The sequence below is a fragment of the Nycticebus coucang genome, chromosome 6, assembly GCF_027406575.1.
Source record: "Nycticebus coucang isolate mNycCou1 chromosome 6, mNycCou1.pri, whole genome shotgun sequence".
Taxonomy (NCBI): domain Eukaryota; kingdom Metazoa; phylum Chordata; class Mammalia; order Primates; family Lorisidae; genus Nycticebus; species Nycticebus coucang.
In genome coordinates, this window is record NC_069785.1 from 62344856 (window position 1) to 62416944 (window position 72089).

A 72089-nucleotide genomic window follows, 5' to 3' on the forward strand; every position below is an offset into this window, starting at 1 on the left:
TAATCAACATCCACATTATTGGGATTATATCAAAAAGGCAGCAATCCGAACTTTAATTACCATTATTAGTAATTAGTATTAGTTTTCTGCAGTTGCTGTAACAAATGACTACACACCTGATGACTTAAAACAATGGATATTTATTTGTTCACAGTTCTGAAAGCCATTAAGTCTGAAATCAGTATCACTGAGCTGAAATTAAGGAGCTGGCAGGGGAGAGGTAAATCCATTCCTTGCCCCTTCCAGCTTCAGCGGGCTGCCAGCATTCTTGGCTTTCTTATCCACATCCCTCTGATCTCTATCTCCAGGATCACATTGCTTTCTCCTCTTTGTCTGATATCTGTGCCCAAATGTCCTTCTGTCTCCCTCTTATAACCATGCATACAATTGCCTTTAGGGCCCAGCTGGACAATTCCAGATCTCTCCATGTCAAGATCTTTAAATGCATCTGCAATGTTTTTTTTTTTTTTGCCACATGAAGTCACATTCACGGGTTCTTATTAAGAACTGGTATCTCTGGCAGACTCTTTTTCAATCTACCACAGTCATCCCTGAACATTTATATCCATCCCACACAAAATAAATTCATCCCCATCTTAACATCCTTCAAAATCTTGACCCATTTCAACATCAAATCATGTCCAAAATCTCATCTAAACACCATCAGGTTCAAAAGTCTCAAAACATTTCAGTCACTAAAGACAAGCATAAGTACAACCCATCCTCAAGCAAAATTTCTGTCTTTTAAGTTCCCTGGTTTCACAATAACAATGGTGGGACAGGTACAAGATAATAGTCATGGTCACTCCACACAGAACAAGAGAAAACAGAAAGAAGACAGGAATCACTGGTCCTAAGCAGTTTCAAAATCCAGCCTGGCAAATTACATAGGCCTCCCAGAGAGCTAAGATTACAGGTGTGAGCCGTCATACCTGGCTAAGCTAGAATTTTTCAATCATGTGATTCAAAATCTTCCAGCCTCTACCCCATAGTCTAATTTTCAAGCCACTTCCACATTTTTAGGTGTTTATTACATGAGCACCCCACTTCCATTTACCAAAATTTGTGTTACTAGGAGGTGGATATCTTTGGAAGAGGGCATTCAGCCTTTCATCCCATTATTAATTATTAATGTCTCCGTCCATTTCCATGGCTAGAAAAGAAATATCTGAGGCTGGGTAAATCATAAAGAGGTATATTTGGCTCATTGTTCTGTAGGCTGTATAAGAAATATGGCACGGGCATCTGTTTCTGGTGAGGGCTTCAGGGAGCTTCCAATCTAGAGGGAAATGAAAGGGGATCAGGCCTGTCACACAGCAAAAGAAGGAGCAAGGGAGAGGAGGAGGAGGAGGCAGGCTCTTTTTAACAATCAGATCTCCTGGTTCCTACAGGAGGAGCGCTCACCCCTTACTGTAATGACAGCACCAAGCCCTTTGGGATGAATCTGTTCCCATGACCCAAACCTCTCCCCTCAGGTGCCACCTCCAACAATGGGCATCAAATTTCAACATGAGATGTGGAGGGGACAAACATCCAAACTATTGGAATAATTTATAACAATATAAATTAATATTCTGCCAGTGAAATATTATTCTGCCTGTGTCTGGGTCAAGTCCTGGTTGTTAGCACAGACACCATTCATTCACGCAGCAAACATCTGAGTGTCACTGTACACAAGTTAGATTCAATTTCTGTGAGTGAGTCCAAGGAATAATGACTTGGGGTGTTATGTTATTTATACATAATCTCACAGCAAGTTTGTGGCATGTATGATTCTGACTTAGGTTATGAACTACTTGACTAGAGCAAACTAATTTTCTGCCAATTTTAAACATTTCTAAAATCTTGGGCTCATATATTTACCTTACAGGAAAAAAAAAAATGAAGGAAGGTCACAATTTAGGACAGATTAGTAAAAAATGAAAATGGTTACATGGCCCTCGTATTCATTCATTCACCCGCAAAATATTTCTTGGTATCTGTGTGGGGCACGCTATTGAACCCTAGGATTCAGAAATGAATAATACAGGTATAATCTACTCCTCTTGAAGAACTTCTTGCTTTTATATTAAAGCCAAAACATATCTGAGATCTCTATCATGGCCCACATGTAACCCTGAGTTAAGAGAGTGGAAAGGGAGTTCCTGGAAAGAAATGAGGGAGCTGGGGTTAACCCCATTTTGCCAACAAGGCAGTAGCTTGTCCAGGGTCATGCAGATCATAAGTGGGGCAGCTGGAATTTGGATCCCGACGGTGTGGCTCTGATTACTCATTGAATGCTCACACTACCTGTCAAAATAGAGACCATAACCCCCATTCTAAAAGGAGGAAACTGAGGCTTATAGGGGGTGGATTGATAACAGGAGACCCTACAGCTCCTAAGAGCTGGGATCTCTTAACCACACTATTTCCACTGTAACCCACTGCCTTTGAAGAATAAAGGCTCCTTAAGGCTTATGTTGCTGTCTCACTGGTTCTCGTGGAGGCATCCTGAAAGTTCATCTCAGACGTGTGGGGACGAAGAGAGAAGGCTCTGTTCCCTGCTGGCTCCTTTCTGTAGCAAAAGCAGCTCCAGACATCCCCCTCCTAGAGAAGGGCGTGCTAGTCAGTGAAAAGTGTCTGAAGTGTACACGCAGAGCTGGCACCCCTTGGGAGTCCTTAGATCATGTGATCCAAACCCACTGGCTCTCACATCCAGGTACCTGATCTTCAGCGAAAACTTTGGTGTAAGCACTAGTTTCCTTGATCAAGCTGGCTTGATGTGAGTCAGATGCAGAGGGGTCAAATCTATGGAGTCAGAGACATCTGGATATAAATCCCAGCCCTGTCGTTTACCAAATGGTGACCTTGGGCATTATTTTTCAGCCTGACTGAGCCTCAGTTCTCTCCTGTGTAGAATAGGAACAATGATAACACCAACTTTATTGGTTTTTAGAAAATTAAATGCAGGCATGGTGGCAGATGCCTGTAGTACCAGCTACTCGGGAGGCTGAGGCAAGAGGATGTCTTGAGCCCAAGAGTTTGACATTGCTGTGAGTTATGACACTATGGTACTGTACCCAGGGCAACAGAGTGAGACTCTGTCTAAATTAATTAATTAATTAATTTTAAAAATGAAATGTTTATTTAGTACTGAGCCCATAGTAAGCAGACCAAAAATATTAGCAATGATGATCAATAATGGACCTTAAGGGCTTGGCGACTGTAGCTCAGTGGTTAGGGCACAGGCCACATGCACCGAGGCTCGTGGGTTCAAACCTGGCTGGGGCCTGCTAAGCAACAATGACAACAACAGCCAAAAAACATCCAGGCATTGTGGCAGGCACCTGTAGTTCCAGCCACTTGGAGGCTGAGGCAAGAGAATCACTTGAGCCCAGGAGTTTGAGGTTGCTGTGAGCACTCTACCAAGAGGGATAAAGTGAGACTCTGTCTCAAAAAAAAAAAAAAAAAAATAAATAAATAAAAATAATGGACCTTAAGGATGTTAGCCCAAGAAATGAGGTCGATATCCAGTTACTTGATGGTCTTCTAGGTCTGTGACTAATGGTACTAATGTTAACTAAGAAATATAGCTCTTATTTTGTGCCAGGCACTGTTCTAACTGCTTTACAGATATTGATTCATTTGGCCTTCAGACTAATCCTCTGTGGGATGTACTATTGTTTTTTTTTTTGTTTTTTTTTTTTAATTTTTTTATTAAATCATAAGTGTATACAATGATATGATTATGGGGCATCATACACTCACTTCATAAACCATTTGACACATTTTTATCCCAGTGGTTAACATAGCCTTTCCGGCGTTATCTCAGTTACTGTGCCAAAACATTTATATTCTACATTTACCAAGTTTCGCAAATACCCCTGTAATATGCACCACAGGTGTGATCCCACCGATTCCCCTCCCTCTACCCACCCCCCCCTTTCCCACTTCCCCCTATTGTTAAGTTGTAGTTGGGTTATAGCTTTCATGTGAGAGTCCCAAATTAGTTTCATAGTAGGGCTGTGTACATTGGATATTTTTTCTTCCATTCTTGGGATACTTTACTAAGAAGAATATGGGGATGTACTATTGTAATTCCTATTTTACAGGTGGAAAAACTGAGGCACAAAGGGAGATCAAGCACCTTAGACGACTAGTGGGGAGCCAGGGATTGAGCCTCGGCAGCGGGGCTGCACCGTCCTTACTTATAATTATGACAGTGTCCTAGTCTTCCCTATGAGAGAGATCATCAGTGTGACACAGCAGGAGGGTACTCACTGGCCTTACAGGTAATTTCTGTGATTCTGGCTAGCCAATTTCTACAATCTATCCCGGTGTCAACATTTTGAGTGGAAGGCAAGGAGAAATTTCTGAGTTCCCAATTTATGGGAGAGCCTGGATGGGAGAAATTCAGACTTCAATGGTTCCAGCTGCCAACCTCCTGCAGCCTTTGGGCAAAGGAACACACTTGCCAGTCCCTGCATTTAACATTGGCCTTAGCCACCTGGTTGCCAGATTGATGAGAGCTTGTGAACAAAATTCAGGACAGTCTGGTGTTCCCACCCAGACCATCTCTTTGAACAGGCTACAGCAGCCTGTGTCGGCCAGAACATGATCCCAAAGTTCACACTTAAAGTCCATTTCATGGGATTTAAAAGAAAGAACAACAGAAGCAAGTGGAGTAGTAGTGACCTGGTCACCTTTTGCCCCTAGCGGCTGTTTCAACAGCTGGGAAGAACAGGCCAAAGCCGCTGCCGGAGCCCAGCCTACCTGAATGGAATGCCTACAAGGACTCCCGCAGCAAAGCAGCTGCAGCTGGAGAGGGAACTGCGGCTGGAACTCAGATCCAGCTCCGGGGGGCGGGGCGGGGGGCAAGAGTCTTAATTAGAGGAGTTAGAATTTACCAGCAAAAGGTGATTTGGCCAGTTTGTTGTCAAACTGAGAACAACTCTCAAGTGCGTGTGCGGGTGGGGGTTCCTCAGGTTCAAGGAGGTGCGGCCATCCTTGCAGAATTAAAGACTAAAATGTTGGCTTTCTCATTCCAAGAACAAAGCAGTTCAAGAATCTGTCCATCTCGGTTGCTTTGTTCTGTATATGTCCTAGGGCTAATTGTCTCATGAGAAAATGAGATCGTAAAAATAATGGGGGTAAGATGGGGTGGGAGGGAGACTTGTGGGGACAGAGAAATACTGCGATGCCCGAATTCAAAATCAGGAATATTTAGATTTGAAAAGAAAATATTAGGTCACCTATTTTGATATAAACTACTAAATTCAAATGACAAATATTTTAGTACCTCTCCCCCTGCCCCCCCAATGTTGCATGTCATTCTGTCCTTTTCCAAAAGGAGTTTTTGGAAAATATTCTCAATACTTTTCAAGAGTTATTGACTTCTTTTTCCCTAGGATTATACATAAAGTGATTAACCATCTCCATTTGCCTGGAACTGAAGGAAACTTTTAGTGTTAAAACCAGAAAAGTCCCCCACCTGTATGTAATCCTAGCCCTCTGGGAGGTGAAAGCAGGAGGATCAGGAGTTCAAGACTAGCCCGAGTAAGAGCAAGACCTTGTCTTTATAAAAAATAGAAAAAGTTGGGCAGCGCCTGTGGCTCAACGGAATAGGGCGCCGGCCCCATATGCAGGAGGTGGAGGGTTCAAACCCAGCCCCGGCCAAAAACTGCAAAAAAAAAAAGAAAGAAAGAAAAAATTAGCCGGGCATGGTGGCACACATCTGTAGTCCCAGATACTCAGGAGGCTGAGGCAGAAGTATCATTTGAGCCCAGGAGTCTGAGTCTACTGTGAGCTAGGCTGATGCCATGGCACTCTAGCCTGGAGCAACAGAGTGAGACTCTGTTTCCAAAAAAATGAAAATAAAAGCCAGGAAGTTCCAGGCCCACTGGTAATAGTCACCCTAGTTATATAGAAAGTAAATTATAATGATGTATAAGCAGTGAGATCAACTCACTGCTAAAGTTGTTTGACTATAGTACTTATTATAATATCACAAATAAAGTCAAATCATATCATGTATTTCTAATATTGCCTCTAAAACAATCACTGTAATAAAATCACCAGCTTTAATTTTAGGGAATGTTTTGTTAATTCACATCTCTTCTCTTAAATCAAGATCACGACAGTTAATAAAATGGCCACTAAAATACTGTTACTAGCACCAGCAAGAAAATTAGTCCATTTATCCCATTTCAAACTAAGAACATCTTTTCACAGAAATCATAGTCTTAGATTTGTTTTTAAAGTTTAATTTAAACTTGTGAAAAGCACTATTCATTTTCCTCAAGGTTACTGAATTTTATCTGTTCAAAAGAAGGACTATTTTAATACCAAGATCTGCTACCCCATCTCTCTCTCATTCACTCAATACACACACCCATTAATGCAGACCTTTGAAACCTTTTTTAAATTTATTATTAAATCATAGCTGTGTACATTAATGCAATCATGGGGCACCATACACTGGTTTTATATTCCATTTGACATATTTTCATCACACTGGTTAACATAGCCTTTCTGGCATTTTCTTATTGTGATAAGACATTTCACCTATGGTGCATCTTACCGGGGTACATGTGACACTTACTAAATGTAGAATATAAATGTCTTGAAACTTTTTTTGAAGATAACCTACTTCAGCAGATTTAACCTGTGACATTAGAAAAATCATCCGCTTTAGAATCAGAAAATTTGACAAAGAAAAGGCCTAATTCTGCCCAGAATTCCTCCTCTAAAGAATAGAATTATAATTCTCACTACAACTTAAATTACTGGTGATATGTTCCAGTTTGCTTAGACTTCAGTGAAAATGCTAGCATTCTCACTATAAAATATTCTTTATCGTCATATCTTTAAAAGTAAATGGTATCCTTCAATAGCACTAATTGTTGACTTTTAGCACAGCAATTGCTTGTAAAAAGTTCACATATGAACAGTCAACCCTCTTGTTACTGTGAATTAAAACAGGAACTAATGGCTAAAATGAATGGTAACAGTTTGCAATTTTATGAATTAAAAGATTTGAGTCTCTGAAAAGACATTTATTCTTTTTTTCTTACACTGCCAGAAAACTGTGTTTTTTTACAAAGTTGTGCACCCTTGTGATAAGGATGACATTAGAGATGATGACATTTTGATGTCACCAAACAAAACTAGCACCAAAGCCAATTCATACAGGTTTCGACCATGCAAAGCGCTTAGGAGTTGTGACACCGTGAGGCACTGTGACAGACTATTTTCTGGATAAGAAATAACTGAATTACATTTTCTATTTTAACTCTTCACAATGAATTTGAGTTATAACATGCAATTTTATTTTTGTATTCTAATTTGTCTCAAATGTTATTGAGTTGGCCTCTTAGTTTTATATTATATAATCTTCAGTCAGCATGTAATTAAAAACATTTTTTGTTGAGTAGTAGTCATTGAAAGTGGAGCTTTGGTAAAGTATCTCAAGAATGGAAGAAGAAAAAGTATCCAACGTACTCAGCCCTACTATGAAACTAATTTGTGGCTTTCATATGAAAGCTATAATCCAATTATAACCTAAGAATATGGGGAAGGGGGAGAGGGAGGGAAGGGAGGGGGAAGGATAGGCGGAGGGAGGGTGATTGGTGGGATTACACCTGCGGTGCATCTTACAAGGATACATGTGAAACTTAGTAAATGTAGAATATAAATGTCTTAACACAATAACTAAGAAAATGCCAGGAAGGCTATGTTAACCAGTGTGATGAAAATATGTCAAATGGTTTATAAAACCAGTATATGGTGCCCCAGGATCACAACACAGCTATGATTTAATAATAAAATTAAATTTAAAAAGAGAAAGTGGAGCTTTGAATGAAAGTATATAAAGTATATATAAATGAGTGCAGGTTAGTCCGTGGGAGTTTAGTGGTCCTTAAAAAAGTTTTTCTTTTTTTGGGGGGTGGGGAAGACAGAGTCTCATTTGTTGTCCTCGGTAGAGTGCCACGGCATCACAGCTCACAGCAACCTCAAATTCTTAGGCTTAAGCAAGTCTCTTGCCTCAGCCTCCCAAGTAGCTGGGACTACAGGTGCCTGCCACAATGCCCAGCTATTTTTTTTTTTTTTTTTGGTTGTAGTTTTCATTGTTCGGCAGGCCCGGGCTGGATTCGAACCCGCCAGCTCCAGTGTATGTGGCCGCCGCCCTAGCCACTGAGCTACAGGCGCCGAGCCAAGTTTTTTGTTTGTTTTTTTTTTTTTTGAATAATACTTTTGTTGTGATTTGGGACTATGAGGAAAAGAAATGTATACTTACTAGTTTGCTCAAGCACACTGGTATCAGTTCCCCTGCAAGGTATTTTATCCATGCACCATCCTTAGAGTGAACAACCCTCAGTTCTATTCTTTAGTAACAAATCTGAGTCAAAATCAGATATTCCTCCTCTGTCAGCTTTGATTTCAAAGTCTATGCTCTTTCTAACATTTCACAGGGCAAGCCTGTTTTAGCCTGTTCTGTCTATTACGGGTACCAAAAGTCAAGGTGGGGATGGTTGGTAAGGGGTAACCCGTGACTTATTTACGAAAAATCTCTTACAAGAACTATAGAAGCTTAAAATATTGTCAGTCCCATTTTCCATTTATATTCAAAATATAACTATCATGGAGAAGTGTAAAACTTGAAAGTTTGCAAAACTAAGTTCTCTGTCTCCCCCACTGAATCTACTTTTATTTTTTTAGCCAAGGCTCTGTTAGAAGAGGGTAGGAACAAATGAACCAACTGAAGTGCAGTCTCTGCGCAGTGCCAGACACTTCAGCCCCAAAGGAAGATATCACACCAGCCCCAAAGGAAGATATTGAAATTTTCTTTATGGATAGGAAAACTAGGCTAATGGTGTCTGCTGTCACGCCCTGGCTGTCTGATGCCAACGCTCATCTTTTGATTACAGTGGGTCCCACCACCTACATACAAGGTGGAAACTTGGAAGTCAGTCTAGACTTTTCCTTCTTTCTGCCATCTCACCTCTACTTGTTGCCTAAATCCCATTCATTCTGACCTTCAGACATCTCCCTCCATCCCCTCTGCTATTGCTTTAGTTGGGATCCTCATTTCTCACCTGGTCCTTAACAAGATCTCCTAACTGAACCTTCGGATGCCTGTCCTCCCCCCATCCCATCACATATACCCCACAACACTCTACACTATTGTCTAAATAAACTTCCAAAGCTCCAGGTTGTATTCCTTGCTTAAAATCTTTGAGCAGTTCACCATTCCTGTCTACATGAAGTCCAAATTCCTTCTGGCATAAAAAGCTCTGCCTCATTCTACAGTCCTTTCACTCCCTCAGTGGTTCCCTCAGGCAACCCCACCAAACCCCTGTGTTGTTGATTCAACTAAACAAATATTTTTTTAAGCTCCTGCTATGTGCCAGGCACCGACGAGACCACAGATGCAACGATGAACAAGGCAGAGCTAGACCTGGGCCTCCTGGAACTAAGATTCTGAAGCAGACACCGGCAAGGATAGGCAGTTCCCCTGTTACAGATGACCCCACTTACAGAGCATTGTATTTACAGACAGGCTCGCCATAATGTATAATTCAGTAATTAAATGAATAACTGGGGGACTGGTCTCTTCCATGCACATAAACAAACCTGGGTGGTGTAAGGGGTTTGTTGGCCTGGCATCTTTATGCTCAGAGAGAGAGAGAGAAGCAGCTGATAGGCACACAAGAACATGAAGAATCAGTAGTTCCAGGGCCAAGCAAGTTTACAACAAAAGAATGAGCTGACGCCTTTTGTCTCACCGAAGCAGGATTTGCTAAGCTTGAGCAGTTTACAAAGCCAGTGGCTTCAAGGACATTTATGATGAAAAACAGAAAAAGGTGGCCAGGCGCGGTGGCTCATGCCTGTAATCCCAGAACTATGGGAGGCTGAGGTGGGAGGATCCCTGGAATTTAGGAGTTTGAGACCAGCTGAGTAAGAACAAGATCCCATCTCTACTAAAAATAGAAAAACTAGCCAAGTGTCCTGGCAGGTGCCTGTAGTCTCACCTACTTGGGAGGTTGAGACAAGAGGGTTGCTTGAGCCCAAGCGTTTGAGGTGGCTATGAGCTAAGATGATGCCCTAGCACTCTACCCAGGGCAACTGAGTGAGAATCTGTCTCAAAAAAAGAAAAAAGAAAAAAATAAGAAAGAAAGAGGCTGTGCAAACCGCCCTAAATACCTTTTGCAAGAAACATTTTCAGCAGTAAGCTTCATCCTCCAGCTACAGAATAAATCTGGATTCTCCAGCATCCTCCCCATCCTTTCAAGCCCATCCTCATCTTCTGATTAACATCAACCTACCTTCTTGCCTCAAAAATGCCCCTTGCAGTAAGCAAGACGTTGAGGCAACATTAGGTGAGTGGTAACCTTTAGTGTTGTTTTTCGAAATTTCTCCTATCTCCTACCTAAACTTTTTGTATAAGTTTGCTTTTATGTTCTGTTTGTTTGAATTAAAAGAAAGAGCATAATAGTTTCTGTAACTTATTACAGAAGTAATAATAATAAAAATATGCCTGTTATTATAATATGCCTTATAATACCAGGCATATAATTATTATACAGTATTACACTGTGTTACTACTATCACATGTGAGCCATTATACTATTGTTGTTGTTATTATTATTGTATATGTGCTGTTCATCAGGGTGCCAAGTTATATACAAATCCAACCTAAAGATGTTCCAGGGACCACCTGGAAGAACCTGTGTGGTGAATACTACAAAATATTAAGTGTAAGAATATATGGAAGCAAAATGTGTCAAAGAAAGTTCTGTGTCAAACTTGACATTGAACCTGAGATGTGGAAAACAGCATGAGTTGGTCCAGCAAAGATGAGAGGAAAACCCCAAGCAGACAAGTGCCTTTGACATAGTTTATACAGGTTTCTATGGTGCATCAGGCTGTTTATCCTCCCACCTCCAGGACAGTGACGACTTCCTACTCCAGGATTAGTGCATACTAGTCATAGTTTGCACCCTGCTCAGCTATGAACACTCATGACTGAGTGTTCAAATGTTTGTCAGTGATGACGGGGATGACATTGGGAAACTTATATGTGATATGACTGTGGCATATTGATAAATTTTATAATTCTCCCCAAATAGGTGATACCTTTATATTTGCAAATACAGAAACTGAGGTCAAGAGAGGATAAACAAGTCTCCAAAATTAAATAACTAGCCAATGAAATAGTCAATTTCATAACTAGCCAATGAGATAGTTTCAAGTCCAGATCTATTTCATTTCACAGCCTTTCCATTTCCCTGCAGTATCCTGCCACCTAATACTCAGAAAAGAGTATTATGGTATGATACTCATATCACTCGTGATGATACTCAAGCTTTGCTGTATGCTAAATACCAGGAAAGAAAGAAATTCTGCCTACTATTGTGTTAAAAATGTGGCCCTCCATACCACTTGGGACTTCAGTGTTGTCCTATTCCCAAGGATATGCTCATCTCTGGATATATGGGCAAAGTCTAGTTTTTCAACCTTTAAGACCAAAGACAAGATCAGACATCGTGGCCCATGCTTGTAATCTTAGCACTTTGAGAGGCCGAAGCAGGAGGATTGCTTGAGGCCAACAGTTCCAGACCAGTCTGAGCAGCATAGCAAGATCCCGTCTCTACAAAAACAATTAAAAAATAAAAATAATAGCCAAGTGTGAAAGCGTGTGTCTGTAGTCCTAGCTACTCAGGAGGCTGAAGAAGGATTGCTTGAGCCCAGGAGTTTAAAGTTGCAATGAGCTATGATGATGCCGCGGCACTCCAGCCTAGGCAACAGAAAAAGACCCTGTCTTTAAAAAAAAAAAAAAGTCTGAAGGTAAGATCAAAGTAAGTAAACCTCAACTAGCAGCCATTCTTTAGGTGCCTCAACTGTTAATAGTGCCTTCTGCCAAACTTCACCTGGTATTAAATGCTACAGAGAAGAGTTGAGAATAATGGTGCCCAAGAAAAGGCCATTGCATTTGATTCCTAATAACTGGAAAAGAGTAGTCAGGAGAGTGGTAAGAAGATGAGCCAGACCACAAAGAGCTAAGGAGGGAGAAGGGAGAAGGTGGTGGGCAAGTTGCAGTATGTGGGACAGCAACGGGATGCTAACAGGAGGCGACAGAAACTGTTAGAGCTGGAGACACCTGACAGTGTTGAAACCAGAGAGAGGAGCTAGCAGAGAAGGAGAGCTCCAAGGTGTAAGAAAAGTAAGCCTCAGAAAAGAGAAGATCACAGAAGAGCTGGGTGGGTGTGGGCTCAAGGGCACAGGGCAAGAGACCAGCCCTGGCCTGATGAATGACACTCCTCTCCAGTACATGGAACAAAAGGAGGCAATGGGAGAATTACCACGGAAGAGCTATGAGGTCCTAGGAGACTGGAATCCCCAGCATGAAAACAAGGTTCCAATTGTCCTCAATTTCCTTAACTGAAGGTTACGTGAAAGACTTTAGTGATTGCAAAGCCCCAAATCCCAAAAAGTGAGTATCGGGGAACATTCGGGTGTAATTTTGGATGAAGAGATAAAGTAATAAATTCTGCAAAGCTGCCAGCAGCCATGACTAGCATGCAAGAACATACCGTGTTAAGTGGTAAAAAGAATGGGATTGGATATGCTGGGCACTAGGGGCAACTGAAAGGAGAGAGAAAAAAATCAGAGGGACAACAGATAGAAATACAGAAGTTCTATGTTTGTGTTCATCAGGCCTTGCTGCATAAATATAGAATTTTTCCTCCTTCATCCAGAACATTGCTGTGAGAAGACCACCAACCACAGTAAATGCAATTTAGAAACCACAAAGAACTTTGGGTTGTTGTTAACAGGTGGGTCAGTAGGTGGATGGCTGCACGGGTAGATGGATAAATGGAAGGATAGGTGGATGGATGGAAAGGCAAATAAACTACTCAGAGAAGAAAGGCTAGAAATACGTTCTATTGGAATATTTCAAACATGACTTCTGATTAGAAGATGGTCAGTGCTATATCAAGAAGATAAGGAAGATGGGAGGTTTCGGTCATCCCTCTGATTTTCTAATTTGGCCAGAATCAGGCAAGAGAGCTAAGAGAATGGAAAAGAGGGTTTTATTTGAAAGTGTTTATTTAGAGGGAGCTAAGAGCAAGGGTTACCTGTGATGAATACATTTTAAGACATAAATACTAAGGAAGAGGAACCAAAAAGGCTTTATGAACTCCACAGTTGAATCAGGCAGTCTTGGTGACTGGAGATCATGGAAAGGGAAACTGGTTCGAAGACAGTGAGCAGTTGCCATATGAGAAGGCAAAGCTCTTCTCCAAGTTAGACAGGAAACCATCACTGAGGTTAGCGTGAACTGACGCTGAACTGAAGTTAGGGAGGTGATAGCCAATGCTATGCTCCCTATGTTATTGACTTAAGTTTGTAATAGATCTGTAGGTGATTGATAATTACATATTTGTCTTGCTACAATTTACTTTTTGAATTTACATCTTTATTTTTATGGAGAATTCATATATGTTTTTTCCGAAAAATCCTATTTCGGTGTGAATGCTTGAACCATTTCTTATCTATTAGCCAAGCTAGGAGGATTTCCTTTTCAGGACAGCAAAATCATTCTTGTTTGGAATTCATTAGGAAAAAATGGGAGAATGGGAATTTGTAGGAAAAAAATAATTGAGAGATAAGGTCCATGATGAAAAAGGAAAGTATATTTCTACATTAAAAATTTATAAAATATCTACATGCTTATAATTACCCAAATGATAGGGACAGCCTTCTTTGCACCCTCAATATGGATTTGATTTTCCAATTGCCTCATCTTGTTGCCTTGCATACTTCTCAAATTTAGCATATCCAAGATGGAGCTCCTGAACCACTCCTTCAAACTTCTGCAGCTGTCTCTCCTTTCTAGAAATAGCAATTCATCCTTCAAGTCGTTCAGGCCAAAAAATTGTGGAGCAATCCTGAACCTTACACTTCATTTCATATTCCTTATCTGATTCAACAGCAGAACCTTCCCTCTCTCTTTTTAAAACACACAGGGCACTGGTCTCCCTGCTTCGTTTCTTGCCTCCTTTGGTCTATTCTCAGTCATAGCCATGCTTTTGGAACATAAGTCATATCATGTCACTGTGTGCTTATAACCTTCCCCTGGCTTTCCACTGTCCCTGGACTAAAAGCCTTACCATGGTCTACCAGGACTTGTGGCCTGGCATTTGCACTTGTTCTCTTTGCCTGGAGTGTTTTCTACCTGGGACTCCCCATATCCACACGCCTCCTCCTTCATTCTGCTTCAGATCTTCACTTGAGTGTGACCTTCCCAGTGACGTCTTCCCTGGCTATACTGCAGACCTTGCTCAATTCCGTTTTCCCACTCCTTGGTACTCTCTGTCCCCTTTACCTGATTTATGTTTCTTCACAGTATTTAGCAGCATCTGACATCTATGTTTTATTTATTTATCTTGATTACCGTCTGTCTAGTCCTACTAGATTTGTAAGCTACATGACAGCTGGAACTTTTTTCTGTTTTGTTCATTGCTGTGTTCCTTAAACAAAGCCTGGATAGTAAGCAAATAAGTGTCCAATAAGTGTTTGTGGGAAGAAGAAAGGAGAGAAGGAAGGAAAGGAGGGAGGGAGGGAGGGAAGGAGGGAAGAGCTGGCTTATAAATACATTCCAATAGTGTCTGTTGAGTGGTAAATATAAAAACAATTGTTGGCGGGTGATCTCAATAATTCCTGAACATTAAATTCAGAAAAGCACTGGACATTAAGTATGAGACTCAAGCAAAAAGACTGCTTAGTATGCACATCTGTAAATACACACACACGATGAGTTTACAATTCTTGTACTGAAACTGAAAAAAAGTTTCTATAGAAAAAGAAATGATCACTGGAAACCAATGATACAATTTCATTATTACTAGTTGAAGCAGGTAAGACGTCATTGAGATTGTCTCTGTTGAAGGTGTTGTCTCTGTTGTTTTAGTGAATACGTGACTATTTATTGGGCTTTTATAGATTTGTTTTCTTTCTTGGTTCCCCAATCATATTTTCCTCCTTAGGTCATAAGTTTCTTTTTTTTTTTTTATTTAATTTTTTTTTTATTGTTGGGGATTCATTGAGGGTACAATAAGCCAGGTAGGTCATAAGTTTCTTAATGTCAAATTTTCTTATAGTAGTACAAACTCCTAAACTGTAGTGGGACTTCTATCTTCTTTTCTAAGTCTAAAAATAAATGGCATCTGAGTTACCCTCTATTGTTGCTCATGAGTCTTCTGTTGGCACAGCTTCTAATGAGTGTTCATGGTACGCAAGATCATCTCTCCTCAACCCATGAGTGAGCAGACAATGTCACTATCATTTCCTTTGACCACGCGAGCATCCAAATAGATAATAGCCATAAAAATGTAAAAGAATATCAAATTAAACTCAAAGAATACAGATGAATTTATACAGATAAGTGGCAATTTATGCAACAGAAAGGAAATATGATAGAGATCAACAAATAACAAGAGTTGGTTGTTTAAAAAGGTGAATAAAGGGTGGCGCCTGTGGCTCAGTCGGTAAGGCGCCGGCCCCATATACCAAGGGTGGTGGGTTCAAACCTGGCCCCGGCCAAACTGCAACAAAAAAATAGCAGGGCGTTGTGGCAGGTGCCTGTAGTCCCAGCTACTCGGGAGGCTGAGGCAGGAGAATCGCCTAAGCCCAGGAGTTGGAGGTTGCTGTGAGCTGTGTGACGCCACGGCACTCTACCAAGGGCGATAAAGTGAAACTCTGTCTCTACAAAAAAAAAGGGGCGGCGCCTGTGGCTCAGTGAGTAGGGCGCCGGCCCCATATACCGAGGGTGGTGGGTTCAAACCCGGCCCCCAGCCAAACTGCAACCAAAAAAAAAAAAAAAAAAAGGTGAATAAAATAGACAAGCCACAGCTGAAACTGATCAAGAAAAAGAAAAGGCACAAATAAGCAATATAAGGAATGAAAAGGGCCACACTGCTACAGATTCTTCAGAAAATTAATAGGAAATAGGGATATTAAGAAATATGTTCTATGTAGCTTGATGATTTATTTCTATTAAGTGGAGACATTTTTGGAAAAGTTTGATCGACTCAAGAAGAAATAGAAAACTTGAGTTGTCACAAAAGTATAAATTGAATTGAAAGTTTATAAAAATCCTCCAATAGTCTCGGCGCCCATAGCTCAGTGGTTAAGATACTGGTCACATACACTGGGTCTGGCAGGTTTGAACCCGGCCCAAGCCTGCTAAACAACGACAACTAATACCCAGGCATTATGGAGGGCACCTGTAGCTACTTGGGAGGCCGAGGCATGAGAATCCCTTAAGCCCAAGAGTTTGACGTTGCTGTGATTTGTGACACCAGGGCACTCTGCTGAGGGTAACAAAGTGACACTGTCTCAAAAAAAAAAAAAAACTTCCAATAAAGAAAATGCTAGACTCTGATTGCTTCTCCAGCAAATTCTACCAAACATAAAACATAATTACACTTTTACATGAGCCTTCAAAGAATAGAAAAAGAGAGGACATCCTTAGTTCATACAAAGCCAGAATAACTTTGATTCCAAAACTTAACAAGAACCTTAAGTGAGAAAGGCAAATCATAGGCCAATCTCACTCAGAAATATCAATGCAAAAAAATCCTTAAGAAATTATTGGTAAGCAAAATCAATATTATCTGAAGAGAAAAATAATATGTTATAATCAAGCGGGATTTATACCAGTATAGAAGTTCAACATTTGACAATTAAGGTAATTTTTAGTAAATCAGAATTAGGAGGAAAATTCCTTAATCTGATAAGGAAAGTTGATAAGAATCTGAGAAGCACACATCATATTGAATGGTTAAATATTAAAAACTTTCCCTTGGAGATTGAGAAATAGATGAGGACGCTTGTCTCTTTCCCATTCAACTTTGTACTATAAGTCCTTCATAACACAGCACGAAAAAGTTGAAAGCATTGGAAAGAAAGAAATGAAGCTATCATTACTTAGAATAATACGACATGAATGTGAACTGGAAGTGATAAATTTTGGAAGCCCAGTTTGGCATCATCTCATCAGTTGGAAATATCCATAGTCTTTGACCTAGCAGTTCCACTCCTAAGTAGATATTTTCTTAAAATCTACAGATAAGTTACTAGAATTAGCATGAATTTGGGAAATTGATAGATCCAAAATCAATATACTGTATAAAAATCAATTAAGAGAGAGAGATTAAGGAAGAGCTGCGTATTTGTAAGGATATGCCATATTCAAGAATTGGAGGGCTCACTAAAATTGTCAATTTTCCCCAAATTTACTTATAGATGTTATTGGTCTTACAATTCAAATTTCAACAGCTCGTTTGAAATAATTCAAGATGATCATAAAATTCATATGGAAATGCAAAGAGCTTCAAAAGTCTAAGACATTTTCCAAAAAGAATTCCTGAGCATCTCAGGCACTGAGACATTAAAAATAATCAAGATACTGTGGAATTGGTACAAGGATAAACAAATAAATCACTGAAACAAATTAGAAAGCCCTCGAATAAACTCTTCCGTATGTGAACATTTGATTTTGACAGAGGAAGTAGTGCAGTAGGAAAAGGATAAATCTTTCCATGAATGATGCTGCAACGTTGAGCTTTGTTGGAAGAAATTGAAATTAAACTTCTATTTCATATACTACGCAAGTTATAATCATGGATAGATTAAAAAATTAAATGTAAAAGACAAAGCTGTAAGTATTTTAGAAAATAATATAGGTAAGTATTTATGAGAAGGGTTTCTTAGTCAAGATAATTCAAAAATACTAACCATGAAGGAGAATATTGATAAATTCTACTATGTTGAAACTATATTTACCAAAGATAGCACTCAAAAACCAAAAAGATAATTTTTGCCATAGAATGGGGGAAGCTGATTGCCAACACATGTAATTAATGAGGGCCAAGTATTCAGAACACATTTTTAGAATGCTTATCCACCAATAGGAAGACAACCCAAGAGAAAAGTTGGCAAAAGACTAGGACAGGGACCTCATATAAGAGGAAATTCAAATGGCAAATATGCACATGAAAATGTGTGCAATCTCAGTTACTTAGGAAATGCAAATTTTATTCCACAGTGAGAAACCACTTTCCTTCCTTCCTACTGGCAAAAGTGAACAATTCTAAAAATAGCGAGTATTTTAGGGTTGGGGAGGGGTATAAGAAATCTCATACACAGCTGGTGGTGAGAGAGTATAAACCGGAGCATTTGATCTTGGAAGACCTTTGGAAGACCCTCAACCCTCATAAAGTTGAAGATATCCATAGTCTTTGACCTAAGCACATACAGGAATGAAGACTTAGATGCTGCAAGTCACAGTTCAAGACTTCCTAGCAACCCTTTTCACAGTAGCCCCAAATGGAAATAACTCCATATTATCTAGAGTGAAGCTAACAGCTGTGATATCTACCTCTTCAAAGCCTCCCTTGACCTTATAAAAGTTGATTTTTCCATTTCCATGTTAAGCCAATGTGGATGTCCTCAAGAGGGGGCTCTCCGAGGCAGGTCTCATGCTAGTGGTGATTCAGGAACCCAGGTTTTTTCTATCTTGTGGCTACACTCTTCCACACATGGCTTGCCAGAGGTCACCTTCAGTCCACATGGAGGGGAACGATCCAGTGGGGATGAGGTTAGATGTATGGCTCAATCCAGACTCCATGTCCACAATTGCTGGGTCCAGATGTGCCCAGGAAAAGCCTGGCATCAGCATAACCCAGGGGTGGTGATTTTCTCTTAATCTCTGCCACAACCCAAAATGTCCAGAAACAAAAGAATGAATAAATCATCATACGTTAATATAATGGCACGTGACTTGGCAGTGGAAGTGAACCACTACATCAATACACAAGGATGAATCTAATAAAAATAATGGGCAGCAAGAGAAGCCACATCCAGAAGGATACTTGGGTGATGGTTTCATTTCTTCCTGTACGTACATAAATATATACAGTTCAAAGTGTACACGGATCGTAAAAATAGAAAGACAAGCAAGGGACCCATTATAGTCAAAGTCGGGATAGTACTTCTGGGGGAGGGGGGATTTGTACTGGAAAGGGTACCCCGAAGGACCGGCACGTCCCAGTTCCTGACCGGAGAAGCACTTTTACGGGTGTGTATGCACTTTTCCTTGCATGTATTTCACGTACACAGGCCAAAGTTCCACAAGCCAAATGTGTTTGCTGCCTTCCCGTAAGAGGACCTGCTACTTGGTACACAGAAAAGCAGTCTCCCCCTTCGCCCTCTGGCAAACCCAGCACTGCTGTCTGCCCTCCTGGAAATCCAACACCCTCCAGACCTGGCTTTCACTAGCTTGCCATGCTGGAGGGGAAGGCAAATCTGCACTCTGATTTGCCACAACTGCCAAGCACCGATTTGGTCCCTGTAGGTCCCTCCGTAAATGTTATTACCTGCTGTTGTCTTCCGTAATTGCCACCCCTTTCCTGAGGTGATGAACAGTTTCTGCCACCATCTAGTTTTACAGTTAACTCAATGCCATTTTGCTACCAGTGTTACCATTCACTCCTCTCTTGATCTCTTTATTTTTGTTTCCTATAGTAACTTGTAAATTCCAGTGACTCATTTCTCTCTTGTTCCAGACACTTAACTTTCAAATCTGCATTTTTCCACCCCCCCAACCCCACCCCCAGTGCGCAATTTGTTTTACATTCTGCTGCCTCTCCCCTTTCATCAGCAGTGAATTCTGCAGCTGGGAACAGCCTTCCTCCCGTTACCCAGCCCTGAACACCTTTGTCTTTTCATTTCACAGACTCAGGAATCCGTTCTTGGGTAGCAACTCAAACACTCAGGCTTTTGAAGGTAGATAATTTGAAGTATTCCCATGTCCCCTTGCATAAAAGGCATTTGTACTGGTGTCCTTCAGCAGAAACTTCTCTCTGCCTCCTACTGAGATATCCAAAGGGCCAGTTGGCTGCCAGCCTTCAGTGCCAGAGATGCGGGCATTTCAGTGGCAAGATTCCCGCTACCTCTTGATTCTAAAAATGGATTGGAATGAAATGTTCCATGTAAATGTAATGTGAGGATAGCATTGTAGCGTCCCCGCCCTTGGCTTCCTCCTGAACATGCTTTAGCTGTATCTTCCAGACTACCTGTGAGACAGACATCAGAGACCCAAGTTCTAGAACAGCCAAGTTCTAGAAAAGCTCAGCTTGGAAGGTCTGTTTTCTGTCTCTTTCATCTTTACAGACACCAACTGCTTTCTCCCTGTCGGTCACCCTCAGGAATATCTATTTTAGCCTGAGAGGGCAAAACTGGGGGATGCATTTTTTTTTCTTTCTTTTCTTTTTTCCATTCTCCAAGTCAACTCAAGGAGGCCCGAGAGCTAGTGTTCAGGCTAGAGTTTAACACCAGCTAGGTCGATATAACTTGTAGGCACAGCCCTTGACAGAATTGTTAGAAAAAAAACAAGCCAACTGTAGAATTAACACTCATAAACCTAATGAGGAAATAAATGAGCAAGCCCCAAAGTTGTGAATAAATATAGAAATCGCTGAATTGGATATTGTTTCCTAGCTTTCTTCCAACACCGTTGAACCTCTATAAGTTGACCACCCAAGGGACTGTAACAAACTGGTCAACATACAGAGGTGGTCAACATAAGGAACTAGGCCTGCTGTCCTGATATGTACATGTGGTGCATGTCAGTCTATGACAATTAGGTCAACTTAAGGAAGTGGTCAATGTAGGGAGATGGTCAGCTATGTAGGTTCTGCTGTAGTTTAACAATAGACCTGGCTATCAATTATTTTCACAGGGTTTGCCGTTAAAGTTTCCCCTTCAAGACAGATTTTTTAAAGGATATTTTGGGGAGGAGCCCTCTGTTACACCTAAGTGAGATTTTACACAGGGCTCTCCCCACTGGGGCACACGTTTTTTTTTATTGTAAATCACTTTGGGTGGGCCTAAGGTAAAGAATGTATAACTATTCTGATTTTAAACAAAAGTATGGTGTTTTGTTTTTGTTTTTGGTAGCACTTACCAATTTCAAAAACAGGTTATCAAAACTAATGTAGTATAATAGTTCACAAAATCTAATCAATCTAGAATGATTCTGTTTATCACTATGAGCCTTTCAAAAGATTGTTTAAAATGTCAGAGTTGTTTTTTTAAAAGGCTAGAGATTCAAAATTGCACCAACTAAAAAAAAGAAGCATCTATTCTGATATACCTCCAGCTCTTAGACATTAAAATGATGTGATTTTAATGCTTATCATATCGGCATCCTTACTTATGCATGGCCTAATTGAAAAAACAACTGATTTTTACATAGGCATGGTAATATTTCCTAGAGAAAAACATCAACATTTCTGACTAATGGAATGTATTGATCATACAAAGGCGTATCAGTCCTGTCAGTTACTTGGCACTTTAACAGTGCTCTGAATCCTCGATGATTGCTTAAGGGAATGTAATTTTAAAAGAACTGAATATGTAACATTCAAAATACCTATACTGAGGGTGGTTTTTTTTTTTTATTTTTAGAACTTTTATTGGAAAGTTAACATGTCTATGAGTATTGCTAACCTAACTTCAATAGAACAGAAATCAGTTACGTGGAACTGGGCTAGTTTGTAATGGCTTTTTATTATTATTAATATTAAATCATAGCTGTGTACATTAATGCGATTATGGGACACCATACATTGGTTTTATAAACAGATTGACACATTTTCATCACACTGGTTAACATAGCCTTCCTGGCATTTTCTTAGTTATTGTGTTAAGACAATTATATTCTACATTTACTAAGTTTCACATGTACCCTTGTAAGATGCACTGCAGATGTAATCCAACCTATCACTCTCCCTCTGCCTATCCTCCCCCCTCCTTCCCCTCCCTCTCCCCATTCCCCATATTCTTAGGTTATAACTATAGCTTTCATATGAAAGCCATAAATTTGTTTCATAGTAGGGCTGAGTACATTGGATACTTTTTCTTCCATTCTTGAGATACTTTACTAAGAAGAATATGTTCCAGCTCCATCCATGTAAACATGAAAAAGGTAAAGTCTCCATTTTTCTTTAAGACTGCATAATATTCCATGGTGTACATATACCACAGTTTATTAATCCATTCGTGGATCGATGGGCACTTGGGCTTTTTCCATTACTTAGCAATTGTGAATTGGGCAGCAATAAACATTCTGGTACAAATATCTTTATTATAATATAATGTGATTTTTGGTCTTCTGGGTATATATCTAGTAGAGGAATTATGGGATTCAATGGCAGATCTATTTTTAGATCTCTAAGTGTTCTCCAAACATCTTTCCAAAAGGAATGTATTAATTTGTATTCCCACCAGCAGTGTAGAAGATTTACCTTTTCTCCACATCCACGCCAACATCTTTGGTCTTGGGATTTTGTGATATGGGTTAATCTTAGCGGAGTTAGATGATATCTCAAGTTAGTTTTGATTTGCATTTCTCTGATGATTAAAGATGATGAGCATTTTTTCATATGTCTGTAGGCCATGCACCTGTCTTCTTCAGAGAAGTTTCTCTTCAAGTCCCTTGCCCAGCCTGCGATGGGATCACTTGTTCTTTTCTTGCTTATACATTTGAGTTCTCTGTGGATTCTGGTTATTAAACCTTTGTCGGAGACATAACCTACAAATATCTTCTCCTATTCTGAGGGCTGTTTGCTTGCTTTACTTACTGTGTTCTTGGCTGTGCAGAAGCTTTTTAGTTTGATCAGGTCCCAGTAGTGTATTTTTGAAGCTGCTTCAATTGCCCAGGGGGTCCTCCTCATAAAATACTCACCCAGACTGATTTCTTCAAGGGTTTTCCCTGCACTCTCTTCTAGTATTTTTATAGTCTCATGTATTAAGTTTAAATCTTTACTCCAGTGAGAGTCTATCTTAGTTAATGGTGAAAGGTGTGGGTCCAGTTTCAGTCTTTCTACAGGTTGCCAGCCAGTTCACCCAGCACCATTTGTTAAATAGGGAATCTTTTCCTCACTGGATGTTTTTAATTGGCTTGTCAAAGATCAAATAACGGTAAGTACCTGGATTCATCTCTTGGTTCTCTATTCTGTTCCAGACATTTACTTCTCTGTTTTTGTGCCAGTACCATGCTGTTTTGATCACTATTGATTTATAATATAGTCTGAGGTCTGGTAGCATAATTCCTCCCACTTTGTTTTTATTTCTGAGTAATGTCTTGGCTATTCGAGGTTTTTTTTGATTCCATATAAAACAAAATGTAAGGTTTCCGTAGTGTGGTGGTTATCACGTTCGCCTGACATATAAAATGAAGTATTATTTTTTCAAGATCTTTAAAGTATGACAGTGGGGCTTTAATAGGGATTGCATTAAAATTGTATATTGCTTTGGGTAGTATGGACATTTTAACAATGTTGATTCTTCCCAGCCATGAGCATGGTATGTTTTTACATTTAACGTTTTCAGCGATTTCTTTTTTTAGAGTTTCATAGTTCTCTTTATAGAGCTCTTTCACTTCTTTTGTTAGATAAACTCCCAAATATTTCATCTTCTTTGGCACTACTGTGAGTGGAATAGAGTCCTTAACTCTTTTTTTCAGCTTGACTATTGTTGGTATATGTAAAGGCTACCTATTTATGAATGTTGATTTTGTAACCTGAGACGCCGCTGTATTCCTTGATCACTTCTAAAAGTTTTGTAGTAGAATCCCTGGTGTTTTCCAGATATACAATCATATCATCTGCGAAGAGCGAAAGTTTGATCTCTTCTGACCCTATATATATACTCTTGATTGCCTTTTGTTCCCTAATTGCAATGGCTAAAACTTCCATCACAATGTTAAAGAGCAGTGGAGACAATGGGCAGCCTTGTCTGGTTCCTGATCTGAGTGGAAATGATTTCAGTTTAACTCCATTCAATACGATATTGGCTGTGGGATTGCAGTAGATGGACTCTAGCAGTTTAAGAAATGTCCCTTCTATACCAATATTTTTAAGTGTTCTGATCATGAAGGGATGCTGGATATTATCAAAAGCTTTTTCTGCGTTGATTGAGAGAATCATATGGTCTTTGTTTTTTAATTTGTTTATGTGCTGAATTGTACTTATGGATTTATGTATATTAAACCAGCCTTGAGACCCTGGGATAAAACCGACTTGCTCATGATGTATAATTTGTTTGATATGTTGCTGGATTCTGTTTGTTAGTATGTTGTTGAATATTTTTGCATCTATATTCATTAGTGATATTGGTCTATAATTTTCTTTTCTTGTTGGGTCTTTTCCTGGTTTGGGGATCAGGGTGATGTTTGCTTCATAGAACGTGTTGAGTAGTATTCCTTCTTTTTCTACGTTTTGGAAAAGGTTGAGTAATATAGGTACTAGTTCCTCCTTAAAGGTTTGGTAGAATTCTGACATGAAGCCATCTGGTCCTGGGCTTTTCTTTTTTAGGGAGATCTCATATGGTTGATGCTATTTCAGAACTTGATATTGGCATGTTCAACATTTCCACTTGATTCTGGCTAAGTCTTGGAAGGTGACGTGCTTCCAAGTATTGCTGAATTTCCTTCAGATTTTCATATTTCCGAGAATAAAGTTTCTTGTAATATTCATTAAGGATTTTTTGAATTTCTGAGGAGTCTGTTGTTATTTTGTCTTTGTCATTTCTGATTGATGAGATTAGAGATTTTACTCTTTTTTTCCTGGTTAGGTTAGCCAAAGGTTTATCTATTTTATTGACCTTTTCCAAAAAAACAACTTTTTGATTTATTGATCTGTTGTATAATTCTTTTGTTTTCAATTTCATTTAATTCTGCTCTAATTTTGGTTATTTCTTTATTTCCTACTGGGTTTGGGGTTGGAATGTTCTTCCTTTTTCAGTTGCTTGAGATGTCCCATTAAGTTGTTAAGTTCTTCTCTCTCCATTCTCTTGAGGAAGGCTTGCAGTGCTATAAATTTCCCTCTTAGGACTGCCTTTGCAGTATCCCAGAGGTTCTGACAATTTGTGTCTTCATTGTCATTTTGTTCCAAAAATTTAGCGATTTCCTTCTTAATCTCATCTCTGACCCAGCTATCATTCAGCATAAGGTTATTTAACTTCCACATTTTTGTATGAGTATGCAGATTCCTGTTGTTACTGAGTTCAACTTTTATTCCATGTGGCCCGAGAGGATGCAAGGTATAATTTCTATCCCTTTAAATTTACTGAGGTTAGACTTGTTATCTAATATGTGATTGATTTTGGAGTATGTTCCGTGGGCTGATGAGAAGTATGTGTATTCAGTTTTGTTGGGATGAAATGTTCTGTAGATGTCTGCTAAATTCAAATGTTGGACGGTTAGGTTTAAATCTAAAATTTCTTTGCTCAGCTTCTTATTCGAGGAGCTATCCAACACTGCCAAAGGAGTGTTGAAATCTCTGACTATTATGGAGCTGGAGTTAATCAAGTTGCTCATGTCTGTTTGAGTTTCTCTTATAAATTGAGGTGCATTCTGGTTGGGTGCATAAATATTCATAATTGAAATCTCATCATATTGCGTATTACCCTTAACAAATATGCAGTGACCATTCTTATCTTTCTTTAGTTTAAAGTCTATTGTGTCAGCAAATAGAATTGCAACACCTGCTTTTTTCTGATTACCATTTGCCTGAAATATGAACGACCATCCTTTCACCCTGAGTCTATATTTAACTTTTAAGGTAAGATGTGACTCTTGTATGCAGCAAATATCTCGTCTGAGTTTTTGTATCCAGTCAGGTAACCTGTGCCTCTTTAGAGGACAGTTTAAGCCGTTCACATTAATGGAGAATATTGATAGGTCTGGTAAAATTTTTGGTATTGAGTTTTTCAAAAGTCAAGTGGACAATTTTAATCCTTTTGCCATTGTGGAAGTTGGAGTTTAATCAGAAGTTTCTGAGTGAGTTTATTTTTGTGGTAGAGGATTGGGCTGGTCATTATGGAGGATAGGTCTGAGAATATCCTGGAGAACTGGTTTGGTTATGGCAAATTTCTTCAACATATGAATGTCATTAAAGTATTTAATTTCTCTATCATAAATGAAACTCAGTTTATCTGGATACAGGATCCAGGGTTGAAAGTTATTTTGCTTTAGGAGATTAAAAGTCGATGACCACCCTCTTCTGGCTTGAAAGCTTTCAGCAGAGAGATCTGCAGTTATTCTAATATTCTTCCCTTTGTAGGTAATAGATTTCTTGCGTCTAGCTGCTTTCAGAATTTTATCCTTCATATTGACACTAGTGAAATTAATTATGATATGTCTGGAGGATGTCTTATTCAGATTGAGTCATGCTGGGGTTCTGAAACTGTCTGCTATCTGGATTTCAGAATCTCTTGACATATCTGGAAAATTTTCTTTCATAATTTCATGGAGAAGGGCCTCTGTGCCTTGTGTGGCCAGTTCATCACTTTCAGAGATTCCAATGAAGCAGATATTAACCTTCTTCTAATTATCCCAGAGCTCTCTGAGAGAATGATCCATTTTTGCTCTCCATTTCTCTTCCTCTTTGAGAGTTTGGGAACGTTCAAAAGCTTTGTCTTCAGTGTCAGAAATCCTTTCTTCTGCCTGCTCCACTCTGTTACTGAGGGATTCTACTGTGTTCTTCAGATCTTTGAGGGCTGCAAATTCTTGTTTCAGTGCATCAAAATCATTGGTGGTTTTTTCTTTAAATTCATTAAATTCTTGAGGCAATTTTTGAATTTCTCCTCGAATTTCTAATTGTGACTTTTGAATTGCTCTTTGGATTTCTAATTCCAAATTTTCCTCCATTCTGTTAATCTTGTTTGCAGTCCAAATTCTGAATTCAATTTCTGACATTTTAGCCAGCTGTTTATGAATGAGATCTTCAGTTACATCTGCCATATCTTTCCTTGTGGGGGTTGATCTATTCTGGTTATTTACGTTAGCAAAGGTTTTTTTTTTGCTGATTGCGCTCCATGATTACTTTACACCGTTTGATTTTTCCCCTGGAACCTTGTCGAGGACCCATGCAGTGCTATGGCCTGAGATGTTGGGGACTTATTTAATGTGGTGGGGCTAAGTGGTTCTGTCTTGTTTTCAGCTGGTCTCTGTCCAACCCAAGTGAAACAGTTACTCTGGGTTGAAGTTTCAGCTGTGGAGAAATACCAGCAATTAAGTAACCCCACCCCCCACAGGCAACAATTGGAAAAGGAAAATCAAACCTTCCTACAACCACACACCCAGGGCACCACTTGAATATTCCTCAGGTGATTGGCTCAGTTCAAAAGGTGCAAATCAATTGTCTCAGTCAGCACCTGTCTCAGGTGGGAGAGTTTAAAAGGTCTCTGGCAACTGGAATGCAGGGGTCTGGTGACAACTCAAATATGACTTGCTTCGGTGCTCCATGAAGTCTGGAGGACCCACCCAGCAAATACATGAGTCTTGGAAGGTTGATACCTCCTTCCCCAGTTTGCAGCTCTATCACACCTACTCACTGCTAGCCCCACAGGGCTGTGACCCGGTCAGTTGTCTCCCAGTGAGGAGATACTCCAGAGGTTTGCACCTGCCTAAATCACAAGGAAGTCTGTATCTGCTCAGCCAGGCTGCTGCTCTCTGCCTCTATCCAGCAGGGGGTGATGAGGCCTGTCAACCTCGGGCACTTGATAGAGGCTCGGGAGTGTTCACTCAGTTCCAGCCCCGCCCTTGATTGATGTTACTGGCAGAACAGAACAGCCCTGTGGGAGTTTATTTCTGTCCCTGCTAAATTCCTCTGCAGAAGAGGGGCTGATTTGAGTTCCCAGAACCTATGCCTCAGCCCCTGTCTTTACTCCTGCAGGTTTGTATTCGCAGCACGGTTAGCTGTCAGCTCTAGCCTCCTGTCCTTTTTTGTCTATAGGCTGATGATCCCCTGAGGGCTGGGTGCATCTTAGGCTCAGTAAAGCGGTCCTCTGGGTCTGCCTCACTCTGGGTGTTTCCCAGCTCTGCATGTGCATTTTCTAGTCCCCGCATTCCATCCAGTACCACCTCAGGCAAACCCTTTACTCACAGGGCCTGTATTTCAGTTCCAGATCTGTTCTGCAGTGGTTGCTATCTAAGAAGATGCCCAGCCTCCTCTGGTTGCCCAGGGAGACAGGGGAAGTGGCTTCAGGAAATCCGGGGGTAGGCCTTGTTGTTGCAAAAGATGGCTGCTGCTCTGCACCTTGGGGCACTGCCATTCCAGCATGATTCCCTCTCAGCCGACCGTCATCTCCTCACTCCTGTGCTGCAGAATCAGCACTGTCCAGCTGCAGTCCAGGTACTGTCCACACCTCTCAAGAAATCACCCAAGAACCTGGACTCCTAGGGGACAGGCCTCCGGACCTCAGAGTGAGAGTGGAGGGGAGTACTCAGAATTGCAGGTTGAAACACCAAGCTCATTGAGACCAAATGAGCAATAAACAGATACAAAGGCTACCAGACACACGAGCCCATAGATGCACAAACAGATGGAGACACGTAGACATACAGACAACAACAAAAAACAACTACAATAAAAATAGTGATAATCATGAAATAATTGAAAAAAAGAAAAAAGTGGTGTTCATAAAAAAGTTAAAAAACAGGAAAGGAGAAATTAAAAATAGAAAAAAATAGAAATAAAAACATATCTATAAAAAAATAATAAATTAACAATAGCTCCTCCAAGAAAATGGTGAGGAAAAAACAGAACAAAAAAAAAAGAGAGATAAGATAAAAAGGCACCAACCACAAAAATATTATTCTTGTATATATGTAGAAACATACATCTATATGTATGATATAGGGATCAACTTTCATAGGAATATATTTATAATGCAATATACTTTCTGGACACCAGGTGGTGCTGTGAGTGGTCCCCAGGCTTATACCTGATTCACAGTTTATACTGTTACCACGGTAACCACCCTACCTGGCTGATCGCCATTTTGGAGTTTCTGTAAAAGTTTGCCACCTAAGTATTGTGCAACCTCAGCTGCTCTGTTCCAGATGGCACTCCTATCTGACCTCCCAACTCGGTGCAGGAGTCCATGCTTCACAAATCTTTCCTCTCTGCTCCCACATTCTCCTGCAAACTGGCTACTGCAATCAGCTGTGGGGGAGGTTGTTGGTTGCTGCCAGCTTGCGCGGCTGCTGAAGGGTCCTGTGGCTGGAGCGCTCGGGGACATTATTCTCAGTTCTGTGGTTCAGAGTGTCCCTTTTGAATTGGGACTTTTGAGTCCAGCCACCCGCCAGTTCACTGCGCAGCCTAAACTGCCAGCCCCCTCCAACATTCCCCACCAGGAATGGTCCAGTCTATTTAATCACTCCTGTTGTTTGGGGGGAAGTTGTCCACCATTTCAGATACTTCAAAATGTCTGTTTCCTGGGCGGGATCCCTTCCCTTCAATTTTCCATTGGGTTGCCCAGCTCCCCGTTGTTTTGAGTGGCTCTCCTTTCAGGTGCCACCCTCAGCTCAGGAATAAATTTTCGTCAATTGGGTTTTGCCAGTAATTGCAAGCTGCTGTCCTCTGTAAGGTAGGGGCCTGCCAGCCAGCATGGCCAAGCAGGGAAAAGTCTCTACAACAGAGTCCATGGTTTTAAAATACCCCTCATATACAGCAATCTGCCAATTTGCTGAGCGTCTCCAGCTGTCCGTCCACACCAATAATCCATGTGCAGGAAAGGTCCAGACTCCTCTTCCTCTCACCTGATGAGTTGGGAGAAGTGGGCTACACGTCCATCCCGTCCGCCATCATGCTCCGCCTCGAGGGTGTTTTTTTTTTTTTTTAATAAAAAGCACTTTCCCCTACATGACCTAGATAAATTTTTAAATGTGTTTTCTTTATAAAAGAGGATAAACAGGATTACTTAAGTGAAATTTCATAAATTAGCTACAGCCAGGAGAAGATAAATTAGCTAATTTGACTGGCTACTAGACTGTCAAATTAGGTGCACACACACACACACACATACACATATGCACACATTTCAGTGATACGTTAGCAATGTTCTCCTTAGATTGTCTGGATTTTCTGGTTAATCTCACATATTGAATCATAACATGAAGTGCTTTGATGTTGCCATTGTTTACTTTGTAATAATGGTTGATGTCTCAAACAAATAAGGCTTTTGAGGAAGCCTGACTATTTCACAGGAAGGAAGGTTGAAGGAGGAGCATTCACTCTGCACCCCTTTTAATATACCCCCCCCATAAGTGTCTTCTCCGATAAAAATTTTCAAGGGGCCCTAAAATTCTGTAAACGGTAAAATAAAATTTAAATAGCAGTAGGGTATTAGTCGATTGGGAAAGGGAATGTGAGAAGGACTTTAGCAGCTTGTCCTCCTTCAAGAAATTAAGTCTGGTTGGTATTTTTTTCATGCTTCCCCAGAGCAGCCAGCCTCTGCTCCTTGGCACCCCCAAAACACACAGGGTCTCTGCTCTGGGGTACCAACCCTGTCCAGGGTATTCGGTCCCCCCATCCTATGTGTTAGTGTAACCAGCTCTGGGTTGTGCCCTAAATACTGGAAAGTCACAAATCACTAGTTCAAACAGAACCGCTCCTTCAAAGGAGAGAATGGGGGAGTGCTGAGAGAAGAAGGAAGGGAGATGCTTAAAGTGATTTACGACCCCCCTGGGAGAGGGGTTTGGCACCTGGGCCATTGTGCTTGGACAAGGACTATCTGGCATGTAACAAGAGACATTGAAATGTATGCGGGGCCGATTAGGATGGTTCAATCTTCCCTGGATTAGTCAGGCATTTGATATATAAGTAAACACCCAACTCGCCTCCACCACAGCCCAAAATGTCTCTTTCCCCTTTCACTCTCTTTCTCTCTCTCTCTCTCTCCCCCTCTCTTTCCAAAGAAAGAAAAGGGACTAGAGATTAGAAAAAGAGGTCTTGTGTATTCAAAGTGCTAATTCAGAACTTCTTTCTCTAATGCACTCATGAAACATTTTAATTGTCTGACTTTGCATTCAAAAGCCTTGTTTGCAACTCCTAATTGCAGGCTGCTTTGAACAAATAATTGAAATGCATGACTTGTGGGGCCTGCTTAAACAATTATAATGTGCTTTGCCGCTAGGTGCCCGTCCCCCTCCCACTCTCGTCCCCTTTTTTGCATAATGACAAGCAGCCAGCTTGATATTTGCAGCCAAGTTAAAACCTTGCTAATTTGCTGCACTGCAATCTGGGGCTGTGACAGTGGCCGTACCTGCATTAGTGCTTGCAACAGCAAAAAATGGCTCTAATAGTTCAACAGAATGTTAAGAAGACCTTTTCATTTTCTGCTGAGAGAATCCCACTGGGGTTTTGTTTTCAAAATACAAATCTTTCACATGCCTGTTAGTTTTGTATCTACACACAATGTACGGAGCTGTTGCCCTGAAAATTCTCTCTGATTTTTAGCAAAGTCCTCAACAAATAGGTTCCTTCCTTTCAGGAGGCTCAGGTTTAGAAATGAAACAAAAGTGTCCAGCTCCTGGGAATGCCACTCACTGGCCACAGTGGGCGGCTGAGGACCACACACAGGGACGCTGCCTCTGAAAAGCTGCTCTGGCTTTTGGGATCTAGAACATGGTGCCAGATGTGTCTCCTTTCCAGCCCTGTCAGGACTCAGAGCCTTGAGCAAAGTAAGGCTGTGCTCATTCAAACATTTAAAAATTTGGTTTTATTTTTTAAAATTCTAATAAAATACACATAACCTAAAACTTAACCATCTTAAATGGGTTTAAGAGTTAAATGCATTTGCACTGCCTGGCTACCATCACCACCCTCCGTCCACACCATTCTTTTCATCTTGCAATACTGAAACTCCTTAGCCATTAAACAATAACTACTTATTTCCACTCCCCTCGGCACCCCGTCCACAAAAACCATTCTGCTTTCTGTCTTTATAAAACCCAACTACTCCAGGTGACCCTTAAAAAAAAAAAAAAAGATCCCACCTTATGTGTTTTAAGCATTAAAAGAATAAATATCTTACTCTTAAAGAATAAATTATGCGTGCATTGAAATCGTCCAGCTCAGTCATTCACAATGCTCACATCATCTGGCTGATTGTGATTTGGGGTGTTGAGTACTTAAGGCATATATTAAAAAGCAAATTTTAAAAGTCCACTGTTTTCCCCAACAACAAAATAAATAAATAAATAAAAGTCCACTGTTTTAAGGTACCAACTCCACCTGATAGAAATAGCCCTGCAGATGGCTTCCTTATTCCCAGGGTCTTCCCTGTACTTTCAGTGGTCCTCTTGTCAGGGTGGCCGCAGGAGGGAGCCTCTGGTGTGGATATCATTAGTTTTAGGTGCTTACAATGAGCCTTGAGATAGATATTGTCTCTCTTTTACGGATAGGAAGGTGAAGCTCAGAAAAGCTAGGCAATTTGTCCAGCATCACACAGCTCCTCTGTGGGAACACTGGGATTCCAGCCGGGTCAGTGGGACTTCAAAGCTGTTTTCAAGACACTGAGCTGCACAGCAGGGAGATCCACAGGAAGTGGTACTTCAAAGACCTTTGCTGTTCAGCTGGGGGAGCGGGGATTAACACCAGCTCCTCCCAAGACACAGGTGTAACACGTGCATGGGGCGGGTATTGAGGGAGGAGAAGGCCTAGTCATTGTTATGAATACCCGGCATCCCCTCGACTAAGCTGCACCCAGCAGGTGGTATGAGAACCCTCGTTGAGAACTCTGGCCTGGTGTTTCTTGGTTTTATTAACCTGCAGAGAAGAGCCCAAAGATTCTCTTCATAGCCCACTTTTGAGCTAGGAACGCCATTCTTCCTAATAACAATAGCTGGCCTTGAGTGAGTGATTACCATGCACCAAGCTCTGTGTGTGCCACATACAAATGCAGGCAGCCTTGCTCTCAAGTTTGCTCACTTAACACTATCCTGGGCAAAACTGAAACTGCAAGGAAAGCCACAGCACCTCATTCCACTCCCTACGCTCAGGAGAGAGCCTGTGTGTGTAACCACCAGAGTATTGCGCCCCCAGGGAGATGCTCTTCTCTGTTATCGGACAGACCCAGCTATCTGACCTGTTTGGGTATTTAGATCTTCTAAGTCACAGCATATGACAGGAAGCATCAGCTTTGCTTTCCTAGGCAGGTATCCATTAGAAAAGGTGACCACAGCATTAAAAAAGATGTGAATGAACGGTCCTCTATCTTGGATGGGAAAGTTAGTTGTAGTCACCTTATTGCCTAAAATATCACCTCTGGTGTTCTTCTGCTCCCAAATAAAGCATCACAAGAATGGAGAAGGATGAATCCTATGTACTCAATTTTGATATGAGGACAATTAATGACAATTAAGGTTATGGGGGGTGAAGCAGAAAGAGGGACGGAGGGAGGGGGGTGGGGCCTTGGTGTGTGTCACACTTTATGGGGGCAAGACATGATTGCAAGAGGGACTTTACCTAACAATTGCAATCAGTGTAACCTGGCTTATTGTACCCTCAATGAATCCCCAACAATAAAAAAAAAAAAAATTCAGATGTGTGCTATTGAAGTCAAATGATGTAGTAGTTATCTATCACAGATTTCTCTGGGAAGTATTCATTCACAGTAGAACAGTTTAGAACCACAACCCTGGACGCTGAGAACTCAGGTTCAAATCCTGTGTCTGTCATTTATTAACTGTGCAATCTGAAGCAAGTTACTTGAACTTTCTGTGCCTCAGTTTCCTCATCCATAAACTGGAAATAACACAATAACACCAGTACTTCAAAGAGGTTGTTGTATGTAAACTGAGCACTGAGTAAATACTACTTACTGGCACTATTTTAACTTGAAAGGTAATTAGACTTCCAGAATATTCTTGTCAAAAATGCATCACCAGAATTTAACCAATTTTTTGCTCCTGCTTGCAGATTTCAGAACATTCAAGGGGTAGAAGATCAAGATAAATGATACCACAAGGAAAAGACATTAGACAATTCCAGAATTATGGTGCCGTCTATAGGACAACTCTCCTTCTACCAATTATTATCCAACAGTGAGTCTTCCAGGTGGTCTAATGCTTCCATGTATGCTAGACACGAATTGCCTTGGTTAGCACCATGAGCCTCTGCGGGGCAGGTGGCTGGTGCATTTTGTGGCTAAGGAGATGGTGCCCTGCCCACTGAAGATATTATAGCTGGCTGCCTTGCTTGGCAAACAATACTGAGGGGAGAATACAGCATTCTTTCCCCAACACCTGTTTCTCTCAATGCCCCTTCACCTCCACCCGCAGCTCAACTTCTGTGCCTCATATGCTGAGACATTTTGATTTGGCTTTAGTAACTACGGTTAGGAGAACAGCTGAAACAGAACAAACACAGAGAAACTGAAACCCACCCAGGGTCTCGGTTCTGGCTTACCTTTTGTAGATTTGAGTCATTGGTTACCTACCATCTGCTGAACTAGCTACCTGGCTGTGTCCTTGGTAGGCCACAGCTGACTCAATTTGCCACGCTGGCCTGGGGAAGGAGGGCCCATTCAAAGGCAAACCTACTCACTCAGCAGTTCACTCTTGATTGTTCACTAGACTTTCAGGACTTATCTCCTAAGTGTTCATGGAAGAACCCACGTCTGTGAAGGTGGCCCACCTCGCCCAGCGTCTAGCCCAATACCAAGTACAGTCCAGTTCTTAGATGTATTTTCTATTGAAGATATTTTTCCATTATTTTTCATCTACAAACTCTGAGCCAACTTGAAAGGACTCCCACAAAGTTGGGACCATTTCAAACTCAAAATGAATAACTGATGGTAATGGATTGAATCACATTGACTAGGTAAAAATTTCCATGTCTACAATGACACTCAAAAAAGAGAAAACAAGCCAGTGAACAAATCCTCATTTGTATCTTTGGGGTGGGTCATTATACCAACTCCTTACTCTGGAAATTGGTAAATAAAAGAAAAGAATTATATTCTTTTCTACTTAGATCCCTATTTAAGGTTAACCACTAAATCCTGGTGGATGAAGTAAGGCCTTTTGTATGGCTGAAATATGGTTATTAAACGTAGAGGGAATTGTCAAGGGTCAGAACATGCTACCCCAAAATATGACACCTTAAAAACTGAGAAAACTGCAGAAGTAAAAAGGTTGCTGTCTGACTTTCTCTGGCCTTTCTGTGTGAGAGCTGGCCGTAAAAGAGTTCTGTGACCTACCTCCCCTGAAAGTAGGTCATAAGACCCTCAGGGCACAGGTGTTCTGACCTACGCTCAGAGGAAAGGGATGAAGACACAGGGATGCCAAGAGAAATCAGAACAAAAAGGCCTTGATAAGTTTCCCCAGTCAATTACCATTAGGTCATACCCTTTTTGTCCAGTTGTATTTCTACATGACTGTCCTCTCTCCATGAAACCTAAGCATAAAAATACACAAAATTCCCTGGGTCTTTGGCGCCTTCCTTTCTAAGGCTACTATGCCATATAAAACTTTGGTAAAATCAATTTGTTATGCTTTTTTCTTGCGAATCTGTCAGAGTGGTGTTAACCAAGAACCTTGCGATGGGTGAGGAAAGATTACTTTTTCTTCCCTACAGAATAATGAAAATAGAAAAATACCATTTTGCAATCCCTACAGAACTAAGAGATTCAAGCACGGATTATCCATGGACAATAGGGGGAAGGTTCATGAAGGATTCACTTCACATAGTATCCGTGTACTAACTCGCCCTGTCCCCAGATTTCCTACTAGTCCTAAGTTGCTGTTTCTATAGGGAACCATCAGGTTGTCATGACCTAAATCTAGGGTCAGTTTTAGTACCCCCGAAGTAGGACAGCCAGACATTATATACTTCTCTATGAGATGCAATACTAAATTTTAATCAAAAAATTCCATTCCCCCCAAAGAAAAATATTCTACCCAAATCTAGTGAAGACTTCAGATACTACTTCCAGGTTACAGGAAATATAGGAGGTAGAAAAACAAGGTAAGTGATATCAGAAAAGGAAATGAAATCGGATAATTCAAGAATCATTCAAGTCCAAAGGACTTGAGGCCTTGTATCCCCAATAACTTAATGTCATAAAAAATGGAGAGGAACGAAAGAGATGAATTCTGGCATAGATAATCCACAAGAATTAGGATTGCGGAATTCTTTTGTCTTCTAGAAACCAAATTTCTTCCTAAAACAGTGCCCCGTGCAGGAACCAGACCATATTAGATACTCAGTACACATTGGTTACAGGTAAGAATGGATAAATGAATGAATTATATTGAGGAAAAAAAGAGGCTCAAAGGGTGCAATGCTGTGCTCAGTGGCAGGCAGCAGGTTGGTGGCAGAGCTTGGACTAACGTGTGATCCTTCAGTTTCTCGTCTGGTGCTCCTTTGGCTCCCTATTTTTGCTTTTTCATGTATAATTGAGTTCCAGATTTGAAAAGCCTTGAGAGACAAAGCAAAGCAGATGTGAGGTGTAGCACCTGGTCGGAGCCTGCTTGGCAGAAACCAGCTGTGAAAGACATTTTGAGGAAGGCTGAGAAACTGAGCAGGAACTGGCTGCTACAATTCTGTGGGTAAGAGCATGACATTGCGGTTACACAGGAAGCAGTCTGTTCTTATTTTCTAGCCAGTCATGCTAAAATTTTTAGAGGGAAAAGGCATGGCATTGCTAATTTTCTGTAAAACATTCCAGCATAAAGAATTTGGTATGTACACAGCTATGATTTAATAAAAAATAATAATAATAAAATAAATAAAAAAACAAAAAAGAATTTGGTAACCCATTTATGGTAAGATGTTAATTACTAATAAACCTAGGAAATGGATATGTTGGTCAGTATCAGGTTCTTTTTTCTTCCGTTTGAAACCTTCATTGTCAGGTAGGTGGATAGATACCTAGAGACCCAGAGACCCAGCCAGCAAAAGCCTGGAATTCTTTTATGTCTCAATGGAATGAGTAGTTCTGCTCAGAATGATATAAAAAAAAATTTCCTCAAATAGCTATTTTCAAAGGAGGTTGACTTTAATATTGACTTAGTTATTATTAGTAGAAACAACACTATTCTTGAACGTTTTCAAGTCATATGCATTTGCGCGTGTCATGGACAGGTTTAGAAACCACCAAAGTGGTCCCAAAACATTGAAGAGGTGTTTACCAAACATCGCGCAGAAAATACTATTCCTCCTGATGTTCCCGTAAGGCCAGCGTGGTGAGGATGCTTGAGACAGTGAGTTCAGCAAAGGCCAGGCTGAAGCAGCTCAAATCTGTTCGCTTTATTTTTTTTCTCTTTTATTGATAACATTTATTTATGGGATAAATGTTATCAATAAAAGAGAAAAAAAATAAAGCGAACAGATTTGAGGAGAAACTAGTGGCTCTCAGTTAAAGCATTTTGCATTGTGTTTGAACAGTGATTCTAAGAAGGTGCCCCAGAGAGCTAGCAACGTGGCTTCCCTGCTTAACACTTTGCTGACCCTGAAGAACCCAGCCACTGGTCAGCGCCGTGGATGGAGAGAGCGAGCTCGTCCTTCCTTCCCAGCCGGTCTGCCCCTGCACAACTCCGAGTTTGCCCACAGAAGCAGAAACGTCTGTCTGTGTGGCTGTGGGGTTCACATCCCCCTGCCTAGTGCTGGGACACCTCCCTACATGGTGAGATGAGATCACACAATTGAACACGAGAAAACATGTAGGAAAACGATGGTTTATAGCTACGTGACTTGAAGGAACCAAGTACAAAAAAACGAAACCGGGAGGAGGTTGTAGGATGAGCCCTGTGTTGGGCAGACCTGGGTGTTAGTCCCAGTTTTACCTCCAACTGGCCACCTACCATCAACACAGGGCTTAGCCTTTGTGGGCCCTTCAATCTCATCTATTAAGTTGTCTGTCTGTCTATCTACCTACCTATCATCTATCTATCCATGTATCTATCTGTCTATCATCTATCTATCTGTCCATTTCTATCTGCCTGTCTATCTGTATCTGTCTGTCTGTCTTTCTATCTATCCATCCATCCATCCATCCATCCTCTCACTCCATGAATGTTTTTTGAGTGCTCAGTATGTGTCAGGTACTACCCTGGGGAGGCCTGTCTGCTTTCACAAAGTGACAGAACTCCAAAAGCAGCATAAATCACTCACCGATGATCTTTCTCAGGCTCCACTTCCCCTCCATTTGCATAGGTAATTGCAAATATCTATAGGCACTTTGGAGAAGATTTCAGCTAAACCATAAGGAAACTTCTGAGGGAATATAAATGCTCAGCAGGAAAACCACACAATAGTTCGCTCACGTTGGTACATCTGACATTGTGTCACCTTGTTGGCTAGGACACACAACCTCTGCAAAGCACATAGGTGGCCGTCTATCTACACTGCTGTCTTTATCAAAAGTGGGGAAATTAGAATAGAGTTAAGAGTGAGAGATATTTTCAGGGGGCTCTGCCTTTTGTGTGTGTGTGTGTGTTTTGTATTTTTTGTTTGTTTGTTTGTCTCACTTTAACAGCTATTGGGTTTGGGAGGCTCCATTCCAGACTAAAAGACAAGTTTGTCTGCACCTTGATTCCCAAAAGAGTCTTTTGGGAATTTGTTAGTAATATGAGGGGTCGGGGTAAGGGAGATGCGGAAAACAAGGCGAGTGTGCCGTCTCTCTGTGACTTCCCAGCTGCAGCAGAGACAGATGAGTCTCACACTGCGGATTATCTGGTCCAATCTTTTATTTTATACGTGAAGAAATCCAGCCTCAGAGAAGTCAGGAGGTTGACCTAAGCCAGACAGCCCAGCCGGCACAGGCCCAACCCAGTCTCCTGACCCTGCCCCATGGTCTCTTCCTCTCCTTTTAGATGCTTCAACCTCAAGTGAAAGCGAAACTGCAACTTCTATGAAATCATGCTTTTTATCACCTCTGAGTATCACAACTTTTTGCAATTGTTTCCCCTCCAAGTTGATTATCTAAGTGAGATTGCTCATTCTGTCCTACACAGGAGCCCAGCATAATGAGCTCCTCACAGTAGGCTCACTGGCTGTGGGCTTGGCAAAGCATCTGCAGTTGGCTAGGAAGCACATCAGAGCCCCATGCTCACCCCCCTCATGTCACGAGAGAGCATGTGCTCTTGCAGAAATGGCGCAAGTACAAAGCAAAGGGGTTTGGGACAGGCAACCGACTTCAATGTTAAGAACACAGACTTCTGAGTCAAGCCAGAGTTGGGAGAACCCTTTTCTTGGCTCAGTTTCCTTTTCTTTAACACTGAACAAACTACAGTGCCTACTTCATATCGGAGTTGTTGGAATTCAATGAAATTGTAAATGAGATAATGCCCAGCCACAGTAAATGCCAAAAAAATATTATATTAGTTAACTGCAGATATAACTAGGTAAACAAATGTATTATGGGCTAGACTGTTCTAAGTTGTTTTTATTTTCAAAGAACCAAAGGGGAATCAAAAAATTTTTTTTTCCATTAGTAATTTAGATATTGAAGCTCTAACAGAAGTTTTGGGCAAAGATTACTAAGAAAGCAGAAAATCTCCCAACACAAATCAATCTTCCCTTCCCTTCCCTTCCCTTCCCTTCCCTTCCCTTCCCTTCCCTTCCCTTCCCTTCCCTTCCCTTCCCCTCCCCTCCCCTCCCTTCCCTTCCCCTTCTCCTTCCTTCCTTCCTTCCTACCTTTCTTCCTTCCTTCCTTCCTTTCTTCCTTCTTCCCTTCCCTTCCCCTCCCCTACCCTCCCCTCCCTTCCCTTCCCCTTCTCCTTCCTTCCTTCCTTCCTACCTTTCTTCCTTCCTTCCTTCCTTCCTCCCTTCCCTTCCCCTTCCTTCCTTCTTTCCTTTCTTCCTTCCTTCCTTCCTTCCTTCTTCCCTTCCCCTTCCCCTTCTCCTTCCTTCCTTCCTTCCTTCCTTCCTTCCTTCCTTCCTTCCTTCCTCCCTTCCCTCCCTTTCTTTCTCTTTCCTTTCTTATTTTCATCTTTAAGGGGCCTTCAAGCAAAACAGAAGTTGCCTAGGTAGGCAACTCTGGGGCTGCAGTTCTGTTGTCCCTGTTTGATGTTATACAGGATGTCCTAATAGTGTGGCATTCCTTCTGTGCTCTAGTCAGCCAACATGGAGCACACGTGTGAACAATGTAGCAACACCCCCTCCCTCCCCCTCATACCCGACAGGTATACTATGACAGTGGAATCGTTTCCATATCAAACTCATCCTTCACCAGCAAGAGTCCTTCAAATTTGTGGATAGCCCCTCTCCAGCCAGCCCCTCTCCTCCAAGTCTTTGAAAGTTGAAAGCCTTAACAGTCCTGGAATGCTGAGGGGTACACAAAATAAGGAGGACGGGATAAATCTGGGAGCATTTGGTGATGGAACAGAAAAGCAGAGCCATCTGATTGAAGCCTGTTTCTGGTATGGTAGCACTATGAGCCACCTTAGAAATACGAACAAGAGAAACACCTGCCGCTCACAGAGTGAGTAAAGCCCTCACCTTTACCTCTGGCATAGACAGTGTGTCCTAAAGCTCACCACACATACATAGGGGAAATTGTAGCTAAATATGCCTTTACTTACAAAATATTTGTTATAAAAGTTTACAAAGCATTTCCAAACTATTTCTCTACATGTTGACATATAAATATAAAACTAGTATAAAGCACAACTTATAAAACATAACTTGTAAGTGTGTTAATTTTCCTATATAAAGGAGCCTACAGACCACCTTTGGGACACCCTGGAGTTTTATCCTCCACTAGGAGTTTGAATTCATCTCCGTTATACTACAAATTCATTTTTTTTGCAAAATGACTTTTTTCTTACCAGCCCTCAAATGCTGAGCTCCCATCAAGGAGTAGAAGTTGTTTTTCTGCTTGGGGGCGTCGCTATTTCTGTCATCCTGGAAACTCAAGAGAAATAAATGAAGGAGAAAACCCTAAATGAAACTTTCGTGTGGAGTTTGCCAAGTTGCTGCCCAGGCCTGGCAGTCCCCAAGCCCCCACGAGAGCAGCTACCTGTGGGACGTTCCTACAAGAACTTCTCGTTCAGCCCCAGCGTGAATGCACCACAGAAGAGGACCGTGAATTGTGGATTATTAGGATGCGTGATCTTTGCCAATGATTTTCCAGGAGACTTGGCTTCTCAGAAGGCCTAAGGTGTTTTCTAATGAAGTAAATCATCACTGAAAGTTAAAAAATAAAAAGGAAACAGTTGTAAAAGACTTATTACCAACTCTGTGGTATCAGTTCAATCTCAAGTTCATTTTTGAATTCAAATCTATAGTCATATTTATATCTCTGGATATACCACAAAATGCTTATGACTACTGTAATGTTCTGCATGGTGAGATAATGACTAATTTTTTTGTTTTGTTTTGGAGACAGGCTCTCTTTCTGTTACCCAAGCTGGAGTGTAATGGTGCAATCATAGCTCACTGTAGCCTGGAACCCCTGGGCCCATGTGATCCACCTGCCTCGGCCTCCCAAGTAGCTAAGACTACAAGGGCACACCACCACACCTGAATACTTTATCCCCAATTTTTTGTACAGATGGGGTCTTGCTATGTCACTCAAGCTGGTATTAAATTCCTAGCCTCAAGTGATTCTCCTGCCTCAGCCTCACAAAGTTCTAGGATTATAGGTGTGAGCCACCAAGCCCAGCCAATAATGGCTAATTTGGGTTTTGTTTTTCTTTGAGACAGTCTCATTCTGTCACCCTTGGTAAAGGGCTATGGCATCATAGCTCATCATAGCTCAAACTCTTGGTCTCAAACAATCTTGCCTCAGTCTCCCAACTAGCTGGGACTACAGGTGCCTGTCACCATGCCCAGCTAGTTTTTCTATTTTTGGTAGAGTCAGTGTGTTGCTCTTGCTCAGGCTAGCCTCGAAATCCTGAGCTCAAGCAATCCACCCACCTCAGCCTCCCAAAGTGTTAGGATTACAGGCATGAACAACCTCACCCAGCTAAAAATGGCTAATTTTTTTTTTTTTTTTTTTTGTAGAGACAGAGTCTCACTTTACCGCTCTCAGTAGAATGCCATGGCGTCACAGGACTCACAGCAATCTCCAACTCCTGGGCTTAGGCGATTCTCTTGCCTCAGCCTCCCGAGTAGCTGGGACTACAGGTGCCCGCCACAACATCCAGCTGTTTTTTTGTTGCAGTTTGGCCGGGGCTGGGTTTGAACCTGCCACCCTCGGTGTATGGAGCCGGCGCCCTACTCACTGAGCCACAGGTGCCACCCAAAATGGCTAATTTTTATTTAACTTTTCCTTTATTAATCTCTATTTACTACTTTTATCTATAGTAAACACATATTCCTTGTGGAAAAAAATCAAGTATAAATAAATTGAAGCATTCTGAGGATCATAAGCAAGGGTGAGGCTGTGCTACTACGGGTCGAATAACTATGGTTTCCACAGGGGCCTGACAGTGGCTCCTTCCCTTAGCTGGCCTAGCAAGGAAAACTCAATTCTGAGTTGCAGGCCTAATGTGGGGCAGTGATGTTTTCATGTTACACTAACCATGTCTGCTGTAATAGATTTCACATTCTGAACTTCCTATATTTACAAACCCTTGAATCTATGCCTACCAGGTTTATTCTTTTTCTCTGGCAAAGGGAATTGCCATGAGAAGGAGAAACACTAACTTTTCACCAGGGAATAGGTATGAAGACATATTCTCAGTAGTGCTTTGCTGTGTATAATTCACACACAGCAAAGGTCCTGTGGTCTTTTCTCCAGCCATCCTTCTGGTTTAAGGCAGTGACAGCCGATGTGCTCTACCAATTGGGAACAAGAAGAGAAACCCACCAGAATTTCAAGCTCTGGTTGTTTGGTCAGAAACACAGTAAGCAATGAAGAAGAAACAGGTATCTGAGCTTGTAAAAATTTAGAAACTAGGTTTCCAGTGCTCCTTGATAAACTTACCTAGCCTTTAATGATGTTTTAAGACCTGGGCTTAATTGTCACTTTTTGGGGAATACCCTTCCGCCTGCTCAGATTGGTTGGTCTCCCTATCCATCTTTGCACTTTGCATTTTCATTCTGGCATCTGTCATTGCTATATTAAAGTAATTACATGTGTAATTGTTTGTGGAACTGCTTCTCTCTCCCACTAGGCTGAGTGGAAGGACCATGGCTGTCTTTTTGCTGTAATATTCTCAATACCCACTTCTGGGGCTAGAACATAACTAAGTTTTGATTGAACAATGAAGAATCAATGAGTGAAATACTTCTCCAGCCATTTTCTGGAATCCTTTTCTGCTTTTCTTGGCATCCAGCTTTGTATTAATTGCCTAGCAAATTCATAGTATAGATAAAAATATGAATTGCACAGTGCTGTATGGTTATTTTGGATAAAATGGTTCTTCACACTTTTCAGGTGCATTTCAAATGCTGAGGGGATGAGCTTGTGCTTCTTGTTGTTACTCTAAGAGGCTCAGCAAATGACTTACCCAATCAAAGTTAGACAGCTAGAACCACAAACTGCAGACGCTTCCCACAGTACCCCCTGAGCCTCAGGAATGCAGTGAGGGTCTGTCAGCAGCAGCCCCCACTCTGATGTCCTTTTTCTGCAGAATTTCGGTTCCTGGGCCCCCTTTCTTTTTGAAGTTCATGGGTATGAGGATCAATCCTGTTTTAAACTCACACCAGATAAGGTTTGTATTTAAATGGAGGCCCTCTGGATAATTTAAGGTGATATAAGAGTCTTGCTTTTTAATCGTTACAAATTTACTTTGATGCGAATTAGGAAAAAGTGCCAATAGATACCTTACACGTAATTTCATAGATATTACAGCTTTGGGTGAGGGTAAGTATAAAGAAATGTCAATTTAAAGAAAAAATAGAAAAGTAGTTTACAGATCTAGCAAATATTAGGAAAATAGTATGTAAATAACTGGAGTTGGGAAAACACAGTTTTAACTCTAATGGTTGAAGAACTAGAAACACATTATAACAGATCCTCTGCAAATGTCCATTACTATTTACTTAGCAAAAAATGTGTTGAGCTCCTATTCTATGTCCTAAGCGCAGAGAAACAATGGTGAACAAGACAGCTAGAATCCCTGCCCTCACCAAGCTATGGCCGTTGATTTAAAGAAATAGGTAAATGAAGAAATGAATGAGGCAGAGTCTTGATGGGTCCCCAAATAACACTGTTGATTGTATTAATATTTTCCAGGGAGAGAAGCATATAGACCATTTGATTTTACTTACTTTCCTTTGGATATTCAACAAAGATAGGTCTGTGTGTTTTCTTCCACCAATATCAGAGCTACTTGGCAGATATTTTGGCTGCTATGTCATCTCAATGCATTAGACGTGCAGATGTCCCAGAAAGCCACAGATCTCATAGAATGACCACAAATGACCTCTGTTACCTAGATTCTAGGGCTTAGAAACTTTGATGGGTGTAATACAAGGAACCCAAGGAAGCTTGGGTGCTTTCCCATCACACCAAACAGAGGAAATCTATACAAGCAAGAGTCTACTCTAGACACCTTGGGAAGATTTCTAACATAGACATCTGATTGTCTATTTTTTAAAAAGCAAGCACTTTGATAAGCATATTTGAGAAGAAAGCACAATAAAGTTGTCATATCTGATTACGGATGTCAGCTCAAGTTTTTAAGTTTGAATCTCTGCCACTCCACGTAAAATCCATCCTTCCTTCCACCAACGTTCCCTCGCAGTAAGCATTTTCCCCAGTTTACCATTGCCTCTGATGAAGACGGATGGATCTGCAGCTGGCATTCTAATTAGATTAGAGAATAATGACCAGGGAGATCTTGGGGAAGAGTGGGTAATTTATTACTTACATTACTTCCACCCCATCTAAGAAGTGTTCAGAAGTAAACTGTCTAATTCTCCCAGGATTCACTTATCATACTCGGAAAACAAAACACAAGTTGGAAATGAGGACTGCCTCCCTGCTTTGGCCCTGTTCCCGTGGGATCATGGGAGGAGCCCTTGGATATTTCTAACCATTTCTGCCAACTTCCTCCCTGGAGAATAATGTTACCTGTCGGAAAAAGGGATGGCAGTTGTAGCTATTTATATTACAAAGTGATGTGTGACAGGCATATTTAATTCTTCAAATAAACCTTATGAGCTAGATGGAATTAATCCTATTATACAAAAGGAATGAATAGAAAATTCAGAAAATAACATGTCCAAAATTATGTGGCTGATCCTTGATGTATTGGGAGTTTGAACTGAAGTCTGATTCTACATCCACATCTTTGCTACTCTGCCTCCTTCCAAATGAACACTTGCTGTGTAGTCTAATTAGCTCACGTGACACCTCACAGCCGTAGCCAGAGCATCAAGTCCCCAGCAGCAATTTGCTAGAGCTCCTTGGCATGCAACAATAGTGACCAGTAAACACAATGGCTTGTATGTCATTTTATTCATTTCAGACCAAAGTCTGAATCAACAGGTGAGGGGCGACGGTGCTGTAAAGGCCGGTGGCCAATGCCCTCCCACACGGGGTTGGCTGTCCTCCTCTGCCCACACTTGCTCTGCTTCTAAGCAGAGGCCCCCCTCTATCTCCAGCAGGCAGTGCTGCCCCTGGCGATGAAGCAAATGTCCCCCACTGTCCCAAGAGCTCAACTGGCCGGTAGACTCATTCTCTCCCATTCCATCAACCTGAGGAGAGAGGTAGCTTTGATGGGATGGAAAGAGAACTTGATGGGGCTGTGGCTAGACTATTTCCCAGGAGGGGAATTTTGAGTGAATCGTGTAACAGTGCTGTCTTCAGTTTCCTCATCTATTACAGGACCTACCACACAGGGAGGATGCATGATACAGGAGGGACTGACAGAATAGGAAAGGAAGGAGAAGCTAACTTCTGACACCCCTCTGTTCGTGTACGATGAGTATAAATATGCCCCCCACTCTGACTCCTTGCTTCCTTGGTTTCCACAGCAGTTCATCAGGTAGGAACTGTTACCCCATTTTCAGATGAGGAACAGGACAAAGTGAGGTCAACTGACTTAACCCAGGTCCACAGCTGGTTTGCCACAGATTTGGATTGAAAGTCAGGTGAGTCTGCCTTGATTTCTGCCGTCCCACGCTGCCTCTCCATATGAACACTGGAGGGGCTGTTTTGTAAACCCACCAGTCAGAGGACCAGAGAGGAGGCTATTGGGGCCTGAGAGTGCTGAGCACAGGTAGAAAGGGACACTTGAGGAGGTGGGATTGCAGGAAGTCGCTGGACCACATGGGGCCTGTGCACAGGCTTTGGTGAGGCATCTGAATTTTATTCTACTTGCCCTGGGAATATCGCAAAAGAAACTAAACTGGGGGCTCTTGACCATACACCCTGTACTGAGGATTCATACAAATACTTTACATGCCGGCATTTGCATTTTTCAGTAGAATTAAGAAACCACAGCCCTGTGAATTACCTAGGTCTTCCCAGACTGTGACTCTATCTGACATACTATAATATCCATCTACTTGCATTTGGGCAAGAATGTGAATTCTCTTTGGCAGGCACTACCTACTGTCACAGAGTAACCCCTGGGCCATGGGTTGGAAATCTCCTTGTTTATCACAGGCTCAGAAGGTTTTTGCCTATGAGGCCACTGACCCCAGCTTGTCGTCCCCTCCACTCAGCAAAGGTTGTCACCTACAAGCACACTAGTGAAGTCCAATTTACACACAGGTATATGTAGCCTCACCTCCTCTAAACCTTTCTCCCTCAGCAACTGGGAAGAGCAGGCTTCGGAATCTCATAGTTGTTATAAACGGGATTTGAACCCAGATGGTTGGATAATTTAGAATCCTACAATTTGCATCAAGGGAGTAAACTGCTTTGAGTTTTCCTTATGTGCAGATGGTGGTAGAGAAACCAAATCCTCACAGGATTGTGGCAGAATGAAAACATGATGGTATGTATGAAAGCTCCCTGCTCAGTGCTGGCCATGTATTAAGTGCTCAAAAATGTATGTTTATAAAAAATTGGAATAGCTAAACCTTGCCACATAAACCTAGGGTCAGAAAAGAAACACCACTGGGAATTTGCATAAGCCATCTGCCTCCTGTGTATCTGTGAAACAAAAGGAGAGGCTAAGAACAACTCCAGATGCAGAAGATTACTTCCAAATACAAATATCTTCAGTATCAAAAAAAAAGGAGTTAAATATTAGCATCAGCTAAACTTGAGAGATAGAAAAATGAATAATAAATGCAGGTAGAAATTTAGAGTTTTGTTTTATGCATACAAGGGGAATAATTAACTAATCTCAAAACATGCAAATGAGGGCTTAGGAGCATTTTCAAAACACTATATCCAATTCCAGCTACATATGCGGAATTTGCTACATTATAATAATTAGAGGTTTTTTTTTTTTACAAAAGATTTATTTATTTTGAATAGAAGTATTAAATATTATACTAATTACTGGTTATTTTACTTTGTACCCAGGGAAAAGAAATGAATATTCATTAGCTCCTTAAGCTACTGATACTCTACTTGGCTAGACAGATCTTAACATCACCAGGAGCTGCGGGTGGGTGGAAAATTCTCCCTGCAAAACCAGGCCTGCGCTACAAATCACAGCCCAATCTATTCTGCTAATGTGCACAAGCTGTAACCCCCCAAGTGAGTTCCCTAAACATTGCACCGACCAGAGCTCCCAGCTGAGCAGCCAATAAGTGAGAATAACTGTTACATTGATCACAAGACAACAGAATTTTTCTGTCTACATAATCCAGTGATCTTGAACAAGACAAATCTTAAAATTTTAAAGACGGTTTCATCAAAGAAAACTAAGGTCTTTATCTATCTAAAACATGGTACCTTCATTCCAAAAGAACATTTCAACATATATTTCAATTTGTTTTTGTTTTTTTTGGCCAAGTCTTGCTCTGTCACCCAGCTGGAGTGCAGTGGCATCATCGTCATCGTCACTGCAAACTCTAACTCTTGGGCTCAATTGATCCTCCTGCCTTAGCCTTCTGAGTAGCTGGGACTATAAGCATGTGCCACTAGGCCCAGCTGATTTTTCTATTTTTCATAGAGATGGGGGATCTCAGGCTGGTCTTGAACTCCTGAGCTCAAGCAATCCTCCTCCTTTGGCTGTCTAGCCTGCTGGGATTACAGGTATAAGCTACCATGCCCGTCCTTGATCATTTTTGTACTTGGCTTTTGATCCCACTCTAAAGGAAATATCCACCCCAAAAGACCAGCTTCAGATTTTAATTTATGAGGTATTGTCACCATAGTTCAATAGGCAAACACAGTGGGTTTTTGTTCTCCAGTGAAAGGAAAAACTGATTAGGCAATACATTTTTCAAGACACCAGACTGTTTAACTTTTAATCCTTGTTCACTTTAGGACACTCCTGTGTTAGAGTTGATGAGCCGTTTCATTTTTGGTTTAAGCTTTGTAAAGCAGTTCAGTGCTTGAACAGGTCACAGAAGGGGCTGATGGCTTTGGAGAGAAGCTGATCTTGCAGAAGGGACCACCAGTTTCCCCCAGGGCTTGGCCTGTGATGCCAACTGTCAACTGTAGTGGGGCATCTCTGCTGGACAGATTCTGTGAATTCTGCCAGATTACGCTGGGAAAGAGTGACTTGATCAGGGGGCACATGGCGATGTTGGCTAACGGGAAAAACAGCCCTGGACCTTCCTCCACGTGGTTAGAATATCAGGATGGAAGAATGCAAAACATGATCACTTAATAGAGATAGCGTCGCAGAAAGCTAGAAAATAAGCAACAACAACAAAAATTACTAGAAAGTGAAAAAAAGAGAAGGCTACAACTTCACAGGAGGTTTCAAATTTCAGGCAGGTTAGGAATAGGAGGACTGAGTCAACAGATACCTACCGAATACAAAGCCTATGCTATGCACCCTTGCTACTTGGTGTGACCCTGCACCAGCCACATCCACACAACCTGGGAGCCTCTTAGATATGCAAGTTCAAGGATCTACCTCAGACCTAGGAAGTCAGCATTCTCAGGTAATTCTTACATTGAAGTTTAAGAAGAGCTACTGGATACCATATTAGGGGTTCACCTTTGATCTCCATGTACTGTATTATAAAAATATAAGTCCAGGCCACACACTTACTAAAACATGTTTATGGCCCGACCTAAGATATAACTGTAAGTCATTGCAAGGGAAAAAAGCAGAGAAATTTACAGTTAGATGAGGTAGTCAGGAGCCATTTCCATAGAGACCTGGTGTGCTGAGCCAGGGAAGAGCTTGGCTTCAAGGCAAACAAGGGGGCCCTGACCCACCTAATGCAGTGAAGCCAACATTTCTGAAGTCAGGTTGGAAAGGCTTCCCACATACTAACTCTAGACCCTAGAGCAGGCGTCCTCAAACTGCAGCCCGCGGGCCACATGAAGTGGTGTGAATTGTATTTGTTTTGTTTTTTACTTCAAAATAAGATATGTGCAGTGTGCATAGGAATTTGTTCATAGTTTTTTTGTTTAAACTATAGTCCGGCCCTCCAACGGGCTGAAGGACAGTGAATTGGCCTCCTGTTTAAAAAGTTTGAGGATGCCTGCCTTAGAGAGACCTAGGAAATAAAGCCTGGTCTCATTTGGTTTCCAGCTGGCAGTGAGAGAGGGTTAGAAGCAAATTACCCAATTCATTCAGCTGGCCGGTTTGCTTCCGTCTTTCACTAGTCCGTGGTCCGTGCATAGGAGAAACCACGTGAGATAGATAAACATCGGGAGGGGATGTCTGCCCCGATTTCATTGGAGAGTTGTGTTAACCTTTTATCTTCATTTTCTGCTCTAATAGATGCCGGTAATATCCCTTGACAGGTTATGTAGAGCCACAGATTTTCCAAAGCCAAATGGAAGTGACTTTAAAGATATCGTAGAAATTAATGACCCGTGAGGACTTTTTAGGGACTTAGACCTACTCTCCCTGGAGCTTGCTCCAGGCCAATCTTTATTAACTTGTCTATTTCCCACTATCTTACTTGTACATTCACAAAAGTTTCTATTATAATTCAAAAGGCATGCTCAAATTTGTGCTTTGGAAAAACTTTAAACCATACAAATATAGACCGCAAAAAAAGGGGGAAATCCTCTTTACTCTCCTACCCAAAGGTAATCACTGCTAACATCAGGATGCATTTTTCTAGACTTTATTCTATGAACTTCCACTGTGCATGCATATATCCACATGTAGTGGCTCTACGTACTTAAATTATATGATATTATTCTGCAACTTCCTTTTTTTAACCTTTCTAACTTTTCCTTCCTATACAATTTTTAAATAGCCACACAATATTCTATAGAATAGTCACTCATTCTCTATTGATAGATATTTTGGTTATGTCCAGTCAATTTTTAAACAATTATCATAGAAGATGCTAAGATGGCCAAATATACCAGTCATAGGTGAAAACCAAGAGCTTCCACATACATCATCAATAACTAATTTAGAAAATGTAAATTTTCAAAAGCAACAAAAGAAATGTGCCAGAACGATATTAAAAAACTGTCAACTTTATTGACTAGCATGAAAGATCAGATAGTACAGAGAAATATACCCTGTTGCTAATTTTTTTTTTTTTTGAGACAAAGTCTCAAGCTGTCACCCTGGGTAGAGTGCAGTGGCATCACAGCTCATAGCAACCTCAGACTTGGGCTCAAGAGATCCTCTTGCCTCAGTTTTCTATTTTTTTAGTAGAGACATGGTCTTGCTTTTGCTCAGGCTGGTCTCGAACTCATGAGCTCAAGCAATCCACCCACCTCGGCCTCCCAGAGTGCTAGCTAGAATCATAGGCGTGACCCACCATGCCTGACTTATGCCCTGTTTCCAAATGAGAATGTTTAATATTGTAAACATATTGATTACCCCAACCATCTATAAAAATCAAAGCAACCCCCACACATGTCAGCAGGATGATTTTTGCAAATTGACAGTGTAAAATTCCTCTAGAACAGTAAGTGTGAGAAATAGCCAAGTAAATTTAGGGAAAACAAAGAAAATACAACCAAGATACAAGATGGATTGTACAGGTTAAGCAGATTCGATTTACTTCTAATAATCATAAGATATGAACCCAGAGCCACCAATATAAGCCATGTTTTTGGAATGGAGGCCAGGGGATGGGAAGAATAAGCAGAAAAAAATTAAAATACAATTTAAGATAAACTTGCAAATCAAAACAAAAACATCACCATTAATAAAATCAACCAATAAAGTAAACATATTCTTTGTGACCAGTGGTCAATTTATAGCAATTTATTTTTTTGCAGTTTTTGGCCGGGGCTGGGTTTGAACCTCTGGCATATGGGGCCGGTGCCCTACTCTTTTGAGCCACAGGCGCCGCTCTAATGTATAGCAAATTTTAAAAAATTGTTTGAAAGGAATGTAGGTTCCCTCTTTGTTGGCCATAACATCATAGATATACGTTAATCATCAAGCTTCTTGATTTTAACAACTAAAAAACATGTTTTTGTTTGTTCACTTGATATGTAGACTCCTAAAACTTAGAAAATTTTGGAAATTTCTTTTAATTTTTAATTGAAAGTTTTTTTAATTTTCTTTCTAATTTTTAGAGTTTTTTTCTTTCCTTACAGTTTTTATTAATCCCCCCCCCCACACACAGACTTTTTCTCTCTCTCCGTCCTCATTCCCATCCTTCCTGGGTCCACTTCTGCCAATTCCGCCTCCACGTCCTCCTCTTCCTCTTTCTTTCCCCTCTATTGTCCTGTGAAAGATCTAATGTTTGAGATTTGTCTGTTTACTCCCCGGTAGCATCAATGGCCTGTTTATCCGTCTCTTGTGTTTCCTCCAGATGGAAGTTAGCTTTAAAAGTCTGGTTATAAGTGTGATGAAAGTGTGTCCGACGGTCTGTGAAGCTAGTGAATGATGCCCCATGATCCTATCAATGTACACAGCTATGATTTAATGAAAAATAAAAATAAAAAAAATAAAAGTCTGGTTATATTTATGTTCCACTCTGTGCCAAGAATAATTTCCAGAGTTTAACCAGTACTAAATAACCATCATGGCAGGAGGCAGCCCCTCTCTGATTCTGGGTTTGGGAGCGGATCATCTGATTCCTCTATTGCAAAGTTCTCCATGATTTTTTTTCTTTTTTTTTTTTTATTGTTGGGGATTCATTGAGGGTACAATAAGCCAGGTTACACTGATTGCAATTATTAGGTAAAGTCCCTCTTGCAATCATGTCTTGCCTCCATAAAGTGTGACACACACCAAGGCCCCACCCCCCTCCCTCCGTCCCTCTTTCTGCTTTTCCTCCCCCCCATAGCCTTAATTATCATTAATTGTCCTCATATCAAAATTGAGTACATAGGATTCATCCTTCTCCATTCTTGTGATGCTTTACTAAGAATAATGTCTTCCACTTCCATCCAGGTTAATACGAAGGATGTAAAGTCTCCATTTTTTTAATAGCTGAATAGTATTCCATGGTATACATATACCACAGCTTGTTAATCCATTCCTGGGTTGGTGGGCATTTAGGCTGTTTCCACATTCACCTCCTGGTTTTATTCATTAATGCATATTGACTGAATCTATTATTTATTAGAGGTGAAAATGGCGGCTCTCTAATTGCATTATTTCCTACACATTATATAACATTTTTACATAATACAAAGTTTCATTTGTCACCTGAGGCTATTTGATTATCCTACTGTATTGTTCAGTACCGATGGCACAATATAAATACTTACGCTTTCCTTATAATTGACAGGTTTTAAAGAGCCATTGTCCTACTTCATCCCAACCGCGTTTAATGAGGTGTTTTTATTTGTTGGCTTTCTCCGATTTTTTTCTTTTTGTAGAGTATCATGGAATCGTGGATTTCTATGTATTCAGTGCATTTCAATCAATAGAATTCACTAGTATTTTTGATGCTAAAAATTTCCCAACTTTAGCCAAGGAAGTTCTGTAACATTGGCTCTGTGCCACACAGCTCGTTAGTTTTTGATAGCCTTCCTTGCTTTCAGGCACCAAGTATCCTAAAATTATAAGCTTCTTGTCCCAGACCTGGAATCAGTCATTTCTCTAAGGACTCTTGATTTTTTTCTGACACTTACAAATGACAGTTGGGGAGCTAGAAATGCTCGTCCTTGGACTTTTCATACTTTTTCAGTAGACAAAGCTAGGAAAATGTGTATTTTTATGAAAGAAAACAAAATCATGAGTTTATGCTGATAGCTCTCATTCAAATCTAACATTACAAGATTTTTATGTAACTTTGTTGGAGATCCATACTTATTTCACCTATGGTAGAATCTTGGTTCTTAATAACATTAACATACTTAGATGCATTATCTTATTACCTATACAAGTGCATAAACGTATCAAAATAAAAATATATGTCGTACTACTGACAATATGACCATTGAGTTAAATTTAGAATTTTTTTGAAGCTCTTACGGTCTTTGGAATATATCCCACTAAAAATATACAGTCAAAGCACTATATTGTGACATCACTTTAAGTAATTATGTTCTCTATGTGCCTATGTTTCAAAATTGATGCTAAAAATTAGTTTCATTAGTGTTCATTGGTATTTAATTTCTAAACATGGAGTTTTTCTTGTACTTATAATTTTTGAATTTTTTATTATTAAATCATAACTGTGTACATTAATGAGATCATGGGGCACCATACACTGGTTTTATAGACCGTTTAACACATTTTCATCACACTTGTTAACTAACCTTCCTGGCATTTTCTTAGTTATTGTGTTAAGACATTTACATTCTACATTTACTAAGTTTCACATATACCCTTGTAAGATGCACTGCAGGTGTAATCCCACCTATTACCCTCCCTCCCCTCTCTTTCCCCCTTCCCCCTATTCTTAGGTTATAACTGGGTTATAGCTTGAATATTTAAAGCATTATATGACTCCACAATGAAAACATTTATAATAAGGCATATTCAGAAAAATCTTTTTTGCTTCTATTCTTGTTTCTTTCAACTTGTTAATGTCCCTTCCCATAGATAAACCCCAAACTAATAATAAAAATGGTTATTTTCAAGTGGGATATTTTTAGCAATTTTAAGCAAATGTATTACTTTTGGATTTTCTTTTTCTCTCTTTTTTTTTTTTGAGACAGAGTCTCACTATGCCCCCTCAGTAGAGTGGCGTGGTGTCCCAGCTCACAGCAACCTCAAACTCTTGGGCTTAAGCAATTCTCTTGCCTCAGCCTCCCAAGTAGCTGGGAGGTGCCCCCCACAATGCCCAGTTAGTTTTTTGTTGCAATTGTCATTGTTGTTTAGTTGGCCCAGGCCAGGTTTGAACCTGCCTGACTCGGTGTATATGGCTGGTGCCACAACCACTGTGCCACGGGCACTGAGCCTACTTTGGGATTTTCTATGTAAATATTTTCTATGTAAATAATCATGCCATCTGCAAATAATGACAGTTTTATTTCTTCTTTTTCAGTTCTATGACTTATTTTTCTTTGCTTTATTGCCTTAGCTAGACCATTCAGTGCAAGGTTGAATGGAAGTGGTGATGGAGGTACTCGGTGGCTTATTCCTGCTATCAGAAAGAAAACTGTCAATATTTTACAGCGGTGTTTGCTGTACCAGTTTCATAGACAGCCTTTATTGAGTTAAAGAAGTATCCTTCCATTTTGATTTTGCTAAAAGTTTTTAATGAATGTTTACCAAGTATTTTTACTGCATTCATTAAGATGACCATGTGGTTTTCCCTGTGTAAGGTAATATAGTGAATTATATTAGTTTTTGAATATTCAACCAACCTTGCATTCTGAGAATGACCAAAGTTGGTGTGTAAGAATAATTACAAGAAGTCAGCACCATGTACATAATTGTTGCACTTGGTCATAATGTGTCATACTTGTCATTTATCCTTGGATTTAGTTTACAAATATTTTGTTCAGAATTTTTGGATCTTTCCTTAGAGGACAGATTTATCTCTGAATTTCCTTTATGGAAATGTGTTTATCATGTCCAGATTTTGGTGTCAGGTTATTCCAGCTTTATAAAAACAGTTGGGAAGTTCCTTCTTCTTCTATTCTCTGAAAGAGTTTGTGTAAGATTGGTTTTATTTCTTTTCTAAATGTTAGGTAGAACTCACTATTGAGACAGTTGGGCCCAGAGTTTTGTAGGTAGAAAGTTTTTCATTATAGATTTAATTTATTTAAATGTTTTGGCATTGGATAGATTTTCTATTTCTTCTTCATTTTGAAAAGTTGCATTTTTCCAAGTTTGTTTCCACTTCATCTAAATTTTCCTGATTCTTGTTGTTGTTTTTTTTTGTAACCTCCAACTCCTGGGCTTACGTGATTCTCTTGCCTCTGCCTCCCAAGCAGCTGGGACTACAGGCACCCACCACAACACCCAGCTATTTTGTTGTTGTTGTTGTTGTTGTTGTTGTTGCAATTTGGCCGGGGCTGGGTTTGAACCCGCCACCCTCGGTATATGGGGCCGGCGCCCTACTCACTGAGCCACAGGCGCCTCCCTTTCCTGATTCTTAGTATAAAGTTATTATTAATATTTTCTTATAATCTTTTTAATGGTCTGCAAAGTTTTTTGTAATGTTCCTATTTATATTTCCAATATTGATTACTTAAGCATTCTTTTTTTTTTCCTTGACAAGACTCACCATGGATTTAACCATTTTTTTTGTTTCCATTGTTTATTTTATTTATTACTATTATTTTTTAATTGTTTGGGATTCATTGAAGGTATGAAGAATTAGGTTACACTGGTTGCTTTTGTTAGATAAAGTCCCTCTTATAATTGTGTCCTATTCCCAAGAGGTGTGCCATACACCATGACCCCTCACCTCCCTCTCTCCTCCCCTCTCCCCACTTGTTCATTCCCCTAACTCCCATTGTATTAGCTCATCTACTGTCTTCATATTAGAATTGAGTACACTGGATTCTTGTTTCTCCAGTCTTATGATGCTTTACTAAGTAGACTGTATTCCACCTCATCCAGGTTAATACAAAAGATGTAAAGTCTCCTTCTTTTTTAGTGGCTGAATAATGTTCCATGGTATACATATACCACAGCTTGTTAATCTATTCCTGGGTTGGTGGGCATTTAGGCTGTTTCTATGTTTTGGGGATTGTAAATTGAACTGCGGTAAACAGTCTAGGGCAAATGTCCTTATGATAAAAGAATTTTTTTTCTTCTAGGTAGATGTCTAGTTAATGGGATTGCAGAATCAAATGGGAGGTCTAATTTGAGTTCTTGAAGGAATTTTTGGCTCTGTTGATTCTCTTGTGCATTTTTTCCTGTTCATTAATTTTTGCTCTCAACATTACAATTTCCTTCCTTTCATACTAATTTTAATTTGTGATTCTGTTTTTGACTTCTTTAGTTGCATAGATCATTATTTTCATTTTACCTTCTTTTTTAACATCTGTTGTTAGGACTATACTTTTTCTTCTAAAATGGCTTTAGCTTTACCTCTTAAGTTTTGATATGTAGTATTTTCACTATCATATTTAGTTCAGAATATTCTCCTAATTTCCTTTGTGACTTCTTCTTTAATTCATGTGATACTAAGATATGTATTGGTTAATTTTCAAACATATGATTAATTTGTTTTCTATTTTTGTTATTCCTTTCTAGCTTAGTACTACTGTGCTCAGAAAACATATTCTATATCATTTGAATTCTTTGAAATGTATCCATCTTTGCTTTGTGGCCAGAAATAATAAATTTGAGAATGCTCATTTGCAATTACAAAGAATGTAGTCTTCAGTGTTGAGTTTAGTATACCATACATTTCAATTCAGTCAAGTATGTTAATTGTGTTGCTCTACATGTCTACAATCTTAATTATTTTTTGTCTACTTGTTCTTCCATTTATTGAGAGGGATAAAGTTAAGATGTTCCACTCTGATTGTGGATTCATATACATATATATGAATATACATATATATATATTTGTTAATGTATTGGCAAAGTTATTTTTATATCTTCTAGGGAAGTCGAAGTTTTTATCATCATGAAATGCTCCTCTTTGGTTTATGTTTACTTGTTATATTTCTTTCTCAGGCTTTCACTTTTAACTTTTTCATATCCTTATATTTGAAGTCTGCCTCAGATTAGTAGCTTATATTTGATTTTTTGTTTGTTTATTGTTTTTTGTCTTTGAGACAGAGTCTTACCTGGTAGCCCTCAGGAGAGTGCTATGGCATCACAGCTCACAGCAACCTCAAACTCTTGGGCTCAAATAATTCTCTTGCCTCAGTCTCCCAAGTAGCTGGGACTACAGGTGCCCACCACAACACCTGGCTATTTTCCGAGATGGGGGTCTTGCTCTCACTCAGGCTAGTCTTGAACTCCTGAGCTCAGGCAATCCACCTGCCTCATCCTCCCAGAGTCCTAGGATTACAGGCGTGAGTCACCTCGCCCAGCCTTAGGTTTGGTTTTTACAACTAGTTGAAAAAAAAAAAGGTTTTTTTTTGGTTGGTTTTTTTTTGAGAGTCTCACTATGTTGCCCTGGGTAGAGTGGCATAGCGTCTTAGCTCATAACAACCTCCAACTCTTGGGCTCAAGTGATCCTCTTGCCTCAGCCTCCCAAGTAGCTGGGATTAAAGTTGCCCCCCCCCCAACACCTAGCTAGTTTTAGAGATGGGGTCTTGCTGTAGCGTAGGCTGGTCTCGAACTCCTGAGCCCAGGCAATCCACCCACCTAGGCCTCCCAGGCTGCTGGGATTACAGGCATGAGACACCTGGCACGGCCCAAGATGAAAATTTTTATCTTTTAATTAATTAGGATATTTACTTCGCTTTTCTGTAATGAAATTTCCAATATATTTTGGTTTAAATACACTTTCTATTTTTTCTATTTGTACCTACTCATGTTTCTGTGTTCCTGTCTTCTTGCCACCCACTGGATTGAGTTTATTATTATGATATTTCATTTCCTCTTCCTTTAGCGTGGTATTTATAAATTCTTTTGCTATTCTTTCAGTGGTTCCCCAAAGATCATAAAATTCGTTCTTAATTTATTCAAGGTCTAACATAAATTATTATTTTTACCACTTTCTTCACTAGGGAAGGCCTTAGAATACTATATTCATTAAACTCATTCCTGACCTGTATGGCATGATCATTATGTATTTTATTTTTTTTATCATTTGTGTTCTTCATCGTGCCTTTGTAATCTCCTACTTGGTATCATTTCCTCTTGCATAAAGAACAACTTTTACTATTTCCTTTATTACCAGTTTATTTTCTGTCTGTAGATATTCTTATTTTGCCTTCTTTAGAAGTATTTTTCTGCTGGTAACTAGTATGCCCTTTTAGAAGTTATTGAATGGAGGAGAAAGGAGGGGAACTCAAAAAAATAAGAACAAAGGGTTTTTATTTTGAGACAGCGTCTCACTTTGTTGCCCTGGGTAGAGTGCAGTGGCGTCGTCATAGCTCCCAGTATCCTCAAATTCTCAGGTTCAAGCCATCTTCCTGCCTTGGCCTCCCAAGTAGGTGAGACTGCAGGTGCCCACCATGATGCCTGCCTGGTTTTTTTCTGTGTTTAGTAGAGTCAGGGTCTTGCTCTTGCTCAGGCTGGTCTTGAACTCCTGAGTCAAGCAATCTAGTTGCTTCGGACTCCCAAAGTACAGGGGATTACAGGTGTAGAAAAAAATAATCTTGTTCCAAGAATATAAACATAACAACCTTCCAGAAATTAAATGGGGAAACGTACACACAGGTAAAATAAGCTAAGGAACTATTTTAATGAAGTGAATAAGCAAAATGCACGTGCCAGGTAATGAAGTAAGGTAAAAATATTGGATTTCACATTTTTAGCCACCAATGCACAGAGAGAAATATCATTTATATGTTCCATGGTTTCCATGAAGAAACACAAATTAAATCCTCAGTAGAAGACCCAATAAAAGTGTCTCATGTATGTCTTCATAAAGAGCCCACTGTGTGCAAAAGGAGCTGTATTTGGATGATACTCATGTAAACTTTTGAACATCTTCAAGGCACTATTACATATTATTTGCAGGCACTTGGACATGCACTAAAAGTATTAAAATGTGAACAGAAAAGGCACAAATCAACTTTGGGATAGTTGTTACCCCTAGGGACTAGGCATGGAGCGGGAGGGGGGGCATTTAACTGTCCTTATAACATTTTATATGTCTGAAGGCCATGCGCCTGTCTTCTTCAGAGAAGTTTCTCTTCAAGTCCTTTGCCCAGCCTGCGATGGGATCCCTTGTTCTTTTCTTTGTTTTTTTTTTTTTTTTTTTTTTTGTGGTTTTTGGCCAGGGGTGGGTTTGAACCCACCACCTCCGGCATATGGGACCGGCGCCCTACTCCTTGAGCCACAGGTGCCGCCCCCTTGTTCTTTTCTTGCTAATGCGTTTTAGTTCTCTGTGGATTCTGGTTAGTAAACCTTTGTCAGAGACATAACCTGCAAATATCTTCTCCTATTCTGAGGGCTGTTTGCTTGCTTTACTTACTGTGTTCTTGGCTGTGCAGAAGCTTTTTAGTTTGATCAAGTCCCAATAGTGTATTTTTGAAGCAGCTTCAATTGCCCTGGGGGTCCTCCTCATAAAATACTTGCCCAGACCAATTTCTTCAAGGGTTTTCCCTGCACTCTCTTCTAGTATTTTTATAGTCTCATGTCTTAAGTTTAAATCTTTAATCCAGTGAGAGTCTATCTTGGTTAATGGTGAAAGGTGTGGGTCCAGTTTCAGTCTTCTACAGGTTGCCAGCCAGTTCACCCAGCACCATTTGTTAAATAGGGAATCTTTCCCCACTGGATGTTTTTAATTGGCTTGTCAAAGATTAAATAATGGTAAGTAGCTGGATTCATCTCTTGGTTCTCTATTCTGTTCCAGACATCTACTTCTCTGTTTTTGTGCCAGTACCATGCTGTTTTGATCACTATCGATTTGTAGTATAGTCTGAGGTCTGGTAGCGTGATTCCTCCTGCTTTGTTTTTATTTTTGAGTAATGTCTTGGCTATTTGAGGTTTTTTCTGATTCCATATAAAATAGAGGGAAGGGGGAAAGGGAGGGGAGGGAGGGGGAGGTAGGTAGAGGGAGGGGGATTGATGGGATTACACCTGTGGTGCATCTCACAAGGGTATATGTGAATCTTAGTAAATGTGGAATGTAAAGGTCTTAGCAAAATAACTAAGAAAATGCCAGGAAGGCTATGGTAACTAGTGTGATGAAAATGTGTCAAACGGTCTATGAACCAAGTGTATTGTGCCCCATTATCATACTAATGTACACAGCTATGATTTAATAAAAAAAAAAAAATAAATTTTTTTTTTCAAAAATAAGGCAGAGCAAAAGTAAACTTTCCATGATTACTTGGTGTCTATTATTTTCTGTATGCTTGAAATTTTACAGAAAGAAAAAAATGTAAAGACTTGCATATATCATGTAATAAGCAGTGGATTTCAACAACCTTAAATTAAATACAAGGTCTTTCGATCATCTTTCTTTTTAACACGGCTCAATGAAATCCAGTGGTAAATTTATGCCAAAAGATGTACAATTAAGTGTAATGATTTGTTGAAGCAGGAGGTTGTAAAAATGATGCTGATAGGGTACCCGACTGGTGGTCTGCCCGGCTCCTGGAGTGGATCATAGCATGTTCGATGGAGGGCTGAAATGTCCCTTCCTTAAGGAAATCGTGCACAAATATGTTTCTTCCCAGTTGAGCATTTGACAAACAATAGCCCTGGGTTCAAAGTTTTATTCCCTGCTACGTATTTATGTCTTCTGTTAATTTCAGTGGCTTGAATATTCAACCAAGCAAACATAGAACAGATGCCCTTCTCAGGGGGGTGTGGAGGCTCTTGTGATCAGAGACAAACGCCTGAATGTAAAGTGTCCCCAGAGCAAGAAGTGCTCAGAGTCCCTGTGGGCAGAGCGGGCCTGGACTCCAGGTAGGTGGGTGGCATGAAGACAAATTTCTATGTAAAGTCAGATCACTATCCTTCAATTTCTTTTTCAATGAACAATTTAATCCATCACAACTGTTTAATCAGTGGGGGGGGGTTGTATGAAGTTTAGCAAAGGTATAAAACAAAAAAGAAGTTTGGGCAATTATATTAAATAGTAGAGCATAATAGCACAAAGTCTTTACTGTATTCTTTATTGTTATAATTTTCATCACAACATATCAGCAAATGAACATCAAATTCACTCATAGTCTGGGCATTTTGAAGCAGATGTAACCAAACTGTCACCTTGGTCATTAAAATAACGTTGCTAAAAATTCCAAAAAAGCAGCCATAGTCCTGGAGAACTCAGTGCACACAAAGCTCCCTTTAGCTCCACACTCCCCTCCCCCCCATCATCAGGAAGGAAAAGGACGATACTCCCACATCCCCTTCCAACTGCTCTTCCCCGTTCATTTCCAGGACTATTCTCTTTAACTGAGGATAGTAATTGGGAGAAGCTCCATGGGATATTCCTGTTCCCCATTCTCACCCACAATCCCTGGAAATTGCCATACTTGTATAAACTAACTTTTCTAGGGAAGTGCTTTATAAGCACTCAAATAAGTGGCTTTACTTCAGCAGTTGTAGATCCTAGAAAAGTCTTCAATTGTGAGCCTACTCGGGAGCCCCAAGTTTGATTCCTCCCACCCAAGTCAGATATTTACTAACCCCCTTCCATAGGCAAAGAATACTGAGGTATCCACTGTGCCTGAACCGGCAAGAGTATGTGCCTGTGGTCTTGACCACTAATTCTCAAAGTGTGGCCTCCAGACTGTCAGCATCAACCCCAAAACTTGTTACAGATGCAAATTCTCAGCTTTGCTCCAGACCTACTGAATCAAACACTCAGGGTGCTGGGTTCCAGCAATCTGTTTTTTTGTTTTTTTTTTTTTGAGGAGACAGAGCCTCAAGCTGTCGCCCTGGGTAGAGTGCCGTAATATCACAGCTCACAGCAACCTCCAACTCCTGGGCTCAAGCAATTCTCCTGCCTCAGCTTCTCAAGTAGCTGGGATTACAGGCACCCTCCGCAATGCCCAGCTATTTTTTGGTTGTAGTTGTCATTGTTCTTTAGTGGGCCCGGGCTGGATTCGAACCCCCCCAGCTCAGGTGTATGTGGCTGGCGCCTTAGCCGCTTGAGCCACAGGCGCTGAGCCCAGCAATCTGTGTTTTAACAACACTACCAAGTGATTGTGATGCTTGCTACAGTTTGAAATGTATAGATTATTCTCCATTCTGGACCACCCAGAGGTGGCAGAGCAGTGTAAGAAGAGTTGGTTCTGGAAGCAAAGCTTTCTAACTTCAAATTTCTGCTCCCCTGCTAACGGTATGGCATTCCACAAATTGCTACACCTGTCTGTGCCTTAGTGTCCCTATATGTAAAATAGGTTTGTAATAGTATACCTATCCAGTGGATGGTTTTGAGGATTAAATTGTTTTAATAATTGTTAGCTCATTTTATTAGGTTAAACTAAATTGTTGGAGTGACCCCCAAAGAAAAGGGAGTGCTGGTCTGAGTTCTGCTTTGGGAAAATTCCTTTACCTCTCTGAGCCTCTGTTAACTTCACTTGTGAAATGGGACAATCACATCTAAACCACTTGCATCACTGAGCTGGTGTGAAGACAAAACGAGAAAACGTGTCAACATCTTATAAACCGAAAGAGCAGTTCAAGGCAAGGCAGTGAACGTGTGCCATGCTCACCAACCTGGCTGCGTTGATTTTTCCCCTCATCAGCTGCGGGGCAAATCCAATGAGCCATCTCTTAACTTTTTTCCACCAGCTGATCACCCTACCGTGTTTTTAGAACGATTCATACTGAGAGCAGCTGCCACAGTCGGCAAGTTATTTTTCTGGTATCTCATGTAGTATTTCTTTGGCGATCAGACATTCTTTCTCTTCCTGATATTATTCTCACTCAATAAACACCTGTTACTCCCCCAGTGGTTTCCATCTGAGTTGAAAATATGCCATAGTTAGCATATCCTTCCAAATTTTAGAGTGACTGCAGTGAAGAAGCTTTGCAATAATAACCATTCACTGGGCAACGGTTAGGAATAGTCCTTAGCACTGTGCTAAGGCTCCAGGCACCTCATTTCACTTGTTCCTTGGAACAACTCGATAAAGCAAGCACTCCAAGTATCCCTGTTCTACCAACTAGAAAACCAAGGCTGAGAGATTAAGTAACTTGACCAAAGTTTCCTAGCTAGAAGATCTCTCTGCTTGCAAGAGTTCTTTCACAGGCTCCACCCTGTCGTATAACACCATCTTGTCCTGTACCTCTTCAGGCACTTTGAAAATTAAACATGCTAAGGTGGGGACAAAGGCTAATGAAGTGGCTCATGTTCTGTGCCTCTCAACAAGAAAACCCATATTAGAGTAGGGTTCAAGTGGCATTTTAGAAACAAATACTCAAGGAGTATTTTATCCTTTTCCACAATCTGCCTTTGCCAGCCCAAAGATGAAAGCTGTGCTTTGGATGGGCACTGAACTTTCCCTAAATAAGCCAAAATCAAATTGCCACTCCTTTAAACATGTTATAATTATTGTTTTGTAGTTTAAACTTACCACACTGGTAAAATGATATTCAAAAACACCTTTTAGTGACTTTATTTTTTATATGCTTTTCATCACTGAAAGAGGTCAATATGCAGAGGCTTTTTTGCATACTACAGAGCTTAAGCATCTATCAAACCTTAAAGTTTATCTAAAAATGTAATCTACATGACAGAATTCAATTTACTCGAAATATCATTTAGTATTTGAGAGAAAAATGTTCAAAGATCACCAATTGGGTATATATAAAACTCTAGAACTGCAGAAATCTAAATCAAGGCAGAAGACTTTTTGTTTGCAGTTTTTGGCTAGGTCTGGGTTTGAACCCACCACCTCTGGCATATGGGGCCAGCACCTTACTCTGTTGAGCCACAGGCACTGCCTGAGGGAGAAGACTTTTTAACCAACCTCTTTGTGATCTCTGGAGGCTTTAGAAGCAGACTCACCCACAATCCTGTAATTGGTAGAAGAAAAGCTCAAAACTCAGTTTTATTTAAATGGGTTCTTTTTTTTTTTTTTTTTTGCTTTGCTTTGTTATAGTGCCTTGAAAAAATTCTCTATAGTCTCCCAAGCATACAGATCTGAGCATTGCCCTCCAGAAATATTTGAATAAATTAATTTGCAAACTTAATTGCAAACGAAATGTAATTCGGTGGCTCTTTTCATCCCATGTATGAGCTCTCCGCGAGTTCTGCTCAGGTTCAGACTCCCTTTGCTTTAACTTTTGGAGGAGATTATTTTTTTAAGTTTCTTAGCTGTTACCCCTGGATGGTGTGAATTTATGGAGTGCTAGTCTGGATGAAAATGGCATTATAACATAAAATGCATCATTAATACTTTAAAACCCAGTATGATTTATATTTATATAAATAACATAAAGAAGCCAATTAAACCAAAGTCACTGGAGTGTAAATAACATAAAAAACTTATTGTTCTGGATGCTACTGAAAATAAACTAATAATGAAAGTATTTATCATCTGTCTAAAAACCAAGTAGGTAGGAGTGGGTTAAGCAGACGGCAGGGGAAAATATTTTTATTTTTCTGACATCTAATGCGGGCCTAACATTTTATCCAATTCAGATTTATTAAAAACCTGACGTTCTAACTGCAAGTTACCTTTTATCCATTGGAGTAATTAATAATTCAAGTGTAACAAGGACATCTTGATTCAAATACTTTATAATCCAACTAAGAGGATATTTAAAATTCATTACAGTACATTAAACTTGCAGAGAATAGTTAGATTCATTGCAAAATAAATAGCCAATTTGCTTCAATCAGCAGAAATTTTGGTAAAAATCAGCAAAACACCAATTAAAATGTGAAAAATGTCACCTACTGTAGTTATTCTAATGGAACACGGACTCAGAGGAAGGAACTCATTTGATGTTTATTTTCATACCAGCTGTGGCTTCCAAATGTAAATCACTTCACTTTTTTTGCTAGTGAAGGACCCCCCCACCCCCACGGGCCTGGGTCCTATGGGTTGAATAATTCGTATGTAGTATTACATAACAAGGCCCCTCTACTAGGAATGCGGTTGAATTCCCTAATGGTCTGGTAAATCATTATGTTCAGTTGCCTACCAGTCTTCTGTTCTGGGTGTACTATTAACTGATTAAGGTGGAAGGAGTGATTGATTGACCAGCCACAATTTTTCCTGGAACAGGTGAGCACTGTCATGGATTAAGATAGTCTCTTTTGGAAGAATCGTGACACTCGGATCTTTCTTATTATGTATCGGTCATTTTAGTTTGTTGGTACAATGCTACCTGTCCACAGAATTCAGACTTCTGTCACAGCATGGCAAGTTCAAGTTCAGAATGAGTCTGCTTATTTCTAGTCTTTAATCCAGTGCCAGGTGCCTGGCAGACGCCGAGCACGTGAGTTCTGGGCAGACTGAAGAGTCCCACCCGAATCTCAGAATTCAGAAATCAGTTTTCAGTTTCTCAGTGTCTTCAAAATGAAAGAGAATAACTATGGCGCAGAAGAGGAAAAAGCAAGTTAACACTTCATTGCACGCCCTGCTTATGGAATATTTTTTTTAAGAACAAAAACAGAATCGTTTCAAACTGCAAGATGGATTTTCTTTCCTCATCTGCCCTTTCTTCTATGTCGGCAGTTTCTTCTTGACAGAAACCACGAATTCGTTGCTAACAAGCACCGTGGAATCTCTGTCAGTTCTGGCCACTTCAGAAATCAGTAACAGGAAAGGAATGTGCAAAAATGAAAACAGTGGTGCCGTCTCGTAGGTGCTGTTTTCTTCTTTTGAATTTTTCTCAAAATGTTGCTTCATCATCTTTTCAATAATTAGACGCAATAGATATTTAAGAAGAAATGTTTGTGAGGAGACCCTCCTCACGGAACCTGGCCCATTTACAAATGAACTTGCTCATTATCCAGTTAGGAGATGGGACCTAAGTTTAAGCAAATTCATAATTCAAAAGCCCCCAAATTAAATTTTAAAACCTCAGGATAACCCATAATGAGTTTACAATTAAACAGCAATTTCACTGAGTTCCAAACAACTAATTGGGAGCTGCTTTCACTCATTCGAAGTGTTGTCCCATCATTGCTATTTCATTGCATGCCTGGAATTTATATTTTTGCCAGAATTAGGAGGTTCCTTTCAATAAGAGGAGGATGTGCCAATCTGTTTGCCACAAAGATGAGTTCTGCATCTGCCTTAACACCTCAAAACTTAACCTTAAGTGTATCCATTTGGATTTAAGACTTTTTTTGTATCCTTACAGAAAAGAGACACACGATCCTACCTGCAATGAGTTATTTATCCCCATTTGATTAGAACAGTAATGGTGTGGTAGTGAAATCAAAATAGTCTTTGTACAGACCCCAGCCACCACCCCTCTCCAACACATCAGCTGCACTCTTAGGCAAGTACCAGGACCTCTCCAAGCCTCACTTACCTGTATTTGTATAATGGGATAACAATACACCTAATTCAGGATTGTCATGAGCATTAAATGATCATAGGTGCAGAACATATAGAATGATGCTCAGCACATAGTAATCACTCAATAAATTCAAGCTACTCTAATTAGTCACTCCCACGAGTGTCTCAAGAACAGCACGAGGCAAGTTAATAAGATTCAAGGTCTTGGTCCTTAAGAAAGTTGCCAGATTTGACAAACAAAAACACAAGATGTGGCATTTGGCACCTGCTTGTGCTAAAAAATTGCTCATTGTTTATCTGAAATGCAAATTTAAGAAGGCATTCTGTACTTTATCAGGCAACTTAGTGTTTAAGTGCTGGTATTTATAAACCTTAAGATTTCATGTTTTTATTTAATTGCTTGGAAATCAAACAAAGGGAAAGTTAGAAGCGAACTGTTTAATTCTTCACTTCCCTTTAGGCACAGAGACAGAAAGTTTCCACTGTCACTCTGGCTGTCCTTGGGACGCCATGACATGCGATCAACATCACCTGTGCTGGCTGATAACTCAGAGACTATGATGCCCTTATTTATAGCACCTTCAGTTCCACAGACATTTTTACTTGACTAATTCACTGTTTCATACCAAGCAGGGGGCGGAGAGGAAATCATTCAAATGAAATGCTACTCAGAAGTTCAGTTACTTGGCTGGAAAACAGATAAATTGATAATTGCAAATGGTCTGAAATTTGAATGATTCTTTTTCCACTTCAACTAAATCTATTGAGCACACCCAAATAATTTAAAAGTGCTGAAAATAAGCAGTATTGGGGATTAATGAAAGCAATATATACACTCTGTTGCATTTGTTATTTTTAAATTATAGTACTACCACTTGAAGAAATGCAATGAGGTTGAAATGAAGCAATTTTGTTGTTAAATATTGTCATTTAGAATAAAAAGCATGTGACTCTGGAACTGAAATTGCACAAGCTGTTGCTGTTTTCTGTCCACTCTTAAGTTATTTTCAAGTGAACAGCAGCAAAAGAAGTAACAAGAAGGCCCTGTGTCTCAATGACCCTGCAGGAGGTTAACCAGACTTGACATAAAAGTCACTCGAATGTAAGGCCCAAGGAGGTATAGGTGGGTGTCCAGACCATGGCAGCTCCTCTGGGGGCTCAGGTCAGAAGTCTTTTTGCTGTGGATTGGCTCTAAAGTACCTCAAAGAACATAGTGGGGGGCATGGAAAACTTTGGTCTTCAATTCAGAAGGACCCAGGCATCAGGAGGTTCCTTGGGGTCTAGACCCATCCTTTTAGAACTTACTTTCTTGTGGGAGAGACAAAAAATTACAATATTTTATGCCAGATGATGATAAGTGTTATGGGAGGAGAATGGCTGTGTGACTTTGGGCAAATCACTTACCCTCTCTGCTCTTCAGTTTCCATTTTGGAAGAATGGGAGATAATATTTACCTCTCAGGTTCATGTGAAGACTAGCAGTTATTTCTACAGAAGGCACAGCATTCTTGGAGAGTAGAAGTAGTAAACGAAACTGGTTTTATTACCCTTATTTTATATTATTTTTCCTTCTCTAACTTGTTAGAAATGAAAACCAGCAAAGTCAGGGTTGACAAAGTATAGGTTGCCCAGTTACATTTGAATTTCAGGGAAATAATGAATAATTGTTGAGCATACATATGTCTCACATGATACATAACTACACTAAAAGAAAATCATTCGTGGCTTATGTAAAATTCAAGTTTAACCAGGAATCCTGCATTTTTTCATCCAAAAATAAGCCTCCCTAACCAAAAGATCCCTTCCAGAAAGGCTGTTAAAATTCAGATCCTTCTGAGTCAAGTACGCTTGTCCTACTAATTTTGTCCATAACTTTGATGTTTTCTTAATCGCATTTTTAAAAAATTGTGTGTAATAGCAAATTCTTCATTAAGAAAAAAGGTATTCAGTGCTAATATCTTCAGAGTAGCTCCGTATCCCTTACGGCAGAGTTCTATGAATGTGGGACCGCCAGGAATGCATGCTCGTTTGTAAAATGGGCTGCACAATAACAGTGAACTGGCCTTGTAGGGCATCAGGGATGGTGTGTGCTAAAGTGTGTGGGAATTCGGTGTGGGGCATGGCCCAGGAAAAGTGTCAGCAAATACAGTTATCTTATGTCCCATGGTGGTAAGTGCTATCCATGGGAGAAAGAGAAGGTGGGGCAGAGAATGCCAGGATGTTCTTGTTCTCAGTAGGGTGGCTGGGGAAGGAAAGCAGCCAGTCCACCTTTGAGAAGGACCCTCAAGGAAGTTAGAGAGCAGGGCACACAGATATGGGAAGAATATTCCAGGAGAAGGAAACAGCAAGTGTAAAGCCCCGATGCCGCATGTGCTGACATGTGGAAGGAAAGTCATTCTTGATGCATCTCATCAGGAGAACATACTTTGGTCCCAACAAGCCGGTTGACCTGGAAGACCTCAGGATCTCATCTGCAGCCGCTGCTTGCATAGCTTACTTTGGAAATCCTGTGTCTCGAGGTCTGAAAAAGTGCCATACTTTTGGAGTTTCTGCTTAGGGGGAACAAACACTCTCCCAACTGCAGCCAGGACCTTGAGCAGGCCCATCTACACAGCAGGTGATGCTCCCACAACCACCTGGACGTGATTCTACAAGTAGGAGCTTGCGATGGGAAGACAGCTGCCAGCTCCTCCCACCCAGCTCCATTTTGGCTTCCTCCTCCTTAGCCACTTTTCTTCCTAGAAATATTTTGCTTTCTAACCTTTGCTGTTGTTAAATGCTTACTACAAAATTATGTCCCTCCAAGCGGCTAGTACAGAACCCAAGTTCTGGCATTTGTCTACCACCTCTATTTCCTAGTCATTGTGCAGAGGGTGTAACTTAGCAAGATGACCTTCAGAAAGAGTCTAGGTTACAAAAAATCTTCGCATGATGCAGCTTGACTAGTTTTTTAGTACCTTCAAGTTTTCTTTCCCCCGGAGCTCTGGAAAGTGCTTTCAAGACTACAGCAGAATCATTTAGAATAATCGAATTCTTTTTTAGGATGCCAGTGGTTCTTGGGTTCCATAGTTGTCTCTTCCTCTTAAGTACAATAAGCATGTCTTTCATTTACGTTGCCTTTTTCTCCTTTTCTGCTATATAAAATGTATCCAGTAAGTTAACATGTTAGGATCTCTACATTCAATGTTGTAAAAGTCTTCTTATTTCTAAGGTTCAGTACGTATTTTCTCACTGTGATGTTGGGTGAAGTAGATACTGGGACGTTGTTCCTGTTGCTGCTTCTGCTGGGATTAATCGTGATATCTCCAGGATACTGGGCATGAAATGCTGTCTCTGAGGGAGCTCTCAGGAGCAGTTAGAGACCCGGGAACATTGGTTCCTTGGACTTTCTGCACAGCACTAGTTTATTCCTTTTTGACTGCTTTTATCAAAACTTCTGAGTCATTTCTGGGCGCTATTTACGCTACCGGAGCCCACTAAGGGGAAAAGGTCATTCAGGCTAGACGTTCTCCGTGTCGAATTCTGTAACCTGTTAAGGGGTGTGCAGGAACAAAGAGGGCACGAGTAAGTAACAGCAGCTAGCCAAGTCATCCTTCAGGGAGATAAGGCTCCTCTTACTTCTGCTGAGATCCTTTTCCACCAAGGATTTCCATTTTCGTGACAAATGGCCACCATCTCATATTTCCTCAGATTGAGACCCTTAGCTATAGTCTCTATCACCCTCAGATCCGCTTATAAGTCTCAACATGGAAGTCTTAAAAAATAAAGAGACTCTCAGCCTGATCTGTAAGGCGGTTTTATGCAGGAGACTCGGCTTATAAGAAAAGTGCCTGCCTACCCTCCAGAAGTGGCTGTTATTAATCAAGCACCAACTTCCCTTTGTTAATTATCTTCCTTAAAAACAATCCTGCCTCCACGTGGAAGGGCTCCTGAACATTTTATTTTGTGACACTGAAAATAAATCTCAACCTCCCAGAAGTTCTTCCCTTGCCACAATGGGAAGCTGCTGCTCTGGAACAACAATAACAATCCCCTCTCACCCCACAAAATAACCTGAGAGTAAAATAGTAGCTTCTTCTAAGCGAACACCATGAAAACTTCATGTATTTATTAGTAAAGAAAAATAAAGTTTCCTCTCCATGCTGTTCAGTTATCCTGTTCATTTCTTAATAGTCCTATATTCATAAAAGGCCAAAGGACGCTGCCCTTGACAAGCTAACTAAGCAGGAAAAGGCAATCATGTGTACAAGGCTGTCACCCACCCCACAAATTATGATAAAATATACCTCAGGATGGGAGAAAAGAGTTGCATATCTCCAGCGACATCCACAGTCGTACGTTTAAGGAGTTGAATGGAGCAGCAATTTATTTTGCACTAACATGTTTTATGGTTATCATCAAGCGTTATGTCTTCAGAGACTGAAAGGTGATATGTTTATGGACTTTGGTTTCTTGTTGCATTATCTTCGCAGCTCAGAAATGATCTCTTGCTCGTTTTATAATTCCTCCTGTCCACCCCCTGCCTTTGCCCCTTATTTAACAAAGCAGCTGTTTTTGTTAAAAAAAAAAAAAAAAGTGGGGGGTGGTGTGATAAAATGAATCCACTTCAGACAAAAGGCAAAACGAACAGATTTCCAATCCTGAATAGTTGCAGAATGAATGATTATCTGGCTAATTAGTGAAATAAATAATAATAATTGCCTGTCCCTCCTCATTAGAGCTCTAATAGCAAATGGAACCCCAGCGCAGAGTTCCAGTGAACTGGTTTCCCAGCTGAGGATTTAGTTCTGAGTTGAGAAAAGAAAGACATAAGTCGGCGTTGTCCACGGCCACCCTAAAACCAGAAGAGTGAGAAAAATCAGAGACTTCAGGATCTGCAAGGGAGATGGGTTGGGGTATGGAGGGACGATTCCTGGCTTCCCCCCATGTTTAAGAATTATACTGGGCATCCAAGAAGTGGGAGCCGAGATCTATGAACCTAGGCCCAGCAGCACCCATGCTCTTAAAGTCTGATCCCGTCCAGCTGCAACATTATTTACCCAGGCTGCATGTTACACCTGCAGGGTCTGAGGTCACTCCCAGAACCAGTGACTCAGCGGCTCTGAGCGGTCTGCCTGCTCATGGGAATTCCCAGGTGCTTCCTACGCATCTGAAATTAGAGGACCTCGCAACAGTCAATGGCTGGCAAGATTCAGCAACGTCTGGCCTGGTAGGGAAGGCGCTGTAGCAGGAAATCTCATCGGCATTGACTCTCCTCTTGCAGAGATTTTTACCCTGTGGTTCAGCCACAACATCCTCATTGCCAGGGCAGTGCTCAGCACCAGCCTTGCCACAACGTCTGAAATTAATGTAGAGCCTCCTTGCTGTTTCACTCCCTGGAGCCAGCCCAGCCTAACATATTACTCAACACTGAAAGCATTTGATTGGCTTCTAATGAGGCAGCAGATCAGCTTTTAGGGGTCTCTTCTCCCTGTGATGTATGAGTTGGGCTCCCGCTAATGTTAATCAGTGGGGAGTTCCCACTGCTCAGCCTCCTGTCTGGTAAAGCTCTTGCTACTTGACTACTTCTCCATTTTTTTTACATCTGTTCTTCTTTCTGAGTTTTGAAGTCTACCAGTGTTCAGATGCCAGTAGGACATGGGAGTAACAGGCTTTCTTCAAACTTCTCCCATTTTCTGAATAAATCTTCTTTCAAGATGTCCAAAGGCCCCATCCACACTGCTCCCTCCACCATGATACATTTACCCAACCGAACTGAGTAACTAATTCAACTATAACCTGCTTGGGATTGGGGAGATGGGGTGTTTCTTGAGCTTGAAGAACTTAGGGTCTAGCCTGGGAAACAGGAAAATCGACAACTGC